Source organism: Herpailurus yagouaroundi, unplaced genomic scaffold, assembly GCF_014898765.1.
Source record: "Herpailurus yagouaroundi ecotype Mexico unplaced genomic scaffold, PumYag 163, whole genome shotgun sequence".
Lineage (NCBI taxonomy): Eukaryota > Metazoa > Chordata > Mammalia > Carnivora > Felidae > Herpailurus > Herpailurus yagouaroundi.
In genome coordinates, this window is record NW_024412404.1 from 49,783,974 (window position 1) to 49,840,035 (window position 56,062).

General features: G+C 43.8%; 2 protein-coding genes and 1 long non-coding RNA gene across 3 annotated transcripts in view; 1 reads left to right on the forward strand and 2 right to left on the reverse strand.

Moving 5' to 3' along the window:
* Positions 1–3,547: 3,547 nt before the first annotated feature.
* Positions 3,548–31,780, reverse strand: LOC121037231 (uncharacterized). Its single transcript, XR_005793664.1, has 5 exons — positions 31,666–31,780; positions 30,502–30,648; positions 11,359–11,444; positions 5,667–5,740; positions 3,548–4,006 (listed from the first exon to the last, which is right to left on the reverse strand). It is a non-coding gene; the product is annotated as an uncharacterized LOC121037231 (long non-coding RNA).
* On the forward strand, positions 15,297–31,673 carry TECTB (tectorin beta). Its single transcript, XM_040486432.1, has 10 exons — positions 15,297–15,372; positions 16,068–16,258; positions 17,453–17,595; positions 17,701–17,773; positions 22,939–23,042; positions 23,163–23,246; positions 27,387–27,549; positions 29,075–29,147; positions 30,337–30,369; positions 31,508–31,673. Exons 1-10 carry the CDS (start codon positions 15,297–15,299, stop codon positions 31,555–31,557), a joined length of 990 nt encoding a protein of 329 aa, XP_040342366.1. The 3' UTR covers positions 31,558–31,673.
* Positions 31,781–36,093: 4,313 nt separating the features above from the next.
* The window catches only part of LOC121037478 (guanylate cyclase 2G-like), a 46,779-nt gene continuing 26,810 nt past the window's right edge, over positions 36,094–56,062 (reverse strand). Inside the window, 10 exon segments of the mRNA XM_040486924.1 lie at positions 36,094–36,198; positions 37,522–37,613; positions 38,860–38,958; positions 40,379–40,553; positions 42,515–42,708; positions 43,611–43,750; positions 45,347–45,524; positions 51,261–51,290; positions 51,293–51,415; positions 53,236–53,404. Coding sequence (XP_040342858.1) covers positions 36,094–36,198; positions 37,522–37,613; positions 38,860–38,958; positions 40,379–40,553; positions 42,515–42,708; positions 43,611–43,750; positions 45,347–45,524; positions 51,261–51,290; positions 51,293–51,415; positions 53,236–53,404 — 1,305 coding nt within the window.

The window sequence follows — 56,062 nt, forward strand, 5'->3', positions numbered from 1 at the left end:
TTGGGGGGACACAATTCAACTCATTAAAGATGTCTAACAAGGTCATCAAATCTAACAGGCTCAAAATCAAGCTCTGAATTTCCCCCCACAGTCTATTTTTCTCATGGTCTTGCCTGCATCAGTCGATGGAAACTCCATTCTTCTAATTGCAGAGTAAAAGCCTGGGCAATTAGGACCCCTGAGTCCTCCCTCTCTTCCACATCTCCCATCTCGCCCCTCACTGCCTGTCCCTGTAAGTGCTGCAAAGACCATCCAGGATGGGGAAATTTAGGCTTTCCCCGCAAGATCACAACCCAGATATCCTCTCCCACTCTGCAGTGTGATGTTCTAGGCAGTGCTTTCATTTGTCTTAGTAGTGCTTTGGAAGACTCTATGTATGTGTTTTCATGATTTATTATTGTAAAATTATTGTTGTTTTACTTAAGGCAGGAGTTAAAAACACAAATGCCTGCAGAGTCCAGATGGAATATGAATTTGAGAAGCAGAAGCAGGTGGAAACATGCATACAAACTGTCTGTGAATGGTAGGGACCATGACAACAGGGGGGCATGTGACCTGTCAACTGCATGTGAGAGTCAGTCTGTAAGCATAACTACCACTGTGCCGAAATGTGGGCACAGTATGGTCAGAGTGTGTTATTCTTCAGATTGAGTTGAGATAAAGGTGGTTGTTAAAGGTTATGTGAAATCTCCCAATTTTAAATGTTGGCTCAAATTCATAAAGTTCTCTGAGGGCCAAACAAGTCATGTAGTCTGCTGGTTGAATCAATCTATAGCCTGCCTATTCCTTTTTTTTTTTTAATTAATTTTTTGGGGGGAGGGGCAGAGAGAGAGAGAGAGAGAGAGGGAGACAGAATCTGAAGCAGGCTCCATGCTGTCAGCTCAAAGTCCAACGTGTGGCTCGAACCCACAAACCATGAGATCATGACCTGAGCCAAAATCAAGAGTCGGATGCTCAACTGACTGAGCCACCCAGGTGCCCCATGGCCTGCCTATTCCTAACCTTTGACCTAAGGAAAGGTACTTTTCCTTAGGTCAGCAAATAGTTATGTGTTAGGTGAGTAGTGGGAAGTGACCTGAAGAGAAAGTAAGGAAGGAGGTGGGGAGCCATTGCCAGCAGAGGAGGGGTTAATCAGTGGAACACAATGAAGAGACCACAATGAATCTACTAAATGGATGGAGAAAAAGGAATAAAACCTACAAGGGCAAGTTAAGGGAGATCATTGAGGGCTCCCTCCAAGTATTGATACCCAGGGATTTGATTTTATCCTGGAAATCATAAGGAGCCATTAAACACATCTGAGCAAAAGAGTGACTGACACTTGGTTGCAGAAAGATTTTACAAAATCCGGGCATCCCTAGGATGTCTTCTGAAGTGTGGCACTATCTCCCTCCCTTTGATGAAACTAGCAGGCTGCCATCAAAGGATGAGTAGCAGAGGGCTGAAACCTGTGCCCAAATCAGCTTCACCACTCACTGGTTTGGCTTTGTTCTTTTCTCCTAAAGCCACTTTCTTGTCCTTCTCTCACTTGCAATGTGTAAGCCACCTCTAACGGGCCACCTCGAAGTTACTCAATATGGGTTCCAAAAGGCCTGGGACAATGAGGCTGGCTCCAGGGGGGATGGCGCTATCAGCTCCCTTGAAATCACAAGTGTAGAAAAACAAGGATTGCCTGCTAGGATAATGGCTTTAGTGTGTTCACAAAAGGAGGCCCTGGCATGAAGTCATAGGCTTGAGTTATGCAGAGGAGAGAATTCTGATTCCACTCAGGATAAGCTCAAGTGCAGCGGGGAGAGGTCGACATTTGCATCTTTCCAGTGGCCATTTGATAGGAAACCTCTACTGGGCCCCATGAGAGATTCTGGGAGGGGGCAGCTTACGGTCACATTGCTTTATCCCCACCTCAATCCCTTTCACCAGCTGGAAAATAGAAGACTTTTGCTGTGGGTCTGCCCTCCCTGGATGGCAATGAGGCTAAGTGAGGTGATTCTCCAAGGTTGCAAGTCTCCAAATTCCACCTGGGAGAAGGTCAAGAAAGATGGATGAGAAACAGAATCTTGACTTGCCCTTCTCCAGCGGTGCAGGGATCAGGACACCCTTGGTAGCCACAGTTGAATATTTGAGGTTTAAACTATTCACAAGTGACCCTGAAAGTCCAAGACATGGAGTCATTTGTTCTTTCTGATCAAGTGGATTTGAGTTTCAAGCAGTCAAAGATTGGGTTCTGGGATCCAGTTCCATAGTCAGTAATGGAGCCCAGTCAACAGGCTACAGTAGAATGCAGTTAGCGTCACAGATGTACGAGTTCATGGTAGGTAGTGGAAACTTATCCTGAACAGAGAGTCAACTGCTGGTGAAATGGGTGAGAGAAATTTTATTGAGGAAATTATACTCTATACCAGTGTTAGCAAGTATGGGGATTCAAGAGGGCCCCAAGATCTATCCCTAGGGATCATAAAGGTTCTACTATGCTGCAATCAGAAATGGAGGTGGGCAGGATACCAAAATGTCATAAACCATAGGCTCTCAATGATGTCTGAAAAATGTACAGCTAACACAACAGTAACAACAACAATAAAAGAAAGGGAACAATTCACAGTCTCCACAGGGGTTGCCTCAAGGAGATGGGATTATGCATTTTTCTCTGTGTCTTGAATATTTTCTAAACTTCCTAGACCATCTGCAATGAGCAAGTATAACTTCTTTAGTAAAAAAAAAAAAAAAAAAAAAAAAACTAAAAATAAAAAGGGGAGTGAGGGCAGGAAAAGTGAAAGGAAAAGGTTGGTAAGCTCCCGAGGAAGTGTCTCAGCCTCACCGCCCACAGCCGTGCAAAAGCCACAGCTCAGAGCCACCACTCAAGACCCGTTCTCCACCTGCACAGCAAAGCAGTCTAATCGGCAGCCTTTCCTCCAGCTAAAAACACCATTGGCCACCAGACCAGCTTCACTGTTAGAAAAGGTGACCTCTACAAATACCCTATGATTTCACTCATATGTGGAATTTAAGAAACAAAATAGAGGAGCATATGGGAAGAGAGAGGAAAAGAGAAGAGAGGGAAGCAAACCATGAAAGACTCTTAAAGATAGAGAACAGAGGGTTGATGGAGGGAGATGGGTGGGAGATGGGCTAGACGGGGGATGGGTGTTAAGGAGGACACTTGTGATGAGCATTGGGTGTTGTATGTAAGTGATGAATCGCTGGATTCTACTCCGGAAACCAATATTGCATTGTATATTAACTAAAATTTAACTTAAAAAGTAATAAAAATTAAAATAATAATAATAAATTTAAAAAAAAGAAGAAATGGTGGTCTCTACTAGGACCTTGCATATATGTGTGATCTTAGAGTATTGACAATGCACTCATGGGGCACCTGGGTAGCGCGTTAAGCGTCCCACTTCAACTCAGGTCATGATCTCGTGGTCAGTGAGTTAGAGCCCCGCATCGGTCTCTGTGCTGACAGCCCAGAGCCTGAAACCTGCTTCATATCCTGTGTCTTCCTCTCTCTCTGTCCCTCGCCTGCTCGCGCTCTGTCTCTCTCTGTTGCTCAAAAATGGATAAACATTTAAAAAATATTAAAAAAAAAAAAAAAGAAAAAGAAAAAAGAAAAGGCACTCATAACCTCCACCTACCTGTCTGCAGACTTTGCTTAGTAGCAAGAAATTATATCATTGCAATTATATACTTTGATATACAACTCCTAGTTTCTAAAACATTTTTTGATGCCTCTCCTCTGATCTTCATCATAACCTCGTAAGGAGCTTGATGCAAATGAATGGCCAGAGAAGTGGAGCCATTTGACCAAAAGCAGGACCAGAATGGGGGGTGCAGTGGGGGTGGGATCGAAGTGCCCTCCAAACCCAAGCCCTCTGTTCTCCAAGGGAAGACCGTGTTGGGCTGTGCCTATCTCGGAGTGTGCATAGAGCCACAAATGGATTTCCTATCGGATTGAGCCATCTTTCACGTCCCTCTGGCAAGGATTGATTTCCATAGCTTTTTAATCCATCTGTAAGAGAGCAGAGTTAGTTTCCAACCAGAAACTAAAGCAGTGTAAATGGTCTGAAGTAACCAGTAAGGGTCACAGGGCACAAAGGGCAGGGCACAAAGCCACAGAACTATCCAGCAATTGCAATACTTGAAAAAAAAAAAATTGCAGGCCGGACTATGCAGCTGTCCAAGTTGCTCAGATTCAACATTTTGGGCTACTCTGTGTTGTTTTGTTTTGCTTTGCTTTAAAAAAAGTAAAGGAAAAAAAAAATCACCACACTAGATTCTCTCATGAAGGATCTTACAGCTGCGTGTGCATTCTGGATGGTCCCAGAATATTGATACAGGTTCCCTCCACTATCTGAATGTAGAGTGTTCCTACGAAACCTTCAATAAGCTGAAAGAGTAAAAGCAAAGAAGCAATGACTATTAATTTACATGGGAAATTTTTTGAGCATCGCCAGGCCCAACAAATAACCTCTCTTAGGCTTTTTTTCCACGTTTATTTATTTTTGGGACAGAGAGAGACAGAGCATGAACGGGGGAGGGGCAGAGAGAGAGGGAGACACAGAATCGGAAACAGGCTCCAGGCTCCGAGCCATCAGCCCAGAGCCCGACGCGGGGCTCGAACTCACGGACCGCGAGATCGTGACCTGGCTGAAGTTGGACGCTTAACCGACTGCGCCACCCAGGCGCCCCTCTTAGGCTTTTTTGATACCTTAGGATACATCTTGCTAACGGATGCACAAAATAAATGGGGATAAAACACAGGTGCTCACAGACACAGTTCACAGCTCTAGAAGCTTCATGTGGAGATGCTGAGAGTCATTCTGGGGAAGGAGGTTGGCGGACCGCTCTTGCTGTCCGAGGTACATGCTGCCTCTCTGTAACAGCTCGCTGGGAAACAAACGCTGACTGCTATTTTTGCTTTTTTCCTTTTTTTGTACAAGCAAAAATCCTCCTTGGATTTCTTTCAGTCAGTGAAGACAGGTACTAATGTAGATCTCTCGTAAAAGTGAAGTAGCAGAATGCAAAACTTTTGAAAAGTGGAGGATACCCGTATCGTTGTTCAGGCCAACCTGTTGGCTCACTGGGTCACTGTCAGATAACACCGTTTGATTGTGAATTGTTAAATATAACAAATATTCAGTGACCACAAAATCACTAAATCAATGGACTCTGTAAAGACAGACGATGAAGATAAAAACAAATGGGAACAAAACCAGAAAGACACCTCACCTGTGTCCCAATCCTGCAGGTGGAAGATGGTAGGGGGTTGACCTAAATTTCTCCTACAAGCTCTAACCCTGCATGTTTTTGTGCTGTGACCTGATTTCTCAGCACAGGGGCAGATACGGGTAGATAAATGGTTCCATAGGATATGATTTAAAAGAAGAGTTAGTGTCAGAAAGGCAGCGCTGGGGGCCAGAAGCACCTTGACCCTTGAAGCTCCCAGACCCTTGAAGGCCACTTGCTGGCAATTGAGAAAGTGGGACCCCCCAGCTCCTGAAACATGTGAGTTCTTGAGTCTATCCGGGAGCCCTAAGGGCTCAGATGAAAGATGTCTTTTACATGAAGGGAACTGAACCCCATAGAAGGACCCAGAAAAAACTGCCCTCCGGGGACTTTGAGAAATGGTGTTCAGGTGATAGAAATAGCTACTAGTTATGAGCACTTACTGGGTGCCAAGTACTTTATCTGTCTTATCTCAGTCTCCACAGCAACCCTTGGAGGCAGGTATTGGCATTACCACCTTTTTCCAAATGAGAAAGTGGGAGAAAGAGAGGTTAAGTAATTTACACATCATACACATAGCTCCTCAATGTAAGTGGACATCACACTTTAAGGGCCACCCACTTATAACCATCCTCTGAAAGAAAGAGAATCCAAATTTTTCTTACACCTGATTGCTGTACTTCAACCAGCGTGAGCTTGACTTGGATCTCAGCTGATTGGACCAGGGGTCGGTCCTTCTATAGGCTGGTCAGTAATCATTGAGATAGCTGGCCTGGCAAAAGAGCTCTGCAGTGAGGTACCAGCTGACCAATAAGATCCTCTCTTGGGGCTGAGCACTAATCTACAGAGAAGTTCAACATGCAGTGGACTGTCTGCCCCGGGCATGGGAAGGGGGTGCAGGAGCATTGTGCCAAGATTTATTGTTCCGGCCAGATAACCACCAAAAGCCCTGCCAACTCTGAGAGCCACCGACATATCCAGTTCCGGACCCTAATTTCTTCTGTCCCTCCAGCCCCCACCAAGAAGGGAGACCACCACCCTGTGCTCTGAGACCTGAGGCTTGGCTGCATTGGGTCACAAGGCCTGGCTACTCTGAAATGTGTAAAGTCTTTGTACTGAACCCTGTTCCCATTATCACTGCAGGGTCTGCTCTTCAGATTTCAGCAGTGGAGGACACAAAAGAGAGAATGAGCCCCTTTCTGTTTGTTTGTTTGTTTGTTTGCTGTTTTTTTTCCCCACACAGTCAGCTGCCATCAAAGTAACCATCACACTGTCTGCAATTCTGCTGGGCCGGGGCCCAGGAGATGGCCGATAGCGGGCACTTCTAATGGAGCTGGGGTTGACAGGCACAGCCTTGCCATGTTGCCAAAGGAAGCAGAAGGGGAAGCACCAGGCGATGAAGAAGGGGCAGAGAATCTCAACGATAAGAAAAGCATCACTTGGACAGTAGTGCAGTTGTAGCAGTCAAGAGGGTTTGGGAACCTCCGTTTTCCTATAATCCATATCAACCATTTCAATCCTCACTATGAGCAATTGGGGGTTTTCAGTCTTATGTAAGTTACCCTTAATCACTGAGACATCCCATCTTTTCAACTGGAATGTTACTCTAAATCCCTTCCTTATAGAAAATCTGCTATTGCCATTGTGCCAAAATAAACAAGTTTTTCCAGATGAATCACTGGATTAATCAAACAGAGCCCTTGCACAGTCTCAGGAGCATTCCGTGACCCTTTCCGTGCCCACAGTCAGTGTAGAGGCTGATATTCACTGAGCACGTGCAGGGGTGTGGATTTAAGAGCTGTGTGCCATATCCAATGGCAGTTTCTTCTCTCTCTGTGCCAAAAACAGGGGTCTATGTGGTTAAACCTAAAGATTTTCAGGGAGTAAGATATCAAACCCTTCCTAGAATGAGGTCAGGAAAGAAGTCGTTCTTTACCAACCCAGAACTAATGCTTCTGAAACAGGCTTACCCACAGAATGTTAGGACATTCTGTGACCCAGGGTATGCTCTCAGATTTTTTCCAGGTAATTCTCTAATCTGGGGCCTTGAGCCCTGGTCAGGGCCTTTGCTTTTCATTCACTAGGGAATTAACATATGTTTACTGAGCATTTATTAAAGATTTTCAGGCTGTGAATCGATAAGGTTGGAGCTGTCCTTTAAGAAGATTGATCTGTCAATAATTTGCCTGGTCGACTGACATTAAGGAACACAGCCTAAGGCTATCATAGCAGTTAAGTTAGGATGTTTGAGGCCTGAATAGAAACAGTGACAGGGGAAATAGAAGATGATGGAATAGTGCAAGAAATCAGGTTAATAAGCAAATACAGCGTGGTAGCTTTAGAGCCAGATAATCATGGATTACATTCAAGCACCAGTCCTTACTCCAGCACGTGACTTGATCTTCCCATTTCAGTTTTCTTATCTGTAAAATGGGAATAATAAAACAAATTCTTGGGGCGCCCGGGTGGCTCAGTCAGTTGAGTGTCTGACTTCAGCTCAGGTCATGATCTCACAGTTCATGAGTTTGAGCCCGGCATCAGGTTCTGTGCTGACAGCTCAGAGCCTGGAGCCTGCTTCCGATTCTGTGTCTCCCTCTCTCTCTGCTCCTCCCCTGTTCACACGCTGTCTCTCTCTCTCAAAAATAAATAAAGATTTTAAAAAATTTTTAAAAATAAATAAAACTAATTCTTGATAGACAATAGATAGATAGCCACATAATCTTCCCAAAGTTAGCTATCTATATTTGACTACTATCTACTCACCAAAACTCATTTTTAATCTCTGGGCATGCCACGGAAGCTAAATGTTGCCACATGATTGAGTTTTAGCCAATGGATTATGAGTAGAGATGATGTGTGCCTCTTCCAGGCTTGGCTTTTTCCCATTCCCCATTGGAGGCCCTCCATACTCTTCTCTATTTGCTTGCTCAATACAGAGATCTCTGAGGATTTGGAGGAGAGCAGAGCAAGTAGTGAGAATCGAGAAGCTCATTTCCACGGGTAACCACAGGAAGACCATCTTTCAACTGAGCAAACCCATTTGAAACTTCACATGAGTGAGAAATGATCTTCTATTTCTATTTTATTCTTGTACAGGACTTGACAATATCATCCTTCAGTAAATAATCATTATGACATCTCGGTATTATAGGCAATACAGAGACCTCCAAGTTCTCAATTTACGAAGACAAAACATACACATAGCAGCACATACTAGATGCCATATACATGAGGCAGACAACAGAAGTTCAAAAAGTTCAAAGTCCTCAGAGGTAGGGGGAATCTGAGATATCTTCACAGAACAGGTTGCTTTGAGCTTGTCTTTGAAGAATGAATACTGGATTGTCTGTATCACGGAGATTCCACTCATTCACCTACATTTAAAAACATCAACAAGAAATCCCCCATCATCCAGTATCCGTTCCCATGGCCCTTCAGGTTGTACCAATATTTCTTTACTGCTCATGCCTTCTGTCAATGATGTCCAATGTGGTCTGGTCCTAGTCTCCACCTTGACCTTCACCCATCTGCAACCTTCTGAAATCACCTAACACCTACTTTCTATCCCCCAGAAGCCCCGGCTCAAGAAAGGAAGGACCTCCAGCTTCAGAATTGCTGGTACCCTTTCCCATGGATCCATCACAGCCCTGGGCTTATGGCTCTAAAAGAATGGCTGGTAAATGAGAGATAATTATGCACACATACTGCTCCAGCATTTTGCTTTGCTCCTTGCAGCTACTGATCAATTAATCCATTTTAATGACGATTTCCCTCTGGCCATACAGGCAAAAAAATCTTCATTACAGAAACAAACAAACAAACAAACAAACAAAACAAACCCTGATGGATCCAATGAAAGGACTTTGTACTTTAACCATTACCTTGTAAAGAAAGTATGCAACAGAAAATTACCCCTCTAAATTCCTTCAATCAGACAACGAATTATAGATGCTATGATGACAGTTCTGCCATGCTTTACAATTTGCTTTAATCAAAACTATCGCCCTTTAGCCTTTAAAATCAGTTCCACCTTCCCAAATTTTCAACTTTTCCAAAATGTTTAACACAGGCATTGTAATTCTCCAGGTTCAGAAAAGCACAATGTTTGCGTTAAGATGCAAAGCAGACTTAAAAGTGTCACAGGTCATTCTGCCAGTTTATTAAACAAACGAGACCCCCATGTGCAGGGTCAGCAAAGCAGAAGAATAGAACTACTCAGAATTTGGCACAGGAGATGATTCAGCACTCTGTGGAACATACATTTTGCAGGGAGAATGCTAACAGAGCTGCAAGATTTGGAAAACACTCCTTCCCCAACCCCAGGATGCAATTTGGTTCTCAGAGCAAAGGGGAACCCCTGGCAGGTATGTGCCCTGCAGTTACACAGAAACCCTTTTGGTGCAATATGGAAATGGCCTTCTCCTCAGAAGCACACTTACACAAGGGTGCCTGCCTGAAGGGGCTGCAGTAATGAGAACCAGTGAGAGAATTCGTCACGGCACATCAGAGATGAACATCTGTAGGACTTCAGAAGGAGTCTAACTAGGGCTCTTTTGGCTAACTGGCCAAAATGTCACCAACTGACTTCACAAAGAAATACAGAATAATACTCTCCTGTGTTTGAGGGCAGTTTGAAAGTTCTTTGACTTCTTCCAAAGAACAACTTCGGCAAATATTTTCTAAATCAGAGCCTCCTTAAATGCCATACCCTTTGCCTAGAATACTCTTCCTCTACATACATACTCCCACATACATGTGTGTATACACATGAACAAATCCCCAGCTCATTCTCATCCTTCAGGCTCCATCTTAAATCTCTTCAAAGAGATTTCCTTGACCAGGTTGTCTAAATTAGATGCTTCTTCTCTTTCCTGTTATTCTTTATCTTTATAACCCATATGTGTCCTTCCTCAACATCCTTATATTTACCCCAAGTAGAGGATCCACAGATGTTCCTCAACTTAGGATGGGGCTGCCCAGCTTTACTAGGAGTGTTGTACCATGTATCGCTAGCCCAGGAAAAGATCCAAATTCAAATTTGAAGTATGGTGTCTCCTGAACACATCACTTTCACACCATTGTAAAGTCAAAAAAATCTTAAGTCGAATCATCATTAAGTCGAGGACCATCTGTCTACATATTCATATACGTTACTTGATTACTACCTGGTACATAAGAGACACTCATTATGTGTCTGGTGAATGAATGAATGAATGAATGAATGAATGAATGAGAGAATAAAAGGATGATACCTTAGGAAGTTTTAACAAATTATTCACCTTGCATGTTTTAGACCAGCAATAAGATCCCTAATCTTGAACTGAAAAGGAGCTATTTTTCATTCTCTAGTCATATAATTAGAGGTGAGGAGGGTGGTGGGGAAACAGGCAAAGGAGGGGCTGATGGTTTCTACTCTCCTGAGAAAATGGTAAGGTTTTATCCCCTGCTTAGAGATTAGCCAGTTAAGACTGGAGGTTCTCCTGGAAAGACCAGTTTATCTGCCTGGGTCAGTCTGGTTCCCAGAAAATGGTGGCTGCTGGATCTGGGGAGGGATGGGGGAGGTGGAGCTTCTTGCTCTGAATTTCTGATGCCCTATCAGCACAGGCTCTTTTCTCACTTCTCAGTTCTCCTTTATGAAGTGTATTTTCTCTGAGGGGAACACCACTTTCTCTGGAGAACTATTAATTCCCAAGGAGTAAGCCATTGAAGCCTGTATGGGAACGCCCACTCATTTGCAAATTGGCAAGAGTCTCCCACAAAGTAGAAGAAGGCTTGATTCAGGGCTTAAAGGAAACAATGGAGTCCATTTAACAAAGCCAACACTTAATGAACTCAAAACAGTGTGCTTTAAAAAATAAGTTAATAAAGAAGCCTTTTAAACTTTAATGCATGTTTATTAGCTTTATTTCTAAAGTACCATCTGTTACTATAAGTGCTTCCTAGTTTGTTTTTCATCATGATTCATCACCTATATGATTTCTGAGCTATGAATGAAAATGTTGATTGGAACTTTGCAATGGCAACCCTTTGGTGTCTGGGTCAGCTTTCACAGATCATGCAAGACCTTCAGATAGAACAGACAACTCCTACTGCCTGGCAATTCGCAAAAGAAAAGCACAGGAAAGATGAGCTCACCTTTCAGATGAGTCTGCCATAAAATCCCCTTTACTGGATTCTTTCAGGATCCTGGGATTGTTCAAATCTTCCCATCAGTTTCATTTCTGTGTTTTATGGAGAAATAGCAGTTTAAGTCTCAGTGGGAGACATTGCCCCGGGGTCCATCCCCCAGTGGCCTCCCTCTGACTCCATCATCATCTCTGGAAGGGAGAGGGGTGTTGGAAAGCAGAGAAGGGATGGGGTGGAGGAGTGAAACAGTGGGTAATAACCAGGAAAAAATAGGAGCCTCCTACCTTTTATCAGAGCAAGCATCAAATACTGTTCAGCCCAAGTACATTTTGTCCTGTTCTGTTTCTTATGCAAATTCAACATCTAGTGAGCTGCCTGCCACAAAAGTTGACTCCGCTTCCCCAACTTCATTCAACTTGCCCTTGAAAGGAGTATCATATACCTGATTGTTAGCTGGGCCCCCACCTCTAAGAAATTGTAGGCAAGATCTTATCATTATCAGGCTTTTCTAGAAATCAAAAGCACTTGCTCTTTGATAAGGTGGGCTTCTAAAGAGAGAAATATTCCCATTAGAAAATGCCCAGAGTTCATATGAGAACACTAGTGATAGGTCTTCCTAGCCTGAGGATACCAATCTCAGATGAACAAACTCAATGTCAGTAAACTTTACTGACCATTTACTGTGTGCCAAGACTTGTGCTAAGCAATTTACATGTATCATTTCATTAGGTCCTTGCAACGGCCATAGGAGACAGGAAGCCTGATTTTACAGATTTGGAAACTGAAGGCTTAGAAAGGTCAAGTTACTTGTGTAAAATCATACAACTGGAAATGTGACCGAATCATAATCTCTCAATCACAACCTGTGCTTAGTTACATATGACACCATTCAGCATTGATGACCATAATGTATATACTACCCAGTGATGACCCACTCTTAATGGGCTTCCCTCTTTGGATTTCCCAAGCAGAACAAAGCATAAAACAAGTTCTCCCTGATGCCCTGCCCCTTATAGAGGAAAAGAAACCAGGTCTCTGTAAAATTATTTATATCTCATTTAATACTCTAAAACTATGTCATAGATATTATTCATATCCTTTTAGGACAGGAGGAGATTAAGGTTCGTGGAAGCTAAGTAACTTCCCCAAGAACCCACAGCTAGTAAATGGTATTGATGGACTTCTGATCTCAGGCCAACAGCAGAGTCTGTCTGCCCAACCTATCCTATTCTGCCTCACAGCATCTTATAGGCATTTATCAGACATTCCCACTGGGAGACAAGAAAGGTTTTGATTTCCACTGCAACACTTTCCTTGAGTGAACGCTGCCCTTCCAGGTCAGAGGCAAGATGATCCTGTTGACCTACCTGGGCCAAAGTTGGCTGAAAGGAAGGATGTATTTGAAGATGTGTGAGAAGAACCTTTTTGAAATAGAAACAAATATCCCAGCATACCTGGAAGAGCAATACTGAGTTATCAGTGATGAGCAATCATTATGTTGAATCAGAGGGGCCATGCTCCATGGGCTAGGCTGCTTTGGGCCTCTGTGACTTGGCTTACTTGGGAATTCCTCTGCCAAGCATCTTGATTTTCCCCCTTTTCCCTCCTCTCCATCCTACATCCCATATCCCATCACTCTGCGCATCCCTCACCTCCCACCCAGTTGACTTGCCTGTGTCTTCCCAGGGCATGGTATACTGTTGGGGCTCAAATGTTTAAGGAAAAGGATGGAGGAAGAAGCACAGAGTTAGTGCTAAACCCTACAAAAGAGAAACTCAGAGAATTCACACATATTTGTCAAAGTCACGTGCCCTTTTTTGTGCTCAGGAAGTAACGCCTGTAATGAACTGCGGAGATCGCTATAAGCATGCTGGTCTCTCCGGGCCACATGAAACTTGATCCAAGTGTACAGATTAAAAAATTATGTTCCATCCCCCCTTCCCTCTTCAGCCCACTCGGTCTTTATCCATAAAATACATGCATGTCTGCTATACAATGTAGATATGTCTCCTGTTAAATGAATCTAGGATACAACACATTGTGGTACTTTTCTTTGAGGAGAAAACAAAACAACTCCGGGACATAGACATTCGCACGAAATTGTTCGTTGTCTTTTCATGTAATCTACCATTTGTCCACCACTTTACAGCTTAAAAAAAAACCTTCATTTCTTTGCTCTTCCTCCCTGTGACGTAAGCCCAGGCCTATGGCTTCCATTTAGAGAGAGGGAAACTGAGTCACAGACATTTTTAATGACCTGCCACACGGCCACTTCCTTGGTTCTTAGACATCGTTGTTGTAAGACATAACCCAACTTAACAACAGGTTTTTAAGAAGTGAGGAAACTTTACCATATTATGTATACATATTGCTTGTAAAACACATCCCAGTGTTTCTGCAACATTCGATTACATACACTTGGAGGAAGGGATGTGTATCTTAAAACTAAGGAAATGTGGTAAGTAGCAAATAACGAGTTAGCCCAGCATTCTGATGCTGAGTCAGTGTGTTTTGGTGACTTAGATTCTCAGCTACATTGTAAAGCCCTGCCAAGCAAGGCATTTTTCTGCACTTTTTACACCCATCTCTTGAAGGGCTTTATGTAGGGGTTTCCACACAACATACCCTCACTTAATTGATAAAAAGAGTCTGTTTCTTCTAAAAACATAGATTAAAACAAACCCTGATTTTTCATTCTTAAATTTCTGGGTGCCCCAAAATCTCAGGTAACATATTCAGCAACTTCCCAGGAGCAGCATTTTATCTGTCGTTTTCAGTGGGATCTTGCTTGGTGATAAAGGATTGAGCTGTAAGATTGCCTTTCTAATATTGCTCTGGGAGACTAACAGAACTTTAAAAGCCCACAGATGTAAAATAAAAAGTTATATTTCAGGATGAAGTTCTAGAGAAATGCCAGAATGATATTCTGGTTCAGCGTTTATTAAAAAATATTAGAGGGGAGGGACGCCTGGGTGTCTCAGTTGAGCGTCCGACTCGATTTCAGCTCAGGTCATGATCTCACAGTTCGTGAGATTGAGCCCCGCATCGGGCTCTGCACTGACAGCATGGAGCCTGATTGGGATTTTCTCTCTCCTCTCTCTGCCACTCTCTCAAAATAAATAAGTGAATATTAAAAAAATATTAGAGGGGGAAAAAACCCTTCACATGTTTGCGTTAACACAAACAACGTATTTTTGTTTGAGTAGCGGGTCTAACACAGCTGAACTTGGGTCCTCTTTAAAGTTGAGACAGCCTACATATAAAAACAAGAATGTAAGAAAGCAAGACGTAAAGAAAGAAAATTGTCACCTGGAACTGTACAGAAATCAGTTTGCCTCCAATCACAGTTATTTTTTGTATGAGGGGGAAAAATTCAACTTTTTATTCCAATCCTGGTTGAAGCAGTTTAAAAAAAAAAAAGTTTTCACAACACTGTGAAGTAAAATAAATTAGATTCAAGCAGCTGTAACTGAGCTTCCTATCGGATTATTGTGCAAGGTTCCCTTTTATTTCCCTCCACAGTGGATAATGCGTGTTCATTGTGATTTATCTGGAGCCGGTTTCTTTTACACCCTCAGCTGATATAAAGTCGAGCTAGGACTGAAGCCGGAGATTTGGGGAGCATCTGGGAGACAGCCTCTACAGTCCAGAGAGAATGAAACAGTCAGAAACATAAGCAACCGCATGTGTCATTGACGTCCCCGGTGGTATGAGCCCCACTTTCTGCCTCTCAGCACAGACAAGGAACCATTAAGAAAGAGGGACAGAATTATTGATCTCTCTTGGAAATTTCCCCCAACGGTGCGTGCTGCTTGATTTTCACCCTTGATTTTAACTTCTCGCTCATGTTTCTGACCTAGAGTGATCGAGGCTCGGGCTCTGGCAGGACTGTGAACATTTGGCCAGCTTGGTTTGGCCGCCTGGCAGAGAGTGTGTTCTGAGAAGCAATGGTGATGAGGGCCTTTGTCCTGTTGGCTGTCTTTGCAGAAGCCTCTGCAAGATCTTGCACTCCGAATAAAGCAGGTATGCCCCGGTGCCCGTCCATCTTTCTGGAAAGTTTCCTGAAGCTTTTCTTTGCAAAGTTCAGAGCTCTGTGTTTATCTTGTTATCAAAATTCAATATCATGGTCAAGTAGAAGCTGTTAAGCACTCCGGTGCCAATGAGATTTTTCCCATAGGAAGTGAAAATGTATTGGATAAACATAGACTTTTTTAAAATTAGAGAATCCTAGATGGATGGATAGATGGATGAATGGATGGATGGATGAGTAGATAGGTAGATAGATAGATAGGTAGATAGATGGATAGATATAAAATCACCACTGTTTTTCTGCTTTCTATTTGACTGTTGAACTTCTGTGCTATAAAATAGTGTTTCATGATGTTATGCATGAAATGGACATTTTAAAAAATTTTAAGTTACATGCTCACTTTCATGGCCATGGAAATTTGTATATATTTCTAAATTTATATATATTTCTAATCCATTCAGTCTGGTTTCACAGATATATTCTTTAAAATAGATCAAAGCTTAAAACGGGACTAATTTTGAGTCCCGAGGTTTTGGGAAAGCGTTCATCACAGCTCATGAAGGATAATGAGGAAAATGTTTCTAACCAACCCTTTTGCATGTTCATGTGTGGCTAGAACCTGCTGTTCTTTATGTAGATTGATATGATCACCGTATCTGATTTCAAACCATGTGTATCCTCTTTCTAGATGTCATTCTCGTGTTTTGTTATCCCAAAACCATCATCACCAAAATCCCCGAGTGTCCTTACGGCTGGGAAGTGCATCAGCTGGCGCTTGGTGGGCTGTGTTACAATGGGGTCCATGAAGGAGGTTACTATCAATTTGTGATCCCAGATTTGTCGCCTAAAAACAAGTCCTACTGTGGGACCCAGTCTGAGGTAAGACCAGGCCACACAATGAAGAGTTGCTAAGAAAACTAGGCCCCCAAAATAAGATAAAGTTTATTCTCCTAATTTGTTGCCTGAGCAACGTAGGCAACCTTCTGTGAGTACAACAGTGTACATTTCCTATGTCCACCCTGCTTTGAGTTCTGAGCATGTGCTCACAAGGCGCCATCCTCCCTGGCCGGATGGTGAGGCATCCTCTGCCTGAGACTTTGAAGTGGTGATGAAAGAGAGTTAGAAGTGCATTTTAAAGAAGTAACCAAAGTGCAACACAGTTCATAGTTGGGTCTCATGAAGCACCTGGAGCAGGTAATCAGAGTTAAAAGGAACCACAGACCCCCTCTTGCCAAAAATCCTTAGATGATAGAGGAGACATTGGAAACCTCCCAATAAAGTCACTAGTTGAGGGCCACAGAACCAGTCGGGGTGTAGTCACGAAGGGAGACTGCGCCACTGCTGACCCCTAGCATTCCTACTGCCTTGACTGCACAAGATTGTACATAAATAAGGTCTCAGCAAATGAGAGCAAAGAGCACCCAGGGCCACTTCCTCTTCCTAAAGGCCCCGCAAGGATTCAGGAATTCAGAGAGTCATGGACATGATTAACAGAAACATCATGTCTTTGAGTATCCTGAAAGAATGAGCTAGAAATCATCAGTGTGGTCTTAGGCAGATCACCTCTCACATGGATGTTCGAGATCTATCCCAGCTTCAATATTCTGTGATCTTGGAGTTCAACAAGTCAGAGGAAAAAGTCGCAGAAATAGTACTTATTATTGGCAGAAGGAAAAAGCAACGCACGAGATAATAACGTTCTAGAAGTGGGAGATGAGTGAAGGCATTCATGCAAGATTACTTGGACGGGGGAAATGGATAAAAAGGTGATGCTGGGAAACAGAGATTCTTTGGCCAGTTCTTCTTGGTCAGAAGCCCAATGGCTATATGGGTTTCTTGTAAGTGTACAACATTCAACCCAGATTATTTTAAACAATTTTAGCTGAACGTATTCAAGAACTCTTTACAAACATTATCAGTCAACCCACATCCAAAAGAGTAGGCACGGACGTCAATGACTGGCAGACACAGATGTCTTCCTATTGGTCTGACCATCTTCTATCACTTTTTCCAGAACCCTCATTCTCATCATGGGGTCCAGGGCCACCCTAACTGCCTTCTTCCTTTCTCCAGTACAAGCCCCCCATCTATCACTTCTACAGCCACATCGTTTCCAATGACAGCACAGTAATCGTAAAGAACCAGCCCGTGAACTACTCCTTCTCCTGCACCTACCACTCCACCTACTTGGTGAACCAGGCTGCCTTTGACCAGAGGTAAGTCACTCTGAGAGTGGAGGGCTGGCTGCCTTGTGTGTGTTCTGCAGTCCCTGTCAATCAGGCATGTTTCAGTCCTTATGCAAAATTCTCTCCCCTTTTCAGAGTGGCCACTGTTCACGTGAAGAACGGGAGCATGGGCACATTTGAAAGCCAATTGTCTCTCAACTTCTACACTGTAAGTGGTCTCCAGGTTCTCATTAGTGCCCTGTGGCCTTTCCAGGAGATGACAGGATAATTCTTCCAAGTTTGCTTTTCCTTAAGCTCTATGCAGAACCCCATTCTTGAATTGAAATGAAGAGACAAGCTTTGGTCTAGTTCTAAATCTCTTCAAAGACTAGATGCCACAGAAAGGTAGATTCATAGCCTGGATAGAGGAGCTGAGAGAAGTGCCATAGAGCTATAAAGTTACCCTTCTCAGATTTTGAGAAAACTGAGGCAAGAGAAATCCCGTGAGTGGCCAAAGGTCAATAGGCAGTAAGTCAGCCAACATCTAACCCTTAGGCAAGATTAGTTTCCACCGCAATCCACTCCAGAGATTTATATTAGCATCCAGTTCTTGTTAAAGCATTTGGCACAGAGTAGTGACCTTTCTACCCGGGACAGGGCTAAGGAGAGAGGATGGGGTTGCCCTCTGCTGCCTAGTTCTTTGGTATCCAAAGCCCTTCGGAGAGTGGGCTTCCTCTTGGTCTAATTTGGGCACACTGCCTATGTTGACATTGAAGTTCAAGGCATAATTTGGTCTCTCAAAATAAAACTAAATATGCAGTGGCCATTAGCCCAGCTGCCCTCCTGTTTAGAAGGGGTGTTTTGTTTTTTAAACCTGTAGCTTCCAATGAGGAAGCATACTTATAGTGACACTCCAGCTGGCTGGAGGAAGATGCAGGCAGAAATAGAAACTTTTACATACAACATTAGAACTGGGAGATATCTTTAGAAGCCATCACGCCCAATCCATTCATTTCACAAAGGAAATGACTCTATTACCTGGAACTCCACTGACCTTGAACTCTTTGAACTTGTTTTACCGCCTGCCTGGAAGCCACCAATCCAGCTGAACTCAGAAGGTGAGAGATCCTCTAGGAGGGATCCTAGAGTCACTTGGCCCATTTTACAGATAGAGATCTGAAGCCCAGAAGGAAGAAATGATGTGCCCACAATCCCGCAGGTACTTCAGAGCAGTGCCCAGTCTAGCATACGGATCTCTCTTAGCACTGCTTTCTGAGGCTTATTTCCTATGAAGGGGATGGAACTTAAGTTTCATGACCTCTCTCTTGCACTGGCTTCCTTTAAGGCCCTGGGCCTCATTTCATATGCAAAATTTTGATTCCTTTTATTAGAAAGGACTCTCTAAATTATATAAGCTTTGAGGTCCCAAAGAACCTAGATCTGCCCCTGACAACAAACCACTAGTGGTTAAGTCCCGAAAAAAGAAATCCCATTAGCCCCTGGACCTATAATCAGGACAGTTAATGCAGTGTGGACTGGCAGGGGCATGAAAAGGTAGCAACAACATTGAGTAACTGATGAAGGTTGTCCAGAGAGAAAAACAGGCTTACTCATCAACAACAGTCTCAGGGGGTATCATGGTGACAGGCTGTCTTTCCTACTGAGTCCCTGTCCTGAGGTGCATGATTATTACTTTAACCAGATAAAATTATAGATATGATCCTATAAAGATTTTATGAAATTAGCAATAGAAAGGCACCAGGATTATCAAAAATCATCTCTCACCATCAACCATGTTAGACTGTTTCAGACATAAAAATCCAATTTTAGAACTGGAAGGAACCTATACTTTTTTAAGAAAAAAAAAATTAAATGTCATATCCTCATCATCACCCAGACCATACTCTGGGCTGGATAGACAGACATAACAGGACATTTCCTTGAGCTGTTCTAGAAGTGAAGCTAAGGCATCTCCTGGGACCCATTAAGACCTTTATAGGACAAACGGATCTCAGCAAAGAGGGAGTCAGATGTTGCAACAGAAACTTTTGTACTGATTAGTATTCCTACCATAGTCTGGGTTTCCTATGCCTGACCCATGCGGCTGGTATTTTTCTTCTCCTCCCTTCTTCCGCTTTGAGAGCATTCTTGTGTGTTTCTGAAGCAACAGCTGCTCCCTGCATACATTTCCATCAAATTACCAGAGACTGAGCTGTGCCCTAGATTGCACAAAGGATCAATGCACCGCCAATTGCTTAGGATTCCAAGGGCTCTAAATGCTGGGCTCCAAAACCACCAGTTCTACTCAACATGCTTCCTCTCTTCTCTCTCTACCCCCTCCCACTCACTCCTGCCAACAGGCCATAGTTGGTGTTCTCAGTGAGAAGTTATTTTGGCCCCCAATTCAAAATAAAGGAAGGTAGTCAGCTTGCAGAAGTAGACTACCACTGTGCTTAAGAAAATAGTCTGTCATTGACCCACTGGTTTAAAGTCTAGTTCTACCATTTATTAGTTGTGTGACCTTGGGTAAGTTAGTGAACCTCTTTAGGCCTTCATCTATGCCTTTGCTAAATAAAACTAATAATAGCACTTACCCCATATGTCTATTATGAGGATTAAATAAAATTATTCTTATGAAGCACTTACCATAGTACCTGACACAAGGTAGGTGCCTGTGAAAGTAGCCAATTGGGGCTACTTTCATGATTGGGGCCTGGGACCCCATTTAAAGTGGAAACTCTGAGAGCTCCTAGCACCGGCAGTTGCCATTAGAATGTTGTTGCCTTTATGCCGTCAATGTCAGTATGGGGCTAGGTTGACTTATTCGATCGAAATAGTATTGACCTTTCTTCCTAGTTAGACAGAGACCAGTAAAAAGGCATGGGATGGAACAAGTGCAAGCCATAGAGGTCAAATTCATAGACTTCCAAAGTCAGAACAATCTTAAGAGATGATCAACCTTGACTTTGCACCCAAAGTCCAAAGCCCTCCTGCAAGATTGCTAAGGTGTGGGCTCCCCACCTCTTTCAGGGACAAGGGCAAGTTGACCCTTCCCATTTTAGATCAGCATTTTAGATATGACATCCTGAACTACAGTCCATTGCTTGTGGTTCTGTCTTCTGAAATAATTCTGAGTCGTGATGTTGCCGACGGCCCTTCAACTCTCTTAGGCTTGCCTACCCCAATATCTCTCCACCATTGGTGCTCTACCATCCTCTTCCTCCTTCTTCTCTAAGAACGATCCACTTGGCCAGTGCCCTTATTAAAAAGTGGAGCCCGGAATCGAAATCTTATATTCTAGACCTTTTCTGACCTATGCAGGGCACAGCGGGTCAGAGGTGACCTTCTCAGTTCTGAAAGATTCTAGGAACATGTTCTGGGATATTAGCTTTGCACAGTTTCCTTTCATTTCTATCTCACACTGAGCTTGTAAGCAACAGCAACTCTCAGCTCTTGCCCACGAGAACTGCCATTAAGCCAGATGTACCCATCCTAACCGTGTCAATAGCCAGTTGTGACTCAACCTTTCTGCCAAGTGAAAGGACCAGAGGGCATGATTTTTCAAGGTGTTCTTCCATCCTGTTCAGCGAATGGGTAATTTATGTGGTGTTTCTGTGCTTCCAGGAATGCCAGAACATACAGTCTGAGTATTATAGGATGAAGCTATCTGGAAATAGGTCCCTAACTCATGTTCTAAAGAAAGTAGGAGGAGATTACACTGATAATAGCCTTAGCTGTAGGGTGAGAAGTGGAGAAACTGACCATTAAAAGTGCTTTGTTTCAGAAATGGAATTAATGATGCAGATTCTTTTCTTCACTTTGTAACAGAAACACACTAGCTCCTCTGCAAGTAGAGGCATTATTCCAATACCCTGATACCCTGGGATGATCGCTGGGAGATGGGGTGGGAGAAGCACCAGTGGCTACATTGGGACTTCACTGTGGTCCCCAGGTTAGGTCCAACATTTGTAAACAGTCTCTTGAAACATGACAGACCCCAGAAACTAACAATAAACGGGAACGGTCATTGTCAATCTGCCATTTTACCTGCATATTATGCTGGTAAATCACTTATGATTAAGAATGTTATTGTTTAATTATTGCAACCATCTGAGTGGTGCAGGGGGTTGACTGAAAGAAAAGAACTGACTTCTAGGTGACTGAGTCAGGGAGCCCTAGCTGGACCTGAAACCAGTTAAAAATGAAGGACCCCTGGAAGATGAATCTAAGACCTCTCAGCAAATGCCCTGAATTTGACCCTTAGGGGGTTAGAGTCCATTTTAACTATATCCTTGCTGCCACTATTTACCTCCAAGTCCATGAAAGTCAATCTTTTAACTAGTATCCTGGCTTAGGCTTTATACTTCTATTACATAAAATCACCATCATAAAAATATTTCTGCAAGGCTGATGAAGGCACAGGACGTTCCCATTTTGCAGATGGGGAAACTGAGGCCCCAAAGCCTGATTTGCCTGTAAGTTAGTAGTGGGCACTAGAATTAGCCCAGGATCCTTGTGCTTCTGTCAGAAGGCTTTTGTCTCTGGAGGCTAAACTCAGAGAGTAGTTAAAGGTTGCTACTGAAGTTGAATGAAACCAGGGCAATGAATGGAGAAGTCAGTCTCCTTTGGGTAAGTCATTTGGACACCCTACTATTTTTCTTAACTCACCCAGAACTGCCTGAGGAAGTGATAACCACACACACACACACACACACACATATAGTTTTTCTATATAAGGTATTATATTCTATTCTAGCATATTATGTAATTTACTTACCTGCTGTCTATTGTTTGCATCCCTTGCTAGAAAGTCAGGTGGTTAGAGACAGAGATCTTTGCTTTGTTCTCAGATACATCTCTATGAAAGACTATCCCAATATGGAGAGCAGCGCCTGACACTTAGTAGGTAATCAGTAGGTTGTTGTTATTGCCGCTGTTGTTAATTGTACTGGAATCAGATCTTATGCTTTTTGACCCACGCTAGAATCTGCTCGGGTAGATAGTCAAGGTGAGCGAGAGCAAAGTGGGGTTGCATGTGTTTCATCCCTATTTGCGTGGGTGATTAAGTAAAGCTCAGTGCTTCAGCATTCTTGGATTCTACCTTTTTTCCATCAGCCAAATCTTGTTCCTCATCGGCACAGATGAGACATACAGTATGTGTTGTCTCATTGTGACCAGCAAATCCAGAGATGTGATAGCCTCATCCTTTCTAAGATGGTACCAGCATCCTAGGAGGTACACCTTCTCTAGTCCTGGAGGGTGTCTCTGTGGTCTCATGTGCCTGTGCCTTTTGGGGAACTCCCACCCCCACTCCGCCCCAATTCATCTGTTCCTGTCATGCTCAATTGCTCAGTCTGAGAGGTTGTAATGCCCCGTGTCAATTTCCTTCTAAAGAATGCCAAGTTCTCCACTAAGAAGGAAGCCCCTTTTGTCCTGGAGACATCTGAAATCGGTTCAGATCTGTTTGCGGGAGTAGAAGCCAAGGGGTTGAGCATTAGGTAAGTATATTTCCTCCATGTTTATATTTTTAAATACAAAGAAAAGAAAAAAGATCAGCCAAGATGTTTCTAGGCACACAGTTCTCTGGTTCAGAGGGATGCCTTTTATTTCATTCCCAGGTTTAAAGTGGTTTTGAATAGCTGCTGGGCCACACCATCGGCTGATTTCATGTATCCTTTGCAATGGCAGCTGATCAACAAGGGGTGAGTACCACTCCCTTGAGCACAGTGCCGAGAAGGGCACCAGGTAGACCCAAGGCTACTTTGGCTTGGAATAGCTGGGGAGGAAAAGGGGGAGCTTCTCAGGGTCACATTAGTGACACCTTGTGTTTCCGCACTGAGTATTGATGCTAGCAAACTTTTATATAGTGCTTTCTGGGTACCAGGTACTGTTCCGAGAGCTTTATTATGTATTAACTCATTTGCCTTGCAAGAGGTAGTGGTTATTACCTACCATTCCCATTGTTCTGGTGAGAAAACTGAGTCACAGGAGGTGTTAAGTAATATAAGTTATATAACAGTGTGTGTGTGTGTGTGTGTGTGTGTGTGTGTCTGTTTATTGCAAAGTGGGTTCAAATCCAATTAGTCTGACACCAGAACCCTGGTGAGGACTCAATTAGATAATCCATGCAAAAAATTTAGCATGTAATACCTAGTCAGTATCCAATCAATTTAAATAATATTGTCGATTTTTATTATTAATTCAGTAGATAATGAAGAGTTCTTAACATTTTTGAGTAGAGGACAAAAGTATGGGAATTGTACAATAGAAAGATGATTCTGGAAGTCATCCACAGGATGGTTTAGCAGCAGGACATGGGAGGTAGAAAGACCATATTAGAGGCCGTGGCCCAAACTGAGGCATAGCCAAGTGAATAGAAAGGTCATCCAAAGGAGGGAGAAGTGATCAAAATTTAGCAACCAATTGGATATGGGGTGGAGAGAAGGATGGGGCAAAAAGCCTGAGAAATATGGGACATCAAACCTCTGGGTTGTGAGTGTGAGGAATGTTTGCTGTTGGTTGCTAGGGAAGAAGATTTCTGGCTAAGGGTGTTCGATTCTCCTTGACTTCAGGGATGTCATGTTGAGCTTGAGATGGTAATTGTCTAGAAACACTTAAAATTGTAGCTTTGAAAAACAGAGGACAGATGGAGCTAGACTAGAGATGTGGGCAACAGCCACACAAAGAACAGTAAATACAGAAGAGACCGTTCCCCAAGCCCAAGCAGGCAGGCACATCCGTGTTGTTGCTGGAACCCATCTGAGCTAAGTCAATATTGGGGCCCCGAACAAAAATAATTAGACAACAAGGGTGGAGCCACCTTACCTTGGGCCTTTATTTATTTTTACTTACCTAAAAATTATACAGCACTTACAACAGACCAAACATGTTCTAGATAGGTGCTCTATAAATATTAATTTAGTTAAATTTCATCAGTGGTGCCCGGGTGGCTCAGTCAGTGAAGCAACTCTTGATCTCAGCTCAGGTCATAGTATCACGGTTCTGAGATCCAGCCCCGTGTCGGGCTCTGCATTGGGTGTGGAGCCTGCTTGGAATTCTCTTTCTCCCTCTCTTTTTTCCCTCCCCCAACTCTCTCTCTTTCTCCCTCTCTCTAAAAGTATATAATTAATCTCATCAGCGCCCCCCCCCAATAGTAGGGGGAGTATAATATAGTAGGTAGTATATAGTAGATAGTATAATAAGCACTATATTACAGATGAGAAGTATCAGCGACAGAGACGGCTTCAGAAACTTGCCTAAGTCCAGAGTCACTAAGGGAACAGATGATCTGGGCTTCAAACTCACGCAGCATTATTTCCTGAGCAGTGTAGGTAGGACAGGCCAGCAGAATCACATCTACACAAGCCAGAAATCTTCCTGCAGAGATGGGAGCTTAATTTGGATGTCACACCTGTCACTGAATGATTCATTTAGGTTCTGTGGACAATGGTGTAATCAGATGATTTCAGGGAGATTGTGAAATAAATTCTTGGCCTACAGGGACCTGAAATTATGATCAGGCACTGAAACCTCTCTCAGGCAATGGACACACGGGGGTAAAGGTTTCTGGCATACCATGGAAACATCTCCCTGCAGATCATTCTGGTACTGCGACTCCCAGCTAACGATGGGTAAAATAGCAGGAAAAAAGGAAGGCTTGTGCCCTTGTGGTAGTCTATACCGGCAGTGCTCAGACTGTGTGTGCACGGGAATTACACACCCTGGGTGCCTGTTACACATGCAGGCACATAGTTCACCTACCCCGTCAGAGGGTTCCTGGGCAAACCCTGGGAACCTGCATGTAAGCAGAGTCCAACTGAAGAAGCCCTAATCTAGTTCCATATTCTGCTTGGCTGAAATGACCCCTTGAGGTTGGAGATACTGGCACAAAAAAACAGTGCCAAGGGGAGGAATGAGAAAGTCCACTCCCATAATCTCCCAGATGCTTTAGGTTTCCACTGGGCCCTTTTAGAGGAAAACCCAGTTTTCAAGAGTGCCCGGAGAGATTAGAAGAGATATATTATTGGGAATTTTGATGCTATGTGGGGAAGGGGGCTCCTGTGGTGATGTTGTCACAGCTTCCCTTGGGCGTCCTGTCTTCCCAAGATGTCTGTCACAGAGGGGCAGGTGCCACAGCCAATGCCAAGAGGCGGCAGAGCCAAGACATCTAAGCTTGCCCAGGACTTGCCTCCTCCCCACCCCCAACAAAGCTCTGCTTACATTGTTTTCCACTGGCATGGTGTCACTCCAGCTGCAAAGAGCTATTTTAAGGACTCACGTCTTGAGTTCGTACAAGGATCTCAGGTTTATTGAACAAATGATCCTTCAAGGTCTTGTTTCACAACTCGGAAAATGCCTCCAGCTCTGTCATGACTCAGAGGTCACCACAAACACGGCCCGGCTTCTGACCCCTGGTCCAGATATGAGGCACACTGTCACTTCTCATCTCAATCACTAACTCACGGAGTTGACATTCCTTCAGTCCTACCTCTAATTTGCCCCCTGATGTCCGGTTTGGATGGAATGGATGGAGGAGGGCATATCTCGAGGGCTCTGAGGTAGCTGGGTGGATCTCTGGTATATGTACACTGAGTTGGATTGACAATGGAGTCAGAGAGATGTTCTGGGAGAGGCATTAACTTTGGGGTCCACTGTGGTGTTCATCCACTGGTCTTAAGCTTTTGGGCCCATAGGCCATTTTCCACAGAGGACAGACTCTGGTGTTCCTTGTCACCTAAAGACAACAATTCCCAAAGCTCATGCGGGCCTCACTGTGTATTCCCAAGAATGACTGTGTCTGTTCCCAACACTTTGTTGAACGTCTGGCACTTAAATGGGGAAGCAGCATCTGTTCGATAAGTGAAAAAGCAATTTTGCTTAAACCAAGTACAGTCTCAATACCATTGACATTTTGGGCTGGATCATTCTTTGTTGGGCGGGGTGCTGTCCTGTGCATTGTACAATGATGTGCAGCGTCCCTGGCCTCTACTTACTACATGTGTACCACCGTCTCCCTATCATGACAACCACAATGTTAAATGTCTTCAGAGCGCAAAATGGCCCCCCAGTGAGAGTCATTGACTTTTGGGCAATTTGAAAAATGCCCATCTGTGTCATTATTGTTTCTTCTATTGCAATGATTATCTTTGGGACTTTGGAATTTCCCAAATATTACATTTTCATGCAGAGAGTTTGGAAAATATATAAAGATATAAGAAGAAAGCAAAACCTGTCCATAATTCTACCACTCCATTATAGCCAGTGTTAATATTTAGATGGTATCCTTCCAGTCATTTTTTTCCTATGCCAATATCAGAAACATGACCAAATTCTTACAAAGGTAACGATATAATGCAGAATTTAAATAATATAACATAAATTCAAATTCCCAGTGGCAAACCCTCACAATGTACACAGAGCAGTATGTTGGGTATGACTTGGCTTAGGTGGCTATGGCAGTACTTTGGGAATACTCTTCTCAGCGCCAGTGTCTTTATCTTGTACATATACTGGGAGTCTGTACATGTCCCAGTCCTTCAGTCGACTTCATCTCTCAAGGATTTCCCTTCTTGGGGACAGAGGTATGGTGACTTACCAGGTGTGCAGCTTCTCACTCCTCTCCACCCCTATGGAATGAGGACCAGCACACCCATCCCATAGCTCCTCAACTTGACCTCATATTATGAGGGTAAGGAAGGTGCTGCCAGTCAAAGAGCTTTGTGAGGATAACGTACTGTATAGAAGCTCAAGGGAGTGTTGCTGTTGTCTGTGAATTTACCTCAGAAGACTTTGCTGGAGTTCATGAGGTGATTTTTTCTCTCCCCCTGTCCCATCTGCTCCAGCTGCCCCACAGATGAAACAGTCCTTGTACATGAGAATGGGAAAGATCACAGAGCCACCTTCCAATTCAACGCTTTCCGGTTCCAGAACATCCCCAAACTCTCCAAGGTTTGGTTACACTGTGAGACATTCATCTGTGACAGTGAGAAGCTCTCCTGCCCAGTGGTGAGCCACCTCTCTCCAGAAAGCGATGTGACCAGAGGTGGGGGTGGGGGCGGAATTTGAGAAGTTGTATTTTTAGCTGGGAATCGTAACCAGACCAATGTACGCGTGTGCTGAGAGCATTCTGGACGAAAGGGCACTGGGTATGGGGGCAGACCTTCCGGCTCTGTCTGCCTCGCCACCAACAAGCTACATGGTCTAGCATATGCTAATCTCTGGAGCCTGGTTTTCTCATCTTTAAAGACAGTGGTGATAAGTCATGGTGGCCCTTCCCTCTTCAGACAGCTGTGTTAGGGAAAATGAGTACAACGACAGACATGGAAATACCTTGAGACGGTTAAAAGCACAAGGAAAATTCAAAACCTAGGCGGTAGCAGTAGGCACTGGATGGAAGTCAAAAGGTGGGTATTTTTAGCTCTTGCCTGGCCAGCCTAATGGTCCATCTCTGGGACTTGAACTAGAGAGATACCGCAGAAATTCCCGACACGCATCACAGCTGAACTGACCTTGGGAGAGGAAGGGCCTGGTGGTGACGCCCCTGCTTCACAGCCACGTTCAGTGCAGCCCAGGCCGGGGGTCAGCTTTCCCCTCTGCATCACCCACCAAGGAGCTGCTGCAGAATCCATCAACACGCATAGCAAGTTCAGCTGGGAGACACTCTACCGCTGCTGCCAGGTGTGAACCTGGTCCTTAGATCAGTTGGTCCACAGTGTGGTCCGCGGCAGCCTCAGCGTCACCTGGGAGCTTGTTAGGGAGGCAAATTCTCACGTCCCTCAGACCGCCTGATTCAGAAACACTGGGTGGGCCTAGAAACCTGTGCTTTAACAGACCATTCTGAGGCATGCTCAGGTTTGAGAACCACTGTCTTAGACCTAAAAGTGCTAAATCACAGAGTGTTGCCTGCTCTGGTCTATTTGGATAAGAGACCCCAGTCAGGAGGGACACAGAGTTTCTAAAGAGGGCACCTGCTCATGTAGCCTGTAGTAACCAACCAAAATAAGATTATGATCTCTATTTCTACTGATTTGCTTGGCTGGAAAATGGTCAGGTAGGAATACAAATAAAAGGGAGGGAGCAGAGAGATGCTTTACAGTTAAGGAAAGCGTAATTATTGCTACTATATTTTAAAAAGAGAAGAAAATGAATCAGAACACATTTGCAAGTGTCCAATGACAGTAACCGCGGGTAAAAGCCTTGCTTACCAAAACAAACAGTGCCAATCCCTCCCACACCCAACAACCTCTCCCAGAGGGATTTCTTCCAGCCTGAAGAGTTAATAAAGAAAAGCTTTGCCCTCTTCTCAAGTTAGAGAAGGGACTCTGGCTCTGGGTTGTAAGTAAATACATAAGCGGACAAATAAGGTAACTAACACCTGTTGGCTGGGGAATTTTGACTATCAGGTTTGTGACTTCTGTTTTTAATCTCTTGTCTTTCTCTCTTTTCTCTCCTGTGTTCTTTTCTCTCCTGTGTTCTCTCCTGTGTGCCCCCTTCTCCACGCCCCTCCCCTCTGCTGCTCCTGGGTCTCCAGACTTGTGACAAACGGAAGCGACTCCTTCGGGACCAGACAGGGGGCGTCCTCGTAGTGGAGCTCTCCCTCCGTAGTAAGCTTCTCTGTTTTCCGAATGGTTGAGTTCACTCTGGGCTGCGTCCACAGGCACAGCCGGTTTGAGCATTTTCACTGAATTGCCAAACCAGTTGTGCCTGTAGACACTACCTGCACCTGCAACTCAAGGCTTCCCAGCTGGGGGGCCGGGAAGCTGTAGCTCATGCCAAACCAAGAAGTTGAGGCTTGTGAACGACCCAGAAACGTTCTATCTGCAGCCTAAATTCCAATGCCCGCAAGGAATCAGGAAATTCTGAGCTTCCGGGCAGAGCATGTGGTCGACAATGATAATACACGATGAAATGTACCGGGGACATCTAGCTCAAGTCGACAAAACTTCATAGAGCAGTCAGTGCTGACCCTGGGCAGGGCTGGGCGCCGGGGTTTCAGAATTAAAGGAGACCCAAATGGCCCTTGTCTTCAAGGACTTACATCTAGCAAGGAGAGAGTTGCTAAATGCCAAGGGAGAGGCAGATGACTGTCAATGGGGCTGGATGAGGCAGGGTGCCATGGGAGTTCACAGCAAGGGGATTCACCCCCGTCCAGGGCCGGGGAAGACCTCCGTCAGTAATCCTTCAGGACAACCTGAAGAGTGGTATGACGTGAATGGTGAGCAGGGCCTGCGGGAAGGCTGGGGCCTCTAGTAGCTACATACCTTGGAGGACAGTTGCTAAACTACGGCCAGGGACCCAATCCAGGCTGCTGCCTGATGTTTTAGGGCCTACGAGCCATGGCCTTCTTATAGGGTTGGAAACAAAAGAATGACGTTTCGTGTCACGTATACATGACAAAAAAAAATCAAATTTCAGTTTTCTATCAAGTTTTATGGGAACACAGCCACGTGGGTTCATATCGGTATTGTCTCCAGGTGCTTTCATGCTCTAACGGCAGCATCAGGTGGTTGCAATAGGGTCCATACGGCCCATAGCTGGAATATTTACTCTCTGGTCCCTTCCAGAAAGTTCATCAACTCCTGCCTGAGAAAGCCAAGGAGAAAATGATTTTCTTCTCCTTTCAAAGAAGCTTTTATGAAACCCACTATAAACTTTGATCCTAAAGGCAATGGGAGTCTGCTGGTTTAATCAGGGGGAGATGCGGTCAGGTTTGTACTTAAGAAGCATCGCTCTGAGGCTCCTTCCATGACCTTTCCTTAAATCTTCAGTATTCTCTCTCTTTACTCACTACAGGCACGGGATTCCCCAGTCTCTATAGCTTCTCAGGTAAGGAAAAGAGGCACTTCTGGGAAACATCATGGGGTAATGCCTTTACAACGTAGACGTGTGTTTTAAAAGAGGCTCACCTTTGGCCCCAACAAAACCTTCGGGACTTGAAACTTGCTGTTTAAAACACACCTGAATGGGACAGAGGGGGATGGAGGTAGATGTCTCTCCAGCCGGCCCCAGAGCTCTGCAGGCAGGGTGGGGCTGGGGCTAAATCGGACGAGGCAGAATTGGACCCCGCTTCTCAGCACAACATCACCAGGGGCTTTGCTTGGGTTCCTGCATTTAGAGAAGGTGGTTTTCAATGATCTGTTTTTTGCACAAATATTTCTGAGTCCCTGCTATGACTCTGCCCCTCATTAACTGAATGACCATGGGCAATGAAGTCACCCTTCCCCTCCCCAGTTTCCTCTTTGAAGTTGGGCTAACAATTGCTCCTATCATACATAGCTGCTGTGTGGATTAAATGTTACAGCTACGGGCGCCAGTGCCCAGCATACGGCAAACATCCAGTAAAGATCAGCCGTGATTACTCCTCCAGGCAGTGGTGCTCCTGCAGAGAGAGATGGGCAAAGCCCCTGCCCTTCCCACTAGTGGGACGCGTCGGGGTGGGTGGGGGTAGAGGAGTAATTTAGATAGCAGCCGGGGAAGCATCTCAGAAGAAGAAACGTTTCAGCTAAGACCCAAGATCTCACCCGAATGATGAGAAGGAGAACAACTATGTGAGGAGATGGGGTAAGACGGTTCTATTTATTAACAAACTCACAGATGTAGACTTTGCCCTCACGATTACAGGAAATCATGTAAACCAACTTTTTGAGACTCTAATTCCAGATCCTCATTTTTGAGGAAGTTCTACAGTGAAAGCCCTGTGGTGAAATGTGCTGTCACTGTGTTATCCATGTTCAGAGTCCCATCTGTCAGAGGTCCGTTACCCAGGTCAATCTGCCGGGCTCCTTGCACTGACAAAACCAAGCTCCGGAAACCCCAAAAGATAAACATAACTGATTTTGTATAAAATGTGCAGCGTCTATGTAAACCTACTTAATGCCCTCGAGTTGCCTCTTCTGTTGAGTTAACTCTTTGTTGCCACCGTCCATGTAAACTGTTTGTGTCTGCTTTCCTATCTGATTCCCAGACGTCCTCTATCACCTCATCGTGATGCTGGGGATTTGTGCCGTGTTGTAGGGGATCGCCAGGCAGGCAGTGGCATCTCCTCCACCCAACATCATCTCCTGTGTCGATGACAAACTCCCATTTATTGTGCTGCCAACAAGAACAAACAGAAGAACATACTGTTGAGGAGCGGAGAATAGCGCTTTGCCAATTACGTGTTCCATTGATTTTTGCGCCTTTCAGTGATTGTCTTTGGTGCCCTCCTTCCTCTTGTGACTTCCTGTGGCTCTGAGATCCTACAGTCTCTCTCCGGCAGCTGGCCGAGAAGTCTCCTTTCCCCAGGCTCAAGTCAGGGCTGCAGTGGACTTCTTTGAAAGCCATTCTAATTTTAAAACACTAGCACACCCAACCAAGTGCAGCTGAACATTTTGACGAGAATGTAGGGCATAACCACCAAGTCAGTGCTAAGTACAGAATGCACAGGAATAGCCAATTTTGCCAAGAGGGGGCCTTTGTCCCTGATGTTGTGCAATGCTTATTTAAGAACCAGGGCTGAGCCACCAGGCAGGGGGTTCCAATCTTTCAAATGATGATATGTGGGAATCAGAGTGGAATATAATAGTTTTGCTTAAACCTGAGTATTATAAAAGAAAATAATTCCTGAGAGGCCCCCAGTGCTAACCTAATTTGTTTTTATTGTAGTGTTTCTTCAATATGTATAAACATTATAGAGGTATTAACTGACTCATTTTTATATTTGATTGATTTCTAAAATCAAAAGAAAATTACAGATGAAAAAGGAATAAAGCTACAAAAAGAATGAAACTCACATCAACATAAATTTAACCTCCTACTGTGGCACTGCCTAAATGAAACCTGCTGCTGGCAACATGACTCTGGAGTGACATCGGTGACAAGGTCTCTGGAGTTCCCAATCCTACAGTATACCTTGTGATGCTCGATGCTCTCACTATTTGTTTTCTACTTGATTTAAGAAAGCATCAGTACCAAATGGACTGACTTCATTTAGCCTTTAGTTTAACAGTGAAGCAGGTATCTGTCTTGGTCTCATTAACTTCTGATCATTAGAATGGAACCCACACACACACACACACACACACAAAAGTCAGAAACACACATGCAAAAACAGCCCGTGGAATCACGTGGTGCTGCACCCTGATAATACTGCCACCCCAGTGATCCGGAAGACGTTGATTTTAATGATGCACATGGTCAACAGGATAAGAAAAGTAAATGAACCAATCCTCATAGAGAACTGGCAAATCCTTAGAAGCTAGAATGTGCTAGAAAAAGCCAGAGCTCTACTTTTTCTTCCTTCGTCTTGTACAGACTTAATTAGTGGCCTTATAATTTGAAAACACATCAGTTTGTATCTCCATGTTTAATGTATTTGAGAAGTTTTGAGATCTGTAGTTTGTTGGGGCTTTTACAACCGTGTTAAGAAACTGAGAAATGCAGCTAGTTCCCAAATGTCTGATCACAGGGAGTAAATGTTTATTTAGCAACAGACTAGATTCAAGTGACTCAAGGAAGCTTAAACTGGTCTCAAAGCTGGAGTTCCAACTAGTTTGGGATCTCTTCTTCCTGTAAACTCAGAATTTTTATAGTCAGGAAGGACAAAAGACATATTTTATTGGTTCTAGTCAAAAACTCTTAAATAGCATAGAGACATTATCATATATCTTTGGCCGTCAGAGTAAAACAATGCTGTATTAGTTTTGCTTTATTTTATCATATTGTTTAATGATCTTGTATCTCCACCTGGTTCTATAGAATAAATAAAATGCCTTAAAATAATTAAACTATGGCTACAGCTTACAGTGTTAATATGTCATATTGATAGCCAACTCCTCGACCCTCCCAGAGGTTCCTACAACTAGAACTTATTAGACTTACATACATACCACCGACTTTCCATCATTCTACCCTATATTTACTTTCCAAAACTTCCAGCATTCAGTTTCTGATGCAAGGAGGCAAAGCCATCTGTGTGCTCTCCACGTCTCTAATGCCCTAACGTCAATCACCAACAACCAAAAATGTTTCAATCTCAGGTTAACTAAAGTCCTTTGTATCTTCTAACTTCTCTATCAAGGAATTAAGAGAAAACACTCAATCTGTTATAAATGCTTGTGAGTGTCAAACATAAGATATATTTATAGAACAAATAAAGAGTATATTTTCCCTTAGGTATCCTTGGTTGACATAGAAAAAACATCGGATGTAGATTTTAGGAAATTAATCTTATCAAATTCCTGCTTATGATCCTTAAAGTCTCTCCTTCTCTCTCAAAGCTTGAGTAATAGAAAGAAAAAATAGACAGACATGCATATATACATATACACATATATACTGAATATACACACATGAATCTTTACCTATTGATCAACCAAAAGAGACAGATTTAGACAGACATTCATGTGTGTATACATGTACATGTGTGTGCACATGTGAATGTATGTGGATGCACATGTGTAGATATATGTATTATGTGTTTGTATGAGCGTAGATGCCAAATGTTTATAATGTTCCATGAAAAAGACAGAAGTAGCAAAGTCTTTATTGTATAAACATTACTTGGGTCAGCACGTGGGCTAGAGCTGGAAGGGAACAAACACACACACTACATACAAATACAAAGCTGGGATAATATTAGGCAATCCTTATGTCCCACCCTACCCCTACATCTGTGTATCATTTTCTAATGCTTTTTAAATGCAACAACATTGGACTTCTTAGTTCCCTATACTTTGGTATATACCTGTATTAGTCCTTAATATAACAGTACTAAAACTTGTGTCACCTCTCTTCAACTAAACTGAGAGCTAAAGATCAAGGAAAGTGTCATATCCTCATCTCCCCTCCACCCCCTCACCCCACCCCAGCCACCATATGGTACCTGGCAAAGAGTAAGTGCTATAAAAATGCTCTTTGAATAAATGAAATGTCATATTGATGGATAGATGGATAGATGGATGGATGGATGGATGGGGAAGGGGTATTTCTTCCCCAACAATAGCAGAGGTTGTTCTATTCCCTTCCATGGTAGAACAAAGCGTTTGGAATCCAGAAGCCCTGCTCCCAAATAAGGGAAGAAGTCCTGAAGGATGAGAAGACAAATATTGGTCCATTGTTGCTATGCTGAGGTAGCAAGGGAAGCTCCCCTGTCACTTTCAGATAAATGCCTTCTTTTGACTAATACTTTCAATCTTGGATGAAAGGCCTAGAGAGAGGAGCAGATCTCACCACAATAAAAATGGGATCATGTTAGAGCGAATGGAATCTGTGAAAGTCCTAGAGCTCAGTCGCCTCTCTCTGGGCAGAAGCAAAGTCCTGCCAATGGAAGCACAGAGTAGTTCCATGAAGATGGGACTGTTTGTAAAGCATTTCCCTTGGCCCCTATTTAGTGTCTCTCTTCCTAAAAAAGGCAAGAATTCCACCAAACTTTTTGTAAAATGTGTTATTAACGGCTCTAAACTCACCAAAAAGTAGCTTATTTTCCTATACAGAGATCAAAAATATCCCTACAAAGGCAGCTCACAGGTCACGTACAAAAGAAAACATTCCCAGTCTCATTGATTCTCACTTTTCCAGTCATGAGAAATTCACCAGGAAAAGGTCTCAAACACAATATATCATCTGAAGCACTCTCCCATATTTAAGAGCAGCCACAAGGAAGAAAAACTGGATGTGAGGAGTTGCAAGGGATCAAAACAAACAAACAAAAAAAAGGACTGTAAGTTCATTAGTGGTTCAGTAAGTCTACTACAAGAAACCACTTGACAGGCATGATGAAATCCTGTTCTTCATGTAAAGGGGAAAATGTGTATTGCAGAATGGATGGGTTCATCTTCGTCTATCAGAGATCGAAAAAAAATAGCAATTCATAAGTGAATGAAAAATTCCACTTAAAATTCAAGCCTTGATTGGAGGAAAAGCCTATCTTTACTCCTTCGCTTTGGATAGGAAAGAAATTAAGCAATAAATTGAGAATGGGACATTTCCATTTGAAAGCTGCTGTGCTCACAGAAAATCAGAGCTCAGGACCAGGCTTTCCAGGGACTGACTGCCAAGATATGGCGTACCTGGAATGGCCTGATCCTGTTGGATTTCAGTGGTTGTTCGCACCTTAGCTAGAGCTTTATCCCCCCCCAAAACATTCCTGAGATGCCTTCTGATAACCAAGGGTTAGAGATCAGCCCCTTGCAAAGGAAGGCAGCACAGGGTGGGGCCAACAGCTCCAGGTTTTGTTCTAGCTTTCCTCTCTCTCCGAATGAAATTGGGTTCACTGCAAATTCACAAGCTAATAGGCCGGAAATATCTGGCAGCCAGGACAAGTTCACTGGCAGGTCTGGGAGCAACAGCCCAGCCCTGGTCGCCCAGAAAATGAGTTCACTATATCCAGCTCTTCGAACTCCTCATTTGGTCTAGGCCACAGAACTCTAGGGCAGGAAGGGGAGGCCAGCTAGATGGCTCCCCCTACTGGCTCCCCCAGATCTACACCTCCTGAATAGGATATTCAATGCATCTCACAGAATGGTCCTCAGACTTTCATGGGACCCCATAAACATCTTTAAAGAAAATAGCTCAGAAGATCTCTGGGACTTTAGCTTCCTCTTCCATAAATTGAGGGAGTGGAATAGTAAAGCCTTCCTTGCCTTTCAACCAGAAAGTTGTTTGTTCTCCTTTGCCCTGTGGGAGGCAGAAGAGAGTGCTGGTGAATCACTCAGGTGGAAAGGCTGCCTGTGAAGTGTGGGCTCTGGGCAGACAACTTGGTGTCCCTTGCTTATTTACTGAAAATGTTGTTCTTAGCCAAAACTGCATGTAGACAGGAGCTGCCTCAGTGAAGGAAAGGCCTCTTTATAGATGAAACCTTGTTCCTTGGGCTTTGCCGATAAGCCTAAAGGGATAGTCAGCAATGCTCTAGGAGGTGAGGGCCAGTCAAGGCTGAATTTCCCTGCAATTTCCCTGAATATCTTTTGAAAACAATAACAAAATTAAAAAAATAAAAAATAAAAAAATAATAATAAAAATAACAATAAAATCTATTGAGCTCTTATGATCAGCAGAGCACCAGGTGAAGCATCTCATATACGTGTCCACATTTAACCCCCGCCTCTCCCCTTTGAGGACAACTTTGTCACCATTCGCATTTGACTGGCAATAAAATCAAGCCCACAAATCAGACAACCAGTGAATAGTAGGACACAACTCAAAGGGAGGTCTATACTGCCGCCTTCTAGAAAAATCTGCCTCTTACCTGAAGTCTATTGATCAAGTACAGCGTGTGAGGTTCAAGCTCAGCAAACTGGGGAATTGCTGCCATCCTCTTCCCTTTCACTTCTTCCCAGGAACCCCCATACCCACCCAAACACCTAACATCATAGTAACCACCCACCACTTCCACCAGGAACATCTCCAAGATGTTCTTCAGAACATCTCAAGAGGAGCATCCGTTTCCCACCCCACCCAAGGCCGGTGTTATAGGGAAAGTTGAGATGCATCATGGTGTATTTCAGACAGACCGGACAGAGGAGAAGGCAGGGGGGAAGGGAAAAGGTATTTAAATGAATTGAGAGGAGGTCCTGGTGCCCCCAAACCAATGGGCCTCTGTCTCCTCTATCTGGGCCCTTTTGAATCAGAAGGGACATAGGAGGCAATGTGGGCATGATAATTTCTGAGCTCATCCTTGCTGTTGCTTTGTGAAAGAATAGATTGGTGTATTCAAGCAGAAGCCAGGAGACTATCTGTGGCCAAGAGAAAGGAGGCATCCCCTAGGGGATTGGTCTAGGTAGGAGCTAAGGTGTTTTCTGTCTTAGATTCCATGTTTGACCATTTGAGAGAAGCATACAGTCTTCTCTGAGGGAAGAAGTCCTGGCGGTCACAAGAGCCTCCACATAGACCTTGGCAGTCTCCACACACCACAATGCAAAGACACACTCATCCCGTCAACTTTCTCAACATCTCCATCACCGACACAAATGGGGCAGGCAGGGTGCACTAGGTTGGTCTTACCTTGACTGGGATGGTGCCTCTCTTTTGCAAATCGTACCCTCCCAATGCCAGCAGGCTGGATGCAGTGCTCTGAGAGACATGAATCCGGAGAGCTGCCATAAACCAGTTATTGCCTAGTTATTACCTTGGTTGTGGCTTCCATCTGGGGGTCAGGGGGCAGGGCTGCTGTGGAGAGGGAATGCTGCATTGCTCATGCTCTTAGGCTGCTAGTACCTCTGAGGAAAGCAAATCACAGACAACCTCTCTGAAGTCTGGGAGTCTTGCGGTGGGACACCCCCAAACATTGCAGACATTGTTCAGACATTGTTAGTGTTGCTCAAGCTTTAACAGGTTCAGTTTAGAAACAGTAGGCATAACTGACTCCATATGCAAGCTGGTACTCCCCATGGATGGAGGTCCACTGGGCTCCTCAGGTTCCTGAGGATATCAGAGTTGGTGGTACCAGAGCTGGGACACATCACTGAAAACATTGTTCACAACCAGCCCTGCAACCAGAATCAGGCTTGGAGCCTACATTTGGGGCTCCCACTTTCAACATTTACTCTTAAAATCTTGACTTACAAGTTCAAGGAGGGGTTTAAACCAGTGTTTGAGACTTGGCTGATTAGCTTAAACAGTGAAGTAATCAGAAGAGAAAATATTTTTGTTTGTTTTTACATATTGTGGAAAATTTACAAATTCAAAACAATGTTAACCTAAACATTGTGAAACTTAAATCCCTAAGTAATTATTTTTTCTAGCTGATAAACAGCTCATAAATAGCATATATTGTCTAGCAATAGCAAAATAATATGATATCCCCTGGAGTTCCTGACCATAGATAATTCTGCACCACCAAAACCATATTCTACATCAGGGATGGGAAAATTACTACCCTCCAGCCAAATCCAGCCCACCACTTGTGTTTACAAATAAAGTTTTATTGGAATATGGCCTTACCCATCATTCGTATGTTATGAATGGCTGCTTTCACACTACAACAGTAGTTAAGTAACAGAGACTATGGCCCATAAACCCTAAAATAGTTACTGTCTGGCCCTGTATGGGAAAAGCTTGCCAACTTCTGCTCTTCCTTCAAATGATCTTACTATATGTGTCCTTGACTGTTTAGAATTGAAAATCTTGGAAGGAAGTCCTATGTGTTCTCATAGCAAGCACTATGCAAAACCCTGCCTACAAAGTTTGTGATCAATGTTGTCTGAGGTGATGATCTTATCCTCCAAACAGAAAATAGTAGACAAAATGAAAATGGGTCTTCTAAAAACACCCTCTGGTTAAAGATAGGAGACTAGAGGGACAGTGATCTTGTACTTGCAAAGTTCTGCAAACAGTACGCATGCAAACTGCTGCTTTCCATTCTGGATGCCATGTTCACAGTGTCTCCGAACAGACAGTACCTGGGCATGGTGATTCCCACCACACCAGCCACTACAGGACCTACGAAGAGAAGAACAGAAGGGCATAGCCAACCTGCATTTCCCGAGGGCTGGACTCGTGATACACGTTAAGTCAACAAAGGCAATTCAACAAATACTCAAGTGCCTAGGCAAAGGTTGGCAATAGATCTTAGGGTCTGCATAGAGGCAACCTACAGAACCCACAGACTTTTGGTGGAAAACGACATAATCAATTATAAATTTTTTTTTTTAATCCTTACTTATTTTTGAGAGTCAGAGAGAGAGAGAACGTGTGAGCAGGGGAGGAGCAGAGAGAGAGAGACAGAATGCGAAGCAGGCTCCAGGCTCTGAGCCATCAGCACAGAGCCCGATGTGGGGCTCGAACCCATGATCCATGAGATCAAGATCCAAGCCAAAGTCGGACGCTCAACCGACTGAGCCACTCAGGCGCCCCATTATAATTAACTGAATGTTTGTAACCCCCTCCCTCATTCACATATCGAAGCCCTAACCCTCAATATGATGGTATTAGAAAGTAGGGCCTTTGGGAGATAATTAGGTTTAGATGAGGTTATGAGGGTAGGGCCCTCATGGTGGGATTAGTGCCCTTATGAGAAGAGAAGGAGACCGCAAGGCTCTCTCTCTCGGCTATATGAAGACATAATCAGACGGCAGGCTTTGGCAAGATAGGAAGAGGATTCTCACCAGACCCTGACCATGCTGGAACCCTGATCTTGGACTTCCCAGCCTCTAGAACTGTGAGAAAATAAATATCTGTTGTTTAAGTCACTTAGTCTGTGGTATTTTGTTATGGCAACCAAGCTAAGGCAGAAATTAATGACAGTGTTATTCACGCACTAGAGATGGAAACAAAACAACTGGGGCACTAATGCTGATTAGGGGCCAGGTTTTATTTTAGTCAAGCCCTGGAGGACAGGTAGGAGCAGGGCTAGCTACATAGTTTGCAGGGCCCAGTCTAAAATAAAAATAAGGGACCCCTCATTCAAAAATTATTAAGAAAATAAGAAAATTAATATTATAATATTATTATATTTATAACTAAGAAATTGAGACAGAAGAGCATTAAGCCAAGTGCTGGTCACTTTTGCACAGGTCACCTGCCCATGAGTTTGACAAAAACCAGACCAGATCAAAGGGCATTTGATGCAGAGGCATGGGGGGAAAGTAGCCTGGTATAACTGTCCTACTTTTTGGTCTCCTCCTAACTTTTGGTTTAACACCTTGGAGTCTCTGCTGTTTGCGAAGTCTCTGTCTTTGCTGTTACCAAGTAATCCGGCTAACTGGAAATACGTGTGCAAAGACAATGTGAACTTTTGTTTCCCTCAAAAGATGCTACCATTCAATTTCCAGGTCCTAAAAACGTCAGACCTAGGACTTGCATCCAGAACCACCTGCTCCCATACCTGGACCACAAGGCCACCTGCCATCAGGGCGGCTACCTGTGTGGATGCCATTCCTGATCCTGAGCTTCTCCTCAGGCATGTGCCCAATCTGGAAGCGGACAGTGGCACTGAGGAAACGTAAGGACATCGTGGCAATCTCGTCCACATGCTGTATTCCATTGCGGGTAGGAAGTCCGCTAGCACCCATGTATGCATCTCCAATGGTTTCAACCTGAAAATAAAGCAACAGAGTGGCCTTGTGTTCTCCAAGAAAAAGGCTGGAGTAGCGGTGGGGTCAGAGACCAAGGCCCTTTGTTACTGAGCCCTGCATTCCCTGCACTTTGGAGAGTCATACTCCCCGACCTCCACTCCATCCGCGCCCCGGCATTTCCTCACGTTTCTGCTCTTGTCCTGGTTCTTCCACAAAGCCTTTCTTCCCTGAGCCCTCCTATGCACAGTCACCATTTTCTCCTCTGAAATTTGATAGTGGTGGTGACCATATTTCCTCAAGTTTGAAACCAGTTAAACAGACAGTAGTGTGGGAATAGGATAAATCCTGAGGGATCACATGCATCCATCAAGTGGAATTCATCTTACCCAACCAGAAATGTCTTCACCCCATACAATGGCTCTTCAATACATTTATACATATCTATACATTATACACAATATATACACTTATGTATAAATGCATGTATCTGCCTGATCTGTCCTCTTCTCCCCCCTAATAAATCCTAATAAAATTAGCTTTCAGATTCCTTATTCTCATTAGAGAACCGATGACCAGTGTCAACTTTAAAGATACAGCCCTGGGGCGCCTGGGTGGCTTAGTCAGTTAAGCCTCCGACTTCAGCTCAGGTCATGATCTCACAGTTCATGGGTTTGAGTCCCGCGTTGGGCTCAGTGCTGACAGCTCAGAGCCTGGAGCGTGCTTTGGATTCTGTGTCTCCCTCTCTGCCCCTTCCCCGCTCCTGCTTTGTCTCTCTCTGTCTCTCAAAAATAAATAAACGTTAAAACAAAATTAAAGATACAGCCCTTTCCAGATACATTTGCATTTTAGCAGAATCCAAAGATGATGTGGTAAAGGTGGAATTTCAGGCATTAGCCAGGCAGTGAAAATACCTCTGTCTACTGGTCACCCCAGAATTACACAAAATCAACCCATATACAAGTCAGATTGCTTCTAGGCTACCTCTCCCCACCATGGGTACATCCTTTGGACATTGAAACTGATTTAGTATTAACTCATGCAAAACATAACCCAGAAAACAATGCCAAGAAGAAATCCCAGAGGAAGCCCTCCTAAGCAGAGTAGCTTTTGTTTTGAGGTATGTGTGATCTGCTCTTGGAGATTATCCACACACCTTTTCTTTCACCCTTAAACAGAGGCAATATCTGTGGGCGGAACATCAGGGATAACTATTAAATGCATGTCACTGGGGGACATGACCACACTATCCCCCAAATCTCCCCAGCCCCCAGGCCACAGGTAAAGCCCTGCAATCACGATCCACCTGTGACTTGTCCCAGGCACATGTGAGCTTGGGAACCCCGCAGTCATGATGTGGCCCCATCAGAAAACTCAGAAAACACCTGAAGCAACCATCATCCTCACCACTTAAATGAAGCTAAATTATTCGTTGTTGCTATCCTTCCCTGAAAAATCAGTTTTTACTCCGGGTGACCATATTCATACATACACCCAAGTAGCACTAGGCAGACGTTCTCATTTCAGCCACAATTCTGATCATCTAAACTTAGGAGTCTGTCTTCACCTGCATTGCTAAGGATCACGGTAACAGCAGTGAGACTCACACAAGGTCCAAAAACAACCTTTAAAGGTGAGCCTCTCTGAATCTGGAGGAAATATATTCTGGAGGGAACTGGAGGGATTAGCCAGTAGAAGGGCAGTGCCTCTCTAGAAATGTGTTAACAGCCAGATAAAATAATGGAAAGAAACAAGAAGCAACTGGGGATTATTGACAAGCACATTCATCTGTGATTAATCAAGCCCTTTTCCAAGAAAACAAACAGGAATAAAATATTGAGTTTCTGCCATGAATTGAGATGGACTGCCAGCCTGAAATAGAGCCTTCCTCCTGGCTCACATCTAGGGCCGGGTCCATCCTTACTCACGCCCTAGAGTCGGCGGACAAGGAGCGTGTTCCCTCACAGCCCCGGGGTATGTCTCACCTTATACACATCATATGTTTTAGTGATGTGATCAAATAAGCTGTACAGGTCATTAAGCAGCTTTACCACTTGCAAGGGGGAGCTGAGAGAACACAGTTTTGTGAATCCAACAGTGTCGGAGAAAAAGATTATCACAGACTCAAAATGTTCTGGTGCCACGGACCTTCCAGCTATGAGCTGTTCTCCAGTGAAGCCGAAACCAAAGAATAGAGATTGGTTTTGAACGGACTCTTATTCATCTTGCCTCCTACAAACCCCTGCAAAATCTTTCCGATAGGTCCTTTTGCTTCAGTGGATTAGATTTTCGGTCAACAAAATCCATCATCTAAAGGGATTCTTTTGACACCCATTTTTCTACTTGCATTTTCTCTGAAGAGATATTTTAATTGGTGGGTATAAACTAGACCTGGGGGGCAGGCCACAGAAATGCCTTTGCAGTAAGGATTTTTCTCCCGGAGGGCATCCCATTTTTCTCTATTGGCTATAGCGTTTGAGTGTAAAAATGCAATTTGCAGATGTGAAGCAAAAGGAAGCATCCATCAATCCACAAGCCAATGCTTTTGCTTCAGTCAACCAATCTCACATTAACACCTTCAAATCCCTAACTCCATCTCTGTCAAGACACGCAAGAAGGGTGCAGAAGTTTTAATAGCCGACGCTTCTGCCAAGTTTTTAGACCGTGTAAAGGTGCAAGCAGAGCCAAAAATGAAGCAAGTTTTGAATCTGAAGTCATGGGTGCATATTGTACTGTGCAAAGTCTTTGGAGCACAATCTGAAGTACTGAGAAACTAGCTATTAATCAGACTCATGACACTAAAGCGCCATCTAGTGGTCTGTCTCCCATAGCTGCATCCGCCATCTTCCCTGTTAAGAGACATTCTCTACTCCTGTGAATTCAAGATTTCAGGCAGAGCCTTTGCCTCTATCTCCGTTTACAGGGTGTACCAAATTGCCTGCAAAATGCTTGACTCGTTTAGAAGAACCTGAGTTCCTCTTAGGAAAAGAACAAAAAAGTACTCTGTACATGGGGCCCCTTAGATAGTGACGCTATTGCTTTCTGGGTCCTTTGTCAAGGCCCCCAGTGCTTTGGAATACCTTGGCAGCATTGTGGACAGAAGTCTATCCACCTTCCTCTTCTCCGCCATCAGCTGGTTGGTCCTCTCTTCCACCACGTCCTCCAGGTGATTGGCATACACCTCCAGCTTGCTCACCATACTGTCTAGGATGTTCACATGGCTTTAAAAGAACCCAAAATGAACATCTTTTTTTCCAAGAACATTAGGGTCACAGTAGAGCACAACATCCAGCTATACGTTCCAAGAAAACATGTATCACCCTGAAGGTTTCCTACCTAAGGGCTGCCAATGGACAGCAGTGGAATGACAATGGCAGTGAAGCCATGGGGTGGGACAGAGACTGCCCTTTACCAGCTCTGTGGTCTTGTTCTACACCCTTCATTTCTCCAAGCCTCAGTTTCTTCATCTGGAAAATGAGGATAATAATGCATACCTCATAGGGCTTTTCTGAGGATCCAGGGAGATGATGGGTACACAGTGCCTACAGCTGTGCCTGGCACTCAGCAGGTACTCAGCAAATGGTGGCCTTCACTGGCACTCCCCAACTTCCCAATATGCTCCATATTATCATCATGGTCAGTCAAAAATGTAGATTTCCGGATGGGTCTTTTTTTCCCCCTGAATAATACCAGCTATTTTCCTTTTGGATGACATGTATAAGGGGGCACTTCTAGACCCTGTAGGCTCTTGCTTTAGAAGGGTCTTCCGAAAAATCATTTAAATACCCCATTTTTCAGATGAGGAAACTGAGGCTCACATAGGAAGTAGACTTGCTTGAACATCGGGGACCAGATTTTTTTTTAAGTAAAAGTCATGATTGACCCAAGACATACCATTGAAAACAATTTTGATGTGGAAAATACAGAATACAGGGCTGTTAAGAATGCATAGCAGACTGGCCAAGTTAGGAGTAGATGCCAGAATCCCAGCCCAGGGTCCTTCTATAAACTCAGGCTACTTCTATCATGGCTATGGCTGCCTATGTTCAATGTGCCAAAAGATGACACAGCTACCCTAATGTGAAACAAGCTACTGTCAAGGAGGTTGTTTGAGAGGCATGAATAATTCAAGCTGATGACTTACCCGAAGGTTGGTGAATAGTTTCTTATGCTATAGTCCAACCCCAACTGACGAGCCATGACCTTTGGAATGCTGGTTTGGAAAACATTCTGAGGTCACGTCAAAATTCCCTGGGAAAGAGAGCCTTGATCGATTAGAGATATCTGGAATGGACAAAGGAGGACAATGGATGTGCTGATGTCTGATGCACTTTTGTGTCATTAATGAAATAAAGGGAGAATTTATCACCCGACTCTAGCCAGCATGTAACACGGTGCTTTGCATGTGACAGGCATTGAGTGGGTGGGTATATGATGAATAAATGAATGAATGGATAAATAACTGAATGAGTGGAGGAATGAATGAAGGGGGTGGGCCACACAGAACCAGTCACAGCCATGTAGTTTTAAAATTCTAATAGTTAGGAGCACCTGGGTGGCTCAGTCTGTTAAGAATCCGACTCTTGATTTCTGCTCAGGTCATGATCTTGCTGTTCGGGAGACTGAGCCCCACGTCCGGCTCTGCACTGACGGTGCAGAGCCTGCGTGGAATTCTCTCTCTCTCCCTCGCTCTCTGCTCCTCCCCTGCTTGTGCTCTCTCTCTCAAAATAAATAAAATAAACATTAAAGATATTTTCTAAAAAAATAAAATTCTAATGGTTAAATGATTGGGAGAAAACGTCACACATCTAACTCACCCTTTGGAACTGGATTCCCGTAAAATTTTCTTGATGGAAGAGAAAGTGGGCCTTTTCTCTGGAGATTCATCCCAACGTGCTCTCGCCATGGCCACAATCTTTTCATTGCCCTTCTCCTCTGACAGGGAAGCTCGGAGTGGAACTGAGGCCATGGGGTCTTTGATATGGCTGATGATTTCTGAAATTCATTTGGGGTTTAAATAGCAAAATGTCTGAGCTTTGGGCCATGTAGTACACTTCACTTGAAACATATGTGCTCTTAAATTTGTGAATTGAATGTATAAGTATACTGAACAGATTGGAATTTCAGAGAAACCTGAACATTTTATGAGAAATATTTGGGATCCTCGTGGAAAATGAAGAATCCTACTGTAAAACAGATCAGCACCTTCTAATGAATCTGTTTTTAGATTAAGTTGTTTTTCTTCCAATGGAACTTTTCTTGAAGTAAAGCATATCTCTATGTGACTTCAGGAGTGTATAAGCATCTGGGATGGGAAACCCGCAAAGCACACCTTTTGCAATTTGCATTCTGTATAAAATGCCACATAAAAGTTATTTTAATAAATCATAAATGTCACCATCATGTGCTGCCTCGGTGTCCAACTTTGTAAACCTATTTTCTTTCACTTCTGCATTGGCTTCTACTGACATTTATTAAACATTCTGCTATACCAGGTTTTTCAGAGGAAATAATAATTTGAGAACAACGTATACATGTTTTTGTGTAAAAATACTGTGGGTGTAACAACATGGATGAATCTTAAGGGCATTTTACTAAGTATAAAAGGGTAGTCGGAAAAGGCTACACGCTGTATGATTCTGTTTATATGACATTCTAGAAAAGGCAAAATTATAGAGACAGAAAACAGGTGAGATACCGTTAGGAGCTTGGGGAGGAGAAGGTGCTGAACACGTAAGTCACCAGGGATTTATTTAAGGTGATGAGACTGTCTATAGGGTACATGACACTGTGTATTTGCTAAAACCCATAGAACTTTACTGCACAGAGAGTAAACCCCAAAGAACACAAATTTTTAACAATATCAGTGGGAGGTTGGACAACTCCAAGATAGAGGCAAACTGTGACAAAAGAATCTAACTGTATTATAACTGTATGACATTGCCTCGCTGAAGGGGATGTATTATAACTATATGACATCACTGGCTGACTTGGGCACTTCTGAAATGACTCAAGACCATTAAGACTAAACAAAAGGACCCATTCACAATCGCTGTATTGTAGACGGCAAGATTGGGGACAGAAGAAAAACTTTGCAAGTACTAGACACATATACTGGGATTGGATAAATAAATAAATAAACGGATGGCAGATGGTGGGAGCCAGGATCTCACTATTGGAAAGGGAGGTTATGGATGGAGGCAGGGGGGACACTGGAATAAATGAACTATGTGGTGGTAATGGTGTTGGAGATGTTAATATGAACTCATGCTTAGCTTAGTATAGATACAGATGGGTAGACGCAGCTATGAGAATGTGTACACACTGAGGCTAGTGTGCACATGCTTTTCCTTACTGTGTCCACTGAGAGGGGCTAGAAGCAACAACACCCAGGTTGCAATGAGCACAGTCAGCATCCAGGTCTTGGTTTCTAATATCATCCTCCAATAAAAAAGAACCAGTGTCCTTGAAGACATGGCTGATTCTAGGACTAAGGCAGGGAAATACAAGAGGAGGCTGAAGCCTCTCATGCCACCAGGAAGCAAGGCGGTACTAAACAAACCAAATCAAAACACAGCAATGGGTTTATATCAAAGGTACACAGAAGTCAATTGAAACGGAATGGCCGAAGATGAAACAACTGGAACCGTAAAATAAAGTAGTATTAGATTACGATTCAGAGGATAAAATAAAGATATAGTGTAATATATAATATAAAATGGACACATGTTATAATATAGATATGCATAATAATATAATACAATACAATACAATATAATACCAATAATTGAATAAATACATAAGTGGGAGAGAAGAGACAAACCTCCTGTGGAGAAAAATCCCAAATAGTTTACATAGATAGTCTCCACGCAGGGTAGTAGAATGCAACACCCCACTCCTTAAGTGTGGACTTCACATAGTGACTTCTTTCTTTGGGGGACAGTATAGGAAGAGGGGAACCAATGGGTAACTCTACGGTGGAGAAACCTGACAAGCCTCATCCAGGTCAATATCAACAGTCATGTTGGTCAACATGATAGTCAACAGATAGTCATGTTGGTCGTATGTACCCTTGACATGATGTGACGAACATGACAATTTACCCCTGTAGCCTTCTTCTCAAGACATATAAGTCCGGTCTCATCATAAGGAAGAAAAATAATGAGACAAATCCCAAGTGAGAAACATTCTACAAAATACCTGGCCAGTACTCCTCGAAAGTACAATGTCATTAGAATTATAGTTTAAGGAACATTCTTGAAGAGCTTAGACAGACATGATGGCTAAATGCAGCATGACGTCCTGGATGGGATGCTGGGGCAGAAGAGGACATTGGGTTGAAAACTAAGGGAATCTAAAAGAGTATGGCCTTTGCTTAAGAGAAGAAGGAGGAGGAGAAGGAGGAGGAGGAGGAGAAATAATGTCAGGCTCTGTGCTGACAGCTCAGAGCCTGGAGCCTGTATCAGATTCTGTGTCTCCCTCTGTCTCTGTTCCTCCCCCGCTCACACTCTGTCTCTCTCTCTCAAAAATAAATAAAGATTAAAAAAAATGAAAAAAAAAGAATAAGAATAAATACAAGTTATAACACTGTGTAAAATATGATCTTTTTTTTTGTAAATGTACATGCTTGTGTTCAAATTCTTTTTTTGTTAACGTTTATTTATTTTTGAGACAGAGAGACAGAGCATGAATGGGGGAGGGTCAATGAGAGAGGGAGATACAGAAGCCGAAACAGGCTCCAGGCTCTGAGCCATCAGCACAGAGCCCGACGCGGGGCTCAAACTCATGGACCATGAGATCATGACCTGAGCTAAGTCGGACGCTCAACCGACTGAGCCACCCAGGCACCCCTACATGCTTGTGTTTAAATGCACACTTTCAATGCCTAAAAATAATCTGAAGGACTATACATAAGAAAGTTCTATGGGTAATTGTGTTTTACATCCCAAATGAAGTGTAATTTGAGACATGGGACAACAATGGTTTTAAAAGAAGTCACTGAAGAATTACTATTGTTGCATCTTCTGCTTTCTTATCCTCAGCTCTAAGAAATATCATGAGAGAATCAATAAAATGATAAAAAACTTTGAACCATGGGTTCAAATTCACATCATGGGCCTGCACCTCGGAACATGTGTTTATGAGCTAGTAACGTGCAGCCATCCCATAATCCACCAGTCACCAGTCACTCTATTGTCATTGTTCTTCTTCTTCGGTGTGCATCAGAATCAGGGGTGGGGGGCTTCTTAAAGCACAGCTTCTGGGCCTATCCCCAAAGTTTCCAATTCCAAAGGCCTGGAGCCGGGCCTGAAAATTTGCTTTTCTAATAAGTGCCCAGGCGATGCTGAAGCTGCTAGTCTAGGGTTGCACTAGGCTTCTCAAAACTGTGGATCTTCAACATCATCTGGGAACTTGAGAAAAATGCAAATTCTCAGGCCTTGCCCCAGACCTACTGAGTCTGAGACCCTGAGGGTGGGACCCAGCAATTCTTTTTTTTTTTTAACAAGTCCTACAGGTAGTTCTGACACCAACTAACATTTGAAAACCACTGGTCTAGTGTGCACAGGACATCAATATCTATTCAGTCCCCAGCACCAGGACTGTTTGTAGGGAAGTATGAGATGTTAACGGGAGAAGCGTGTTTGGCCACAAATTAGGTGCACCTTGTACTTTCCCTGATTGCAGTCCTGTGTATACATAGTCCCATATGGCCAGCTTTCATTGAACTTTGTGGGCATAAGACTACAATGAGGGGCAAATATACCAATTGGGTACAGTCTTCCCACCCTGCCCCCACCCCACCTGGTGCAACCAGATGGCAGCTGAGCTTAGTGAGTGTGGCTGGGATCCTTCCTGGGCTCACTCTCGGAATATCTGAGTGGCTTCTTGGTTCTAAAGTCAGTTGCCCTTGGATTTGAATGACCCTTTTTGGATTAGTCTCCCCTCTTTTCCACTTGGCCATAAATTAGAAAGTGGAATCCATTTTTAAAGTAACTATATACGTTGAGAAAGGATCCTGACTTGAATTTCTCCAGGGAATGCATGATCTAACAATGAAACTTGAGGGTGGCCATTGGGAATGGACTAGAAAAAGTAGGCATGGTGATAAAGAAGAAAAACCAGGAGGGAAAGGTGGGCTGAGTTGATTTAGCAACTGACACATGCACACCTCCCTATGCTTGTTCTCAGACAGTGGTTCTCAACATGAGCTGCATGTTGGAATCACCTGCAAATGCTGATGCCCAGGCAGCCACCCAGATCGATAGCATCAGCACCTCCTAGGCCGAGATCCAGGCATCAGTAGTTTTTAAAGTTCCCCAGGTAATTCCAGGGCACAGCCAAGGTGGAAGATAACAGTGCTGGGGGGTTACACCTACTATACTTTTTTTTTTTTTTTTTTATCATTCTTGATCAAATTTTGCTTTATCTCCCCAGCTTCTGCCCTTAATTCCATGACGGGATGTGTGTTAAGAGACAACTCAGCAAAAAAATGAGCCTAAATATATCCTATAAAGACAACTGGGCAGCATTTATTTAAAAAATTAAATATACTTAAAATACATTTATCTCTTCAATCTCAAGCCCACAAAGATACAAGGCTGCTCACTGCATCAACTGTAATGGCAAGAAAAATGGAAAACAACCAAACTGTGCATCAATCAACAATACACAGCCTATCCTTACAATGAAAATTCTGTAGCCCTTAAGAAAGATTGAGGTAAATTTGTGTATACACATATGAGATGAAAGATATCCAGGCAGAGGGAACAGTGTGTGCAAAGGTTCTGGGGTAGGAATGTGTCTGGCATGTTGGAGGCACATGAAGGTGGCCGGCATGACTGAAATGAGCAAACCATAGGAGATGGAATTAGAAAGGTGTATTGAGGTGAACTTTGTTTCTCAAAGAATATGTCCATGTCCTAACGTCCAGAACCTGCGAACGTGATCTTATTTGGAAAAAAAAGGTCTTTGCAGGTATAGTTAATTATCTTGGGTTGAGGAGGTCATTTCAGATTTCCAAGTGGACCCTAATCCAATGACAAATGTCCTTATAAGACACAGACAAAAGAGACATATACAGAGGAGGAGGCAATGTCAAAGTGAAGGCAGAGATTGGAGAAATGTGACCACAAGCCCCTGAAATCTGGACCAACCCCCAAAAGCTGGACAAAGCAGAGAACCGATCTTCCCTAAAGCTTCTAGAGGGAGCACAGCCCTGCCAAACCTTGATTTTGAACTTCTGCCTTATACAACTGTAAGAAAATACATTTCTGTCCACTACACCCAGCAGGTATGTGGTTAACTTAGAATGGCAGCCATAAGACCCTAATAAAGAATGTCAGAGGCCAGGTCAGAGGCCTTTGGTGGTCCTGTCGGCCACTGTAAGGGCTTAGTTTTCATTCCCCAAATGGGAAGCCAGGGGAGGATGTTGTGACCAGAAGTGACATGACCTGACTCATTTTCCAACAGGATCACTTTGCTATAATAAAGTATGTAGTTCTGAGCTCTTTGATTGTTTTTGTAAGCAAACGGCAACTACTTTTTTTAATTAAAAAAAAAGAAACTTTAAGACAGAAAAACAATGGAATAAATAATAAGTTGATGAACACTTCATAAAAAACAATCATTTAAAAGCTAGCGTGCCACTGCCCCCACCCTGCCCCCTGCAAATATAAGAAATAAAAGCTAGCCCACATGACCAAAGCCTGCCAAAGAGACTTTCAGCTTTACCGTCTGGCATCTCGTTGAGGTCAGCAAATGTCCGTGGTTCTGGTGGTGGATCAGCTCCGTCATCAGGATGGCAAAGCTGTAAACATCTCCCTTTGGGGTGCCTGACCGGGGTGCCTCTGGAAGCCGCAGCAGCTCTGGGGCCGTCCAGTAGAGCTCTGCAAAGCAACGGGTGTCATGAGGGAAGCATGGAGTGGGAGAGGGACAGGCAGAGCCGGAAAAGTCACCCCTCTTTCTCAGGAAAACACAGAACTGAAAGTACCCAGCCCCCGAAAAATCCGCCCTAATGGTGCCTGACTTGTAGAGCAAAAAGGGGTCTGTGGGTACGTGAATGCAGACAGAACAATCAAGAAGAACAAGCACTAACATCTTAACTGTGGTTAACACCTGATTGTGCAGTTACAAGAAGTTTCCATTTTCCTTCCCCTTTCTGTGATTGTCTACGTTAAAAAATTTTTTTTTTAACATTTATTCATTTTTGAGAGACAGAGAGAGAGCGTGAGTGGGGGAGGGACAGAGAGAGCAGGAGAATCTGAAGCAGGCGCCAGGCTCTGAGCTATCAGCACACAGCCCGATGCAGGGCTTGAACTCATGAACCACGAGATCATGACCTGAGCCGAAGTCAGACCCTTACCCAACTGAGCTACCCAGGCGCCCCTGTATTGTCTACATTTAAAAAACTAACTTATAGAGGTACGATTCATAGAACATAAAATGAACCCTTTGAAAGCAAACAATTCAGTGTTAGTTATTTAGCCCCTTTGCAAGATTGTACAACAAACCACCCTATCTACTTCCAAAACGTTTCCAGGGCCTCAAAGTAAAATCCTGCAGCCATTAAGCAGTTTCTCTCTGTTTCCTGTACCCCCAGCCCCCAGCAAGCACCAGTCCGCATTCTGTCTTTACAGATTTCTATGTTCCTGATATTTTATATACCTACATTTATTTGTTGGTGTGAGGTTGATGGGTTTATTTCATTGTAGGTTACAATCATTAGAAGAAAATATACTGGGGGAGGGGGAAGTAGGGTGACAACAAGCAGGTTTTCGGAATTTCCCCCTTTGTCTTTCTGTACGGCCTCATCCCGTGTTACAGAACCTCCTTGCATGCGCGCAGCAAAGCTGTTGGCAATGTGCTGCCCCAGGGAGAGGAGTTCAGACGGCTGGGATACATGCGAGGTAAGACTCAAGACTGCTCACTAGCTTTGGACAAGGAAGAGTCCGAGCTTCAGTTTGCTCATATGCAAAGGAGGGTTTGACTCCAGGCAGAAGGTCTTGTCCTGAGATGCGCATCAGAATCACTTGAGAGTTTTTGTTTCTATTTACTTTTATTTTACTTGAAGGGTTTATTTATTTATTTTTGAGAGAGGGAGAAGGAGAGAGAGAATCCCAAACAGGCTCCGTGCCATCAGCACAGAGCTCAACGTGGGGCGTGAACACAGAAACTGTGAGATCGTGACCTGAGCCAAAATCAAAGGCAGATGTTTAACCGACTGAGCCACCCAGGTGCCCCGAGAGTGTTTAAAAAACAGTGCTGATGCCCAGATTTCATCTTCAGATATCTGGGGTGAGACCCAGCCACCCACATATTTTGTAAAGCTTCTCAAGTGATACCAGAGCAGTGAGAGGATGTAGGACCGCTGAACCCATGGTCTTTGAAGGGCCTGCAGATGGTGTGCTGAGAACACAGGTGAAGTGTAGTGGGGTATAGAGGGCCAAGGAGAAGACCGGTGACTTGCTTCGGGCCACCCGGCCTGGCCAGGATGAGCTCTAACCTTCTAACTCAGACGTCACACCACGGACTCACCACCCTGGAGGCTATTTTTTCCTGCTCCCTTGGGTGAATAGAACAACCACGCACTGTCAGCTCCAGAGGAAAGCCCCCTGCTGGCACCTGTGAGTGAGCTTCAGGAAATAGGGTGGGGTCAGGTGCCCCGTTACCACGTGGGCTAGTGGGTGCACGATCTGTCAGTGGTTACCCGAGTGGTCTGTCGGTTCCTCGTTGTATGCTCTGTACATCCGGCCGTACTTGAACTCCCACAGCCCAAAGCCTGTCAGTTTCACCTGCATCTGACTGTCCACCAGGCAGTTGGAAGGCTTCAGGTTGCCGTGGGACCCCAGGGGGCTCCTGTGGAGGAACAGCATGCCCTGGAAGAGTGAAAATAAGCAAATGAATTAGCGTAGGGGCCAATGGAACCTGCTGGAAGACAGAGACAGAAACAGATGGGAAGAAACACGGCCCGGAGGAGGGGAACCACCCATCTCTATGTTCATCTGTTCAAGAACCACTAACAGCCCCTTGCCCTTGAGTCAACCTGGATAGTGTCACCCAAGTAGGGGAAACTATTTCTGGCTCCCCAGTGTGCAGCCATGAAGGCAAGGCCAGCCTAAAATAAATAAGCTCCAATAAGCTAAACAAAATAGAGTCTGACTAAGTGGTCAGACTCCTGAATTGAAATCCCAGCTCTAACACTTAGCAGAGAGCAAGTTACTTGACCCCATAAGCCTCATTTTTCTCATCAAATGGATACGACGATCTCTACCTCAGAGGGAGGCTGTGGAGATTAAATGCAGTAATGCGTATGAGACACCAGACATGGTGCATGACACAAAGTAAACACCCACCAAAAATTATCATGAAAAACGTGTATAAAAATGATAAAAAAAATCAACTTGGAAACAACACTATGTAATTAAGAATATTCTTTTATTACCTACATGTTGCAAGTTATATCTACTCCTACCTACATGTAATGATTCTATAATTATATTATATTATATTATATTATATTATATTATATTATATGCACTTTAGGGTCCTGTTTGAACACTTTGAGGGGAAAAGCAATAAAATGAGGAATGCTGGAAAATTCTCATGTCATCTGCCATGTTCTTAAACATTTATATCTATTATTATTATGCAATAATAAAGTACCATTATTTATGAAAGGCCCAGAAAGAACACCAGAGTCAGAAGGCATACATCACATCTCCACTTCACCGCTCGGTCTCTTCAAGCAAGACACTTCACCTCACTGGGCCTCAATGTCACCATCTACAAGATAGGACTGTCTAGATCCCCACCACTTGAAACATGGCCTTGGGACCAGCAGCACCAACAGCACCTGGGAGCTTGGCAGAAATGCAGAGTCTCAGGCCCTGCCCAGATGTACTGAATCAGACTGTGCATTTTAACCCAATCCCCAGGAGATTCATGTGCACACAGTCTGAGAACAGCTGGCCTCCTCTACTGTTTCACATCTTGGCCGCCCATTAAAATCACCTGGGGAGCTTAAAAAGAAAAGACCAGTGGTTGGACCTGAACAGAAGAGCCTACATTAACTATGGATTGTGTGTGGCACAAGCCAAGCTGGATGCGAAGGAACCCAAAGAGACTAATCAAAATGGGGAAAGTGTGCCAACAGGAAGAGTTTGCTAAAGGAGGTGAGTCATGAAGGCAAAGGGCACACTCATTTGGCAAGGAGACGGGGGCAGAGTGCACAGATCTTTCCATAGGCAGGGAAGGGCTTTAAAGAAAGACCTGGGATTGAGGAGGGAAACAGGTATTTGGGGAGGCTAGATAGAGAAGAGATGAATTTGAAAATGAGAACGGTCACATTTGAAGCAGGATCTGATTGATGGATGATTGTATTTCTCTGAAATTTCCAAGGGCAGACCTAGAAGCAATGAAACGAAGGCTAAGGGGACGGGCTGACTATGTTTTGGAAGTAACAGTGCAGGGGGATAGGGGGACCCACTGTTTATGATCCTGGGGTCTTTGTTTCCTTACCTTCCTTGATGGCTTCACAATAAGACATTTCTGTAATATTTATTCAACATTTCCTGTCTCTTGGAGTTGAAATACCTACATAAGGTTTCTTTAGATCTTTGATCTGAATCTCTGCACCACTCATTTTCAAAATACTTAGCGTGAGAGCTGGTAGAGAGCCAGCAACCTGAGTATGTCACAGGTATGGGGCTGTCACGGAGCCATTTTAATTGCATTAGCCTGAGGAGCACGGATCTCCTCACGCCGGCCTCACCCAAGAGGTTTCAGAGCAAGAGTGAAAATGACAATGTCTTTCTCAAGGGTCTTACTGGATACTTTTTTTTAAGGTTATCATGCTAACCTTATGTGACATCCATTCTAAGTCCCTTATTTAAACTAGCTTGTGTAATTCCCGTAGTGACCTTATAGAGTCAGGTGGTATTGTCATTGACCTCATTTTACAAATAGGGAAAGGGAGAAATGAAGAAGTTAACCTGCCCCAGGTCACATCGCTGGCCCGCAGTGGAGCAGGACTGGGAATAAGTACAGTCCGATTCCCAAGTCCCTGCCCTTGACCAACTGCACAAATGCCCTCGACTGAAGAAAGAAAGCTCTGAAGGGCAGAGAGTGAGGAGTGACTGAGCATTGCATTGAAGCCACCAGGGCCCATGGAGATTCTCACTGTGATGTGGATCTGTGACGAACAAATAAATATCAATAAACCTTTTTTTGAGCACTTTGTACTATGCATTGTGCAGGGTGCTTTATACATGTTATCACATTTGGTCTTTCTGGAGATAGATTAATATTCCCATTCTCTGCTTCCCAATGAGGAAACTCACAGTTTTAAACTGCTCCTGAAGAGTGAGGGCAAAGCTGGAATATAAACCCAGGTTGGGTTGCCTTCAAAGTACAGCCGCTTCTAAATCATTAGCTTTTATTGTTTCCAGTGTCCTGGTGATTGTCCAGGAGGCTGGGGGCAAGAAAGGGGGGGGGGGGGGGCGGGGCGGGAAAAAACACCCAATATAACAAAAACC

Excerpts from the sequence above, each read along its gene's own strand:
- TECTB (XM_040486432.1), top strand. The coding sequence starts at position 15,297 with ATGGTGATGAGGGCCTTTGTCCTGTTGGCTGTCTTTGCAGAAGCCTCT. Across the intron at positions 15,373-16,067 it reads TTGCACTCCGAATAAAGCAG|ATGTCATTCTCGTGTTTTGT; the intron begins GTATGCCCCGGT and ends TCCTCTTTCTAG. Across the intron at positions 29,148-30,336 it reads AGTGGAGCTCTCCCTCCGTA|GCACGGGATTCCCCAGTCTC; the intron begins GTAAGCTTCTCT and ends TACTCACTACAG.